Raw genomic sequence first — 61,043 nt, forward strand, 5'->3', positions numbered from 1 at the left:
CACACAAAGAAACACACACACACACACTCCTAACCCAGTTTCCTCTTACTGAGCAGCCTGAAATAGCAGCGGGTATCTGGAGGATTCAACAATTTTCTTACTGGGTTAAGACTGTTTGTGTGTGTGTGTGTGTGTGTGTGTGTGTGTGTGTGTGTGTAGGCTGACAGTGTTCATACGACCCAGCTGGACTGATTTATTCTGTGAATAAACTGACCTCCACATGTTTTCTCATGAATTATTTCAGCTATTAAATGTTAAAAAAGACAGTGGACCAAAAGGACACAGTCCCATCTGTAAAACTACTGTCAACTACTGTCTTTGACAAGAGATGGTTGGAATCCACAAGGAGACTTTTTCAAGTTACAGTTTTTGGTGTGTAATAGTGTGTAATAGAGTTTCAACATCTTTTAGGTGAAATTTGTAAAATGTACTTTTTTTTACATGTAACTTACCAGCAACTTCCACGATGTCTCCAGGGACGATGTCTCTGGCTCTGACCCTCTGAACGCTCTTCTTGTCTTGTCGGTACACTTTGCCCATCTCTGGCTCATACTCCTTTAGAGCCTCAATGGCATTCTCTGCATTACGCTCCTGGAGGACACAGTGACACAGAATGTTTCTGTGGCTTATTTCCATTTACTGATGTGGAAGTTATGATTGCTGATGACTGCATTCATGTCAACTCAAAGACAGGGCAGACAGGAAGCAACAGGTATTATGAACACAAGGTCAGTCATTTACATTACATTCATTACATTACACATTTAATAAACATGACTTATAATAAGTGCATTCAACAATGTGAACACAAAAATCATGTACAACAAAAAGTTCAACAAAAAAGCTGCACTGCTTCGGGTGCTACAGAAAAAATAATACTTTCTTTCATGTTGGTGGGGAGCTTGTTCCAGCAGGACACCGAACAGTCATGATTGTGTTGAGTGGTAGCTGAGCCTCCCTCATAAATGAGGGAGTGCCAAGCCAACTAGCAGTGGCAGAGCATAGTGGACGGGCTGGTATGTGTCTTGAATCAAATTTGTGCAGCCACTGGCAGCCGGTTCAGGGTACTTTGTTGTGTGTTATTCATGTTGTAGTGTGTAGAATGAAGACCAACTAGGCTGGATGAGATGACGTTGGATGGCCGCATGCATGCACCAACCAAGAGCGAATAGCAGTAGTCTAGGCGCAAGATGACAAGAACCTGGACTAGAACCTTCTCCTGGGTTAACAGCGAAGGACAGCTGCTCCAGCGTCATACCCGGGTTCCTTGCAGTCCATGACAGGGACACCACAGAGGGGACTATAGTAAAGATAATTGCTTGCTAACATAGCAGGATGGACTCCTGTGGCTGATCTGGCTGCTATATTGGCTGGTCTGCCATCACCAGCTTACTTAGTCAGCTGGCGTTGTGAGGCAGCCGGACAGATGTAGCATTGCAGCTGGCTGGTTAACCTGAACTCACTTGCGTGCTAACATCATCACACTATGAGTGGATATATTAGTTTACCAAATGACTTCACCCACTTAGGTAATCGATGATACTAATTTATGTTCTCAGACAAACAGTGTTGATTATAGCCAACAATAAGTCAATGGTTAAACTAAAATAAGACTCCATGGTTAGCTCAGTTAGCTCTGACTACCACGTCTGTATGGCTGTTCCTGCTACACTGACTGATCAAGATCACACACAGACAGTGGCCACTTCGTGCAGTCCTCTGCTGTGTATTTTAACGACAGTGGCAGTCACATGGTTCATTTCATCAGCTGGCCTGTATCTTTTGAAAGTGCATGACCTTTACAGACAGTTACCAATGATGGATTCACAGATGGTTCTGTGTAACAAAGCATCTGCCACAGTCAAGTTAGGAGCAGTTAGTGGTGCTCAAGGACATTTCGACTTTCTCTCTGGAGCCGAGGAGATCGAACCAGCACAAAAACAAAAATACTCAGCTCAACAACAATTTAAAGGGCAACTTGGTAACCTGGACCTTATTTCCACATGTTTGACATTATTAAATGGTTCAAGAAATCACCTTGATAATGTGAGTATCAGTCCACAAAACCAACACACACTCTGTTTACCTGCCACACGCCTACAATAGCATTGGCAATGAGGATGAGGAGAATGACGAAAGGTTCGACGAAGGCTGTGATCGTCCCTTCCCCTTCTTCAAACCAAGCGAGAGTCTGCGACACAGAAGACAGGAGAGAGACGGGTGAAGACTTGTGTTTGATGTGTGTTATTAACACACCTTTCATTTGTGCGCATACATAGCAAATGTTTCAGTTTACACCCGGGCCATTCTATTGGCAGCACTCAGGCTGCCAATCAACCAGAGTGGTTCCAGCCTACATAAACCTGATACATGACAAAATAAGCAAACTACATAATAGGAGTATAGAAGAAACAAGTGAGTCACTTCTCATCTCTGCTGAGAGATGCACATATGCAGTACTATGATACAGGATGTTTACAGATAACCTTATCTTTTGTATTGTGAATGTTGGCAGAGAAGAGAAGGCCATTTACAGACTCAGAGTCAATAAAAGAATGAATGGCCATTATAGATGTGGTAAATGGCCATACCCTGCAAACTACTAATAAATAGACCCATGTGACACTTCAACTATTCACAGGGTTGCAACTCTAGCTACAGATGCTTCTAAAAAATCTGACATCCACAGATTAAACTGACAGCACACAGCTGTACATATACTGTAGGTACTGAAAATGACTGACCCTTGAATGACTCATATTTTTACATTATCAGGTATTAAATAACCCAGGTTTAAACTAATACACAGGGCATATGCTTGTGATCACTTGCACATGTGAGTGTGTTTCCTTACAAAGGAGATGCATGCAGCCAGCAGCAAGATTCGAACCAACAAATCCTCAAACTGTTCCAGGACCAGCTCCCAAAGTGACTTCCCTGCAAGGGGACACCAAGAAACACAATGTGCAGCAGAAGAAGTAAAAACCAAAGAGAGACTGTGATTTATGATCGATAATGATGAAGGAAGAAAGAAAGGAAGAAAGGGAAAGGATGGCAGATCACCTTCTTCAGCTGGCAATTCTGCGAGTAAGACAGAGAAACAAACACAATTACATCATTATCATCAACAGTACTTTATTTTTTTTGGAAATGACAATGCAGAGTGGTCCATTTGTACCATTGGGTCCCCATCTCTCCCTGTTCTTCTTCAGCTGCTCACAGCTCAGACCTGTGGACTCGTTTACACCAAAGAAGCCTAAAACCTCCTCCACCGTCTTAGTATGAGCATTATCCATCACTGTGGAGGAGAGAGGAGAAAAGTCCACGTCAGTACCAACAATAAGGTGTTTCACTAATTTACAGGAGCAGTTAGAGAACATAAACTATCAGTAGGTAATGTGGCATTAACGCTGATGATGGTATTCAGGATTGAAACAGTGGTAAAAAGATTTTAAAAAAAGCTGCAAACAGCAAATGTTTTTCTTTCAACATTTCTTTTTTTTTCATAATATAAAGATGTTTCTGAAAAAAATTAGTCCTCAGAGTTATGTTCTTGTTCCTACAGAACAAAGATGGAGCATGCTGGTTTTCATTAAAAAGGCACTATGCCAGTATTAGCACTCAGCATGAAATGGCCGGGGAATCAAATGTACTGTATAGCCAAGCAACCACACAAACTGGAACCCACAGAGACGTGAGTGACTGTCCACAGGGGTGTGAGCTGGCTCTGAGAAAACATCTCTCTGTGTTGCATCAAATCCAACAATATTTATTTTGCTTTATTTATCACTCCATTAAGAAATCTGATCACAGATCAGAAGGAGCTGTTTGAACACACAGGTAGGGCAGCTGTTAATGCAGTGTGCATGTGATGAGTCTCACTCATTTAAACAGTCATTTGCCTGATATTGCCATTAACTCCTTCCACCCCGTGAGCCAGCATAATAAGTGCCCCATCGTGCATCATTTATGGCGAGTTCATCACAGTACTGTGAGCTCAGTGATGCATAAAGGCCCAGAATGAGTCGTCAGATGTCAAAAGTAACGCTAGGCCTGTTATGAACTGTGTCACTGATGCCAGTCTGCAGGATACAGCGCTGTGTTCAGCACACGAGTCAAAATCATAAATAGGTTGTCTAAGAAACAATATTAATGATGACACTTCCGGTCATTTGTTCAACGTTTGACGTAATAAAAAAAATCTGCACATAGCAATAAATGGCTAATTTCTGACTGCAGTCTCGGCTGAATCCATCCGAGGTTACACGGATGACACAACGGAAAATACTCAGACGGGTCGCTCACGACTCTGACGGCAATTTGCTGCGGCTGCGTAATGAACAGGTTATGATAAATATGTCAGACGACAGGTGAGCCAAACACACAAGCCAGCGGCTAGCAGAGAGATGACACTCTAAGTCTCTGTGGGTGAGCGGCTAGCTCGGCAGCTAGCGGTGTGATATAACGGTAATCCTCCGGAGATGAACAGGTTGCTTACCCGGGCTGTCGGTAACGCTGTGTCCGTAATGTCGTCTGTCTTCTGTCCCTTCAGTGTCGGGATATCACGGCACCATACGCTTAGGACTCAATTACCCACAGCGACAAAGAAAAAGCCGCGAAAAACACGTTAAAATAGTTTCTACGACAGAGCGTCGAGTTTATTAATCTATGACAGCCGCACATGAGGGAATATTTCCATTGAGACGGTGTTTCAGGACTCCAGAGGCGCACAAATGATTCCTGCTAATAAAAATAAGGCTTATTGGAGGCAAACGTCTCTGTGAATGTGCTCCAACACTCGTTTATCCCGACACTGCGCTGTTATTACTCCGTATCCTGGATTCAGGAGCGTCAGTGACATTCAGCCTCCAGGATTCAGCATCCAATCATCAAGCGGGATCACAACAGGCTACTTCCGCTCTCACCTTTCAAAGTAAAGGCTTCGCCTGAGAAAATGCTACAGACTACGATCAATTCTCTAAACGTATACTTCCTGACAGTGATTGTGTCATAGAATTATTAATATTACTTAACTGCTGGACAACCAACGGGTAACTTCTTCCAATACTAGCGCGGCTAATTCTACCCATAGACATATATACATAGACGCCGCATTGAGCGCTGAATCGTACGTCCACGTCGCCGCCATATTGGATGTGGCAGATCTGCCCGTAAACTAATACAAGGAAATGGACTGAACTTCATAAAGCGCCTTTCTACAAAGTTCTTTAAGTTAATGTCTCTTATACACCCATTCACACAAACACTAATATATCTTGGAAACAAATAGGCACCAAAAACAACGTATGTAACTTTTAAAGTGATGATTATAAATGTTTACTCCTTATGTAAGCACCAAACCAACGTATGTATTTTTCTAATGCTGAGTGTTTACAGCTACTAATGTGTGTAACACTGTTACTGTGATGATAAATATTGAAATATTTATATTTAACATTTAATCTGTGTCTATAATAACCAGATCCTGAAATGTAGATGTGACATGAGGGTTTCTGAATAAAGAGCACTAACGTTTACATTTAACTGATTTTGATTAATCGTTTTTATATTCACATTGATGAACATGTACCACACATATAGATATATATATAATATATATATATATATATATATAAGATATAGATATATATATATATACACAGCAACGGACCAACCCGCTCAATGCGGCGTCTATGTGTATATGTCTATGATTCTACCTACAGCATCGTGAGCATGATGAGCGGAAGTTAGCAGTGTATGCAGAAACCTGACGGAGCTAAGAATGAACCAAGCAGCGTGTAATCACGTCAATGAGAGATTGACGTGACACATTAACAAATCAGCGTGTAGAACCTTCTGAAATCCCGCCCATTGGAAGCTCCCGCCTCTGAGCCCAGTCAACGAGCTCTCGACCAATGAACGAATAGTGCGTCTGCTGTCGCTTAACAGATTGACATGTGAACCAATCACCGTTCAGCTCTGAACACTACAGACCAATCGAACGCCGTTACAGCCTGGATGCGCGCATGCAAAGATAACGGTCCGAGTGTCTATCGCCTGCCGAGCCGAGCCGAGCCGAGCCGAACTGCCGCGGCTGTGATGTGTAACAACACAGGAAGTTGGCACTTCCTGTAGCTCCTTAAATGGTCACTTAAGGCTAAGGACATGTTAAAAAAAAGTGAGTTTTTTATTAACTATTTACCTCCTATGTCCTTTCCTAAACACTGTTCCTTGAAGGAGAATTCTCTGAACTCATGTAGGATGTCTGAACAAAAATATGACTTCATTATCAACATCAAAATTAAAATAATAAAAAGAATCAGCCACAAATATGAAATGAAGTGTTTGTCACATTAAGAATTGTCGCTCATGCTCACCTTCCTGTCCGCTTATATATAAAGATATCGGCTGATTTGATGGATGGTTAATAATCAACAGTAACTTCCACAATGATCTGCTGGATACAGTCATTGTTAAAGGAGGAGGCGCTGACAGTCATAAATATTACAGCCCGTCTATTGTAGATGGTAATGACAGCAAACCTGAACACCAACATACTGTCTGTCAAGCAGCTCCATATTCAACACTAATGCAGGAGATGAAGAAGAGACAGTATCTGGACGACCCATGAACAGTTTAGAATGAAGCAGAGCAGTGAGGACACACACTCAGTCTGCTGCAGTCTGCATCCCATATTGTTTAAACAACTGATTAATGACTGGTTGTGAATAACATGGCTTTTTTTTTTATGCCGCAAGAAATTCTGGGATGGTATTATCTCCTTTCCTTTATTGTCCAGTATAAAGGAGGTAAGAAAGGAAGCACTGAAGTTCCTTTCCTTAACATTTAGAGAATCCAAACAGCTGCTACATACAGTAAATACTTCTGGGTCATTTCAGTCTTTCAAAGACCAGTTAAAAGCTGGTGGAGGCAGGACTGCCAAGACGACAGCCAGCACACGCTGCTGCAGTCAAAAAAATTGAAATTACATCTCATGTCCTTTCCTAAACACCTTTCCTTGACTTCAATGGAAAACGTCACAAGGTCAAGGAAAGATGTGACAGTGTTTTTTTAGAAACCTGTCGATGATGTCATGGAAATCAGTTTGCTGGTTTGTCGTCTGTTTTAAGGGATAACCACACACACCTTTTTGTTACTGGTCGAGGCTGCGACTCGAGAATCTGCACTGGAAGTGGTTTTATTTGGCCCTTCACTCACACGAGAATGAAACTGAATTTGCAAGTGTTGCCTTTGTATGTGTGACCATAGCCTGAAGAGACTGTGTTAACTTACGTCAGTTATAAAGTACTTGTAAAAAACAGAGGAAACTGTATGTCATTGGTCAGATACTACTTTATGTAACTGTGGAACCTTTTGTCTCTCCTTCACTTTTTCATTTCTACAGTGTCAAGAATACTCTTCCCCGCAACCCCCATTATAGATCATAAGACAGTGTTGTGATAGTTGTCGTTTTTTTAATTAAAATGATGGATAAAAACAAAGTGTGGAGAAGATAACAAACACACACAGCTGGATGTTCTGTCATGATGTTCTGTCACATTTGTGATTTGGCGTGGCATGATCTTGACTTTTGTTGGGGTCTGCACTCTTTTCTGTTTCTGTTTCTTCCTCACAAAGGATATCCACTCCACAGGCTGAAAGACAAGCAGCACAATCATTACCAACACATGAAGACATGCTCACTCATTTTGATTAAGTTAGGGCTGAATATCGTTCTCCATTTTTCAGCAGTACATCATAAAATTTACTGAAATGAAAAATGAAAAAGAGATGGCTGACATTACACGTGAATAAGTAAATAGCTTTATGTTGACACTTCAGCATGTTGAGTCATATCAAGCCCGATGATAATAACACTTTAGCTGTCTGACAGTTCTGGCCCCCTTGTCATCCATTAAGTCCTAAAAATGGACCCCTCGTCGGTTATATCCCAAACTTAAACTCACATCAGTATGACTCTCAAAGACATGTCCTTAAGTGGAATGGAATACAATTTTCATAAGTATGTTTTCATTAGCATGCAACAAGGGTGGAATCTTCAGTCAGACATTTGGTACAATAGAATATTTATATATTGAATACAAGCTTCTACTTGTATTCAAATGCCCACACAGTCTGTGTATGAGCATGTTGTGTTTCTGCTGCATGGTCTGCTGAAGCAGGTTAACAGTATGAGGACAAAAACAGACCAATCAGATCACTGTCCTACAGGATCCTGACAAAAGTCCTCCTGAGTTTATGTGACCAGTAATATGGACCAGTAGCTGTGTCAATGTTTTTTATGTGCAGCACATTCTCACAACAGTTTGTTCATCAAGTACTCACTTTAATATTAAAGACAGTCCCACTGAGAACACGCTCACTTAGGCTCAATGAGCAATAATATCAATTCATAATTCATAGCATCAACATTAAGAGTAATAAGGGAATAAAGGAAATAAATAGTGCTAAGCAGTGTCTGTTGGTCTGAGGGTAGAAACTCTTCCTCTTGCTCTTTGTGAATTAAAGTGATTTATGATACAGCAGCTAAAAATCCTGTTTCCACAATCATCTGTGTGAATTAACTTCAAACAAATTGAGCACAAAGTGGTATTTTAAAATACACCACTTGCTGCTCTGGGGCTGTGTCTGTTTGTGTGTGTTACCTTTGGTTGTACTCGGCGTCAGTGTGTGCTTGTGACAGCAGGTCTCTGATCTCCTCAGGTGGGTTCAGACCATGAAGTTTCGCTCTCTCCCATCTCTGTAGCCTGCTGATACCTGAGAGAGAGACCATGTGATGAAACGACAACCCTGCTCTGTGCATGAAGACGAGCCACTAGAGTCAGGCTGAGTGTAGCTGTGACAATCGTACAGTTTTGACCAGCAGAACAAGTTGTAACTGAAACTTTTAATTATATCTTTTAGTAACATTTGTTTATTTTGATGGTCACTGTAAGTCTAATTTCTTTGTTTGTCTGCTGTTTGGTATGGGGCAGGTAGCTAACAGCTGCCTGTTGAGGCTAGAAACAAGGTTAACGACAGAAGGGAGATTGAATATGGAAGTATTCCATATTTTTCTTTCTTTCTTTCTTTCTTTCTTTCTTTCTCACTGAACAATGAAATCTGATTGTAGACCAGCTTTTGTTTCATAGCTTGTGTACATGGAAACTATCAAATGATAATACTGTTAAACACACGGTAATAAAGTACTGCAGTACTGATTTTTGACATCCTTATGTGATGGAATGTTACCTGTGCAGGGCCCAAATCTCCAGTCCAGATCAAACTGTTTGTGCTTCTGCAGCTCCTCCTCTCGGACTGTTCCAGTTTCAGACTCTGTGCCAATAAAAAGATTCAGAGAGACTTCAAGTCACAAAGTGTCAGAGGGATCAACAAAAACTACTTTTAAAATAAATACTACAATAACTCTACATTGTTCATATACTGTGATGTCTTGAAGTTTACATGGCACATACAGTATGTAAGGAGGGGGGCCTGGGTTGGAAGAGCCAGGTGAGAGCACCTGGAAATAGTTGTGTAGTCACTGTCTCTTTTCTTTAGCTATTGAGCCCAGTCAGTGATCTTAGCCCTCTAAGACTGAACCAAAGCCCCTGACAGTGGCCTTACAGGCCAGAGACAGCATTCAGCAAAATTAGTTATAGCTATTCACCCACCGGAGAACCAGAGGGAGGAAATCTGGCGTGGCCTCTGCCCATGGTTGAGTGCCTGTTCCCAGCTGGAGGCCGGTTAGAAAATTTGGGTTAGACTCAAGGGGCTGAGAGCCGGTACCTGGACATGGAGGTTTGCATATTGTGAAAGTTGCCACAGAGGCAGATGTTTAGGATGTGCTAGCGAGTCATTTTGCCACACCTATGTGCAAAACTCATTAAGGTGCTGCATTTCATAAATTTTTGAATTTCATAAATTTGAGCACCTTTAACACAACAATTAAATACATTTTTAAGAATAACAATCCATCAAACTGTAAGTCGTCTTTTCTGAACATTAATGTGGCAAAAACTAAAGAAATGCTCATCGATTTCAGAAAGAATCCCTCCACCCTTTCTTCTACTATACCATCATTAATGGTCAAGCTATCGAAGTTGTGAAGCAATATAAATACCTTGGCATTATAATTGATGACAAACTCACCTTTGAGCCACAAGTCGATGCTGTCTGTAAAAAATCACATCAGCGCATGTTTTTTTATCGTAAACTACGCAATTTTAATGTCGACAAGACTTTTATGAGGATTTTTTACTGTTGCTTTATTGAAACTATTCTTTCCTTTGCTTTCGTGAGCTGGTTTAGGTCCCTCACTCTTAAAAAGAAACACAGACTGCAGTACATAGTTAAGGTATGTGGCAAAATTGCCCACAACCCTTTCACTGATTTCAATACTTGATATGAGACTAGTCAGTCCTGGCTGACCCAAGTCAACCGCTGAATGGCTGCTTCATGTTGCTGCCGTCTGGCCGCAGATTCTGTCTGCCTAAATGAAGAACAAGTAGACACAAAAACTCTTTTGTTCCTGCTGCTATAGGCTTTTTAAAAAAAAACAGAATGTGAGATGTGCAACCTTTATGTAGTATGTATTTATTTTGTCTATTTACTGGTTGTTGTTATCTTTGTTTGTATATGTGTTATTTACGCTGTGCTGCTCTTCACCTTTCTGTGGTGGAGGAGGAGAAGACCTCTTCTTTCGCCCCGCCCCTCTCCTCGCTTTCTTCACCACCTTGAACGAATCAGTTATCAGTCCGTGCTTGGTTGTCATGGTGACTGATCTAGAACACAGACAAAATACACTCTAACTATATGTTTTGCATTGATCATAAAGCCTTAATACACTAATACAAAGTATTTTATTGTGGCATGTGAACAACTTCTGTCTACAAGCCGAAGACACCTGACGATCCATGAACTTCTCATCTTTCTGTGTTGCTCATGAGATCACACCAAATTCAGTCTTTACGATTTCACCTTAAAGTCAATATTTAAACTAAATAAAACATTCAAATGTGATGTACTGCGTCGTGAACCTTTCCATCACCTACCGTCACTCCACTGCTTCCACATCATCACACTGTCGTTGGGTTGAATGGACATTAAGAGTGAAATGGTTTTACAATGATCTATCAATAACATTAGTTAATTTAAAATAATGAAATAAAAAAAAAGACTGCTTTACCTTGCCTACTCAAAATGTTTAATATCATAAACATAATATGATCATTAATATGATCATTCATGTAAGAGCCAACACAAACATAACATCTATGGTCAATCAACTGCAAGGAGGCTAAACTGCATACAAGAACTGTTTGACTGAGCCTATTGCTGCTAAACGAGGTGTGATACCATGTGTGTGTTCATATCTATGTATACTAATGTGTCTGTACTGTATACATAGATAAACTACAACCAATATTATAGTACATGTACAGGCTGCATGCTGTATGTTATGAATAATGTGGTGACTCAGTTTTTTTCACAATGATACAAGTTTGAATAATGTTTCCCTTCTTTCGACCTCAGTCAGGCTCCAAAAACGTATTTAGAACATTTATTAGATATTCACAGGAAGAGCAGACTGCTTGTCAGGGGCGCCATATAGGGAGGAAAAGTTAGGATAATTCCAAGGACCTACGACTGACAGGGGCCCCCAAAAATAGGTAAATACCAACATAAAATTATTAAACCATCATCATTGAGTATTTCAAAATATAATAATGAAATTAATTATCTCTTTGTTTGTTAAAAGTTAAATATCCCCATTGACCAAAAATACCCATCCACATTGACCAACCACCCCCCTGTATCTACATGAAATGGTTTGGTCCTACCTGAGCGCACTTATCAGTGACGTGCTTAGTAGCAGTTAGTATGCGCCAACTGCACTGCATACTGTATGCAGGCTTGCATGCATGTGCAAATCAACGGCAGTAAATATTATGCTAGTACTAGTATTGAACTACAAGACGCAAAACAGCTGCAAGTCTTTAATTAGAGTAATGTAAAGACTTGATGGGATAGTTAGGTCCTAGAGATGTGGTGACAACAGCTGCACAGAGGGGGCCCCATTTGATTTTTTGGTCATGGGGCCCAAAATTCCTGGTGGCGCCCCTGCTGCTTCTCTTCCTGTTTTTACACAACAAACGTTCAAAATGGTGCCGAGAACATTCACGTTCACTCAAACGACCAAACAACTTTGTATTTTAACGTTCTAACGTTCATTCAGAAACACTGAACAAAGGAGGACAGCTCCGTGTCGTTTCTACGACAACCACAGACGCATTCTGACGGCCGCCATGACAGCTCCAATCAAAACTTAAACTTACCTGCTTATTATTCAAACAATAACAGATCTGTCCTGATTATTGAAACAATAACAGCTCTGTCCTGATTATTGAAACAATAACAGCTCTGTCCACGTCCATTCAGTCTGCAGCAGAACCAGCCCATCAAAACAATGACGTCACGACGCAGACGCTGTCTTCTTCTGTCTCTACGTAGAGTACAGGGCTGCTCTACCATAGACATATATACATGTATATATGTCTATGTGCTCTACTGCCGCCTGGCGTCTGCTTTGCATCCACGACTTCCTTTTTGTTCCTTCAGCTCTTTTCCTCTGCCTCCGTTGCCACATTATCCCAATGTGAACTACTCATTATATGAATACAATAATAAGTCTGCTATGCATCAGTTGACATATACTAAAAATGTAAGACAAGTTGAAAATAATTTCCTTGTCATGATGAGCCAAAGTGAAACCAGAAAAGCTTCTGTTTTCAATAAAGAAAACCTAATTCCAATCACACAAAAAAAAGCCTTGGACATACTCTCAACAGCCTGCATTCACAGATCGTGTGAAATGGCACACTGTGTAAAATGAAAATAGAAACAAAATGTGATGATGTGGAAACACTGAAACTACACACTACATTTTTATTTGAAAATAGCACAAAAATAACTTTTAATGATGAAACTAAAGTAGAGATGTAAAGATGAGGAGGGGTTCATCACCCTGTGGCAAACAGTGCAACCGTTTAAGAATAATTATTCTCAACATAAAATTGCAAGAATCTGAATTTTATTGTGTACAGTACAGCCATATTATCATTAAAAGATTCAGAGAATTAGAAGAAATCTCTGTATGTAAGGTGCTATTGAATTTTCTTCCCTTGGGTTGCACAGGGTCACGCATGGGCCTTGAGGTCATAGACAGTGAAAGTGTTGACTTTCCCATGGAGGCGAAGTCGGTCTGTGGATGCTTGAAAAGAAAAGAGCCGCAACTTGTCTTGACTTGAATAATTAGGACTTTATTCAAAGAAACAAGTGAGTTTGGGATGCATCCCCTGATCGGATCCCTTCCGAATCTCCATGCTGAATTGTCCTGCCGAATTTTTTTTCAAATTGTTGTCCAAATTGTTGTAGCCCTCTTTTCCCAGGCTAGGTCTTATACTCACAAGAAACATTGTGAAATGTTCTTTTAAGGAACCAACTTCCGTCATTGTCTTCCCTAACTTACTTTACCACATCTATTTCATTACCAAGAGAAAGATGGCCAAAGGTCATCTCACAAACCCTATATCTCAGAGAGAGAAAGGTATGAAGTTACGCAGAACCGCACACTGTCCTTCTAAGAGAGATCGTAAATACTATAGAATGTTTATTCTTCATGCAGATAGAGAGAGAGGTAATAAATACTAACGAATATTTGGGCTTCACGAAGGGAGAGGCTATTGCAAGTTCTGCAGACATGACAACAGCACTTAATCATATCAGAGAAGACTCTTTCTCTTTGGTATGCAAGGCCGCTGTTTGGATTTCTGGAGGAGTGCAGGTGCCAGCCTATCTCAAAGTTGCCTGGTGACCATGGTCGAAGAAACTCAATGTTAGCCTCCAAGACATAATAGATAGCTAACTGTTGACACAGTAACCGCTAACCGTTGTACAGTATTTGTGACACCACCCTGTAAGGGTTTAAAGTCTGACCACCAGCATGAGTTGGTGTAGAATAGAGACTCATATGCATATCTGACTGTATGAGTGAATGTCTCTGATTCTCTTTCATCAAGCTTTAGTAAATATTACAGCATAAGACATCAGAGGCGTTCTTCCATCCTGACCTGGTGCCATTGATTTTCAGCAATTTCTCCACAACACATGGGACAAGGCTGAAAATCAGTATTGGATGGCTGTGATCTTCAGACCTTCAGACGACACTGCTTAAAAAACAGATAGGATTCCATTACAATGACTAGTTTTTATGTGCTTGTAAAGCTATTGTAGTACAGTAGAATGAATAAAGACCTGGAAAATGCTGCAGTTGTCATCATGAAACAATTTGTAATACATTTCATTTAATACATTAAACACTGGCAACAAAATAAAAGTCTGGTGATTATGATGGAAGTTAAACTAATGGTAAATGGACTGTACTTATATAGCGCCTTTCTAGTCTTCTGACCACTCCAAGCGCTCTATTCACCCCATTCATACACTGATGGCATTGGCTACCATGCAAGGTGCCAACTGCTCATCAGTTTGCGGATCTAACCATTCATACACATTCACACACCGATGGCACAGCCTTCGGGAGCAATTTGGGGTTCAGTGTCTTGCCCAAGGACACTTCGACATGCAGACCGCAGGAGCCGGGGATCGAACCGCCGTTCATCTGATTAGTGGACGACCCGCTCTGCCTGTGAGCCACAGCCGCCACAATGATGTGTAATGATGCTGCTGCTGCTGATGATGATGGTGATGAGTGACAGGAAAGAGAAGGACTCTCTCACGGTTCATAAATCAATACAAATCACTTTGACCTGTTCTTCAGTCTTCATCCTTGACATTTCCTTTTCTGTGTCTCACTCATCCCTGCTTCCAGATAGATCACTTACTGTATAATCTAATCTAAGGCGATTGAAGCGAGATGGTGGGAGGATACAAAAACCTGTGTCAAATCAAATCAGATTTTATTTGTATAGCCCAAAGTCACAAAGTACATTTGCCTCGGAGGGCTTTACAATCTGTACAGGGAGTGACACCCTCTGTCCTTAGACCCTCGGTTCGAGTAAGGAAAAACTTGCCCACAAAAAAACCTTTCAACCAATACCGTGCCTGACTAGGCATAACCCTGAAAAAGACAGAGAGAGACAGACACAGACACAGAGAGAGAGAGAGAGAGAGAGAGAGGGGAGGGGAGGGAGGGGGAGTCCCCCGGCAGTCTAATCCTATGGCAGCATAACTAAGGGATGACCTGAGCCAGCCCTAACTATAGGCTTTATCAAAGAGGAAAGTCTTAAGTCTACTCTTAAAAGTGTTGACCATGTCACACCCTGGACAAGTAGCCAGTTCATCACAGGACACATAGAGACAAACAAACATTCACTCTCACATTCGCACCGATGGACAATTTAGAGTCACCAATAAACCTATTAAGTACATGTCTTTGGACTGTAGGAGGAAGCCAGAGTATATTTTGTCTTGTCTTGTCTTGTCTTGTCTTGTCTTGTCTTGTCTTGTTTTGTCTTATCTTATCTTGTCACGCAAACCTGACTGTGATATTACCACAACATGGAATGAATAACCTAGTAGAGTCTGGGAGGTTGAGCCAGTTTTTTAAGTTAAGTAGATAGTGAGGTGATCAGGCAGGTAAGAGGGAAAACTGGAGGCCATTCCTAGCAATACACAACACAAGCAAAAACACCACTCTCAAGGTTCCTTTTTTAAGGTGATGCATGCCAACATATGGCATGTACCCTTCCCTTTCTTTCCTTTCGGTTGGTGTTTTGGCATCGTTTCTGTATAGACTTCAGTATAGAGAGACAGAAAAAATCCTCTTTACTATTTACTTTTTAAACTGCAGCATGGAAGTTATTGGGCATGGTTACATTATCCTCTCTGAGGGGTAATCTCAAGCAGTAATATCAGTTGGAGAGTTCGACTGGACTGTCCATGATTTTTTTCTTGAGATCATCTCTGCACAGCATATCATCCTTCACTCTTGCTTGGTATCACTTCCCATGGATCCATTGCTCTTCAGCATCAATGACAGGAACTTATATGTGGCCAAGCACTTAACTCTTCCTGTTGTAAGTGATGTTGCTTTGACACCAGGATAGTCCAGGGGACTTGGTTCAATTGGTTGGGGAATGCCGAAAAAAAATCTGGTCCATTTAAAGTGGACCAAACAGCGCAGATGTGAAAGTGCCCTTAGTTGTAGTTAGAGTTCAAGTAGGAGATGCTTGTCAACATCAACTGTTCAAAGGAAACAGTGTGAATTAGGCTTACTGTAAAGAAAACTACAGTACAGAGACCCAAAGAAGAAACACAAAGAATGGACATTTGAAGACTATTTGAAATCTGTACTTTGGTTTGATGAGTCAACTCTGAGATTTTTGGTTCCAACCATAGTGTCTTTATGTTTTGCAGAGAAGGTCAATGGATGGTATCTGCATGTGTGGTTCCCAAATTGTGAAAAGTATCTTGGATATAAATTGTCCAAGAAGAAGAAGGAGATAAGAGGCTCCTTTCTTCCATCCTTTACTTATCCACACTCTATTTCTCCAACTTTATTGCCAAGCGGCTCCTTGCTCCTACATTTTTAACTATCTCCTTAACATATCCTATTTGACACGAGTTGTCAGTCTTACTGGCGACCCTGGAACAACAAACATTTTCCTGTTCTACTCAGCTTTTATTTTATGTGCGTGTAAAGCTGCTCTCCATCCATCTCTTTGCTCTCTTCTTACCCATTAGCGACCCCCACCCCTTCCTTGTCCTCTTCCTTCATTTCTCCCACCTATTTCTGACCATCTTTTCCACATCCCCAATTCTCTTCTCCATCTTTATTCCCAAGTGGCTACCTTTAAGTGTCTTGAAGTGTCAGACTGACCGGCAACTATGGAACAACATAAAAAAGTTGCTTCCTGTTCTGCTCAGCTTTTATTGTACGTATGTAAACCTGCTCTCCATCCAACTATTTATCCTTGTTTTGTTATCCACCCTTGTTCTTCGCTTCCAGTCCTTCCTTTTTTATACATTCTCACAAATGTATTTCCAAGCCGCTTCTCCTTTACCTCCTCTTCCTTTATCCTCACGGCATCCTTTTTTGCCTTTTCTTCCTTGTTTTCCATCCTTTACCATTCTTCCTTCCCTCCTCTGTTCATCTTCTCAAAAGCAGAAAAGAGACAATAATGAGTTATTGAGTTATTGTTTTATTTTTATTTTTTTATGACCACTTCCTGGTTCTCATCCAATGGCAGTCCATTATTGACTTGCCATAAGTGACTACTGTTTAATGGAGGCATTCAGAGAGTCTAGATGGCACTGAAGGCAGCTTTGATTGAATTAGTGTGAAACCGTACCTCCTGGATATGGTTTGTGTTGTCTATTAGGATGTAGAGACTGAATCATGTGGCTGATAGTAGCCTTTTATACACAATAGGCTCCTCTCCACTCACTGTGGTCAACCTCTGACATGATGGATATGTAGGAAATGTAGTTTGAATAATCAAATATTTATTTAGAATTAATGAGCTCAGTACACTAATATATAGGTCCTGTTCTGACTGTCCCTATGAAACTGGACCTTCTCTTTTTAAACATTGCAAAATTTGCAATGATGATGTTTTTGCTCATACCTAAAGAGTATACCATTCCTTGTGATAAAAACGTGATTTTCAATAAACCTGATTCTGATTGTGACTGAGTTCAGGTAGGTTTCCCATGACATCCTGTCCATGGGCATCTTGTCTAAAATCTTTGAACTGTTCAAAATGCAGTAAAAGAACAAAACCAAATATTTGCAAAGATTGGCCTAAATGCAAATTATACAGTATAAGGTAAAAACAAGACCAATTTTATTCCCAGTGTTCAATGACAATCACATGGAATATAGAAAACAAAGAAATGTATAATTTAGTTTGAATACCTCTGAAAGCAGATTTTAGTCTGAAAGATTGCTCACACACCCATATCATTCAATATTCCTGTTAGAATACACTTTTTGTTGTTTGTTCTGGGACTATAAACCCAGAAATGTGCACGCACACATTGAGCAAAAGGAGGGAGAGGAACTTGGAGGAGTCCATTTGATAATGGAGGATGTAACTAGAGAGCCAGAGATAAGAGAGAGAGAGAGGGCAAAGAAGAAAGAGACAGAAAAACAAAACAAAGAGAGAGAGAGAGAGAGAGAGAGAGAGAGAGAGAGAGAGAGAAAGCTGTTGAGCTTTTAGTTGGACATCATGAACTGATGCTCCTGAGCGACAGGGATTCCTTTACTGTGACAGCATCAAGAGGAAGAGATACGGCTCCTGGATATCTGAATACAGCTCACAAAGTTGGACCTGAGATATTGATTTTTTTTAATTCAACAAAAAATGATCATGACAATGTCATACACATTTGGGGATCAAAATCTAACATTTCTGTAGTCGCACACGCTAACAGCTGCAGCTTCAGCCTTTATATCCATAAAGTACACATAGTGCTTTATATTTCATCACATACGGAAAATATACAAACACAATTGTTTTTGCATTTACTCACACACATACTGCTAGGATGTGGTCTTGTATAACAGACTTCTTCACCTATGAAACCACCAAGTCAGTCGTGGTGAAAAGCTGGACCATTGGCATCATCAATCGTGTCGTCCAAGTCCTCATCCTCACTTACTTCATAGGGTGAGTATTTCCATTATCTTTATACGTCACAGATACCTGTAATACAGAAATAAGATTAATGATTAACTAATTAGAAAGAAAATAATTTACTGGTGTTGATGACATGACAGGACAAGCCTAAAATGAAAGTATAATGTTTTTAAAATCTAAACACTTAGTCATATTCATTGTCATTTTTATTTGTGTATTATAAGTATTATAGATGGTGTGAACTATTTACAGATATATTTTAATATATTATAATATTATATACAATATATACATTCAAAACTGTAATAAATATTACACATTTTCACTAGTTACAAACAATAAGACTAAATTAGATACATTATAAATTTTTTATCATCTAGATGCAAATTGATACATGTGTGTGTGGACAGTGCAGTCTTTAAAACTGTGTAACTGATATTGCATTTTAAATAGATTTACTCATATTAACATGTATATTCTTAGTGTGATAGAGAGAAAATACAGCAACTAAAGATAGAAAATATATATATACTTTAAAAAGTATACATTTAAAAATATAAAGATCAAAGACAGGGACATGTCCCAACTGGATAATATCCAATAATTGTGTTTGATGATTGGCCCTCAAGGTTAAACACAATACAGCATTCAGTGGCTACTTCAACAACTAGGACCAGTTAATATAATCATTGTCATTAAAATGCTATTAAAACATGTTCAGACTAATTAAAGCCTAAGTTAAAAAAAAAAAAACTCACTCTATGTCTGGTTCTGTGGGAGGGAGGAGACAGAGAGAAATTCAAAATTAGTTTCAGTCAGTTATATATATCATAATAAGTGGGTACTGGGGAAAGTCTATTACCAATAATGGTCTGCAGCAAGCATTGTTCCATGCAGGACTAACACTAAGTGCCATGTAATTTGCTGAGTAATTTGTGGACATGTGAGTTCCCACATCTCAGTTCCCATTACTTCCCTCTGTGGAAACCAACCAAGGGCTGAATAGACAAGGAGAGGTCCTTGAATGCATCAATATCTCCTTCTCTTTACCGACTGGAAGTCAAGGATGAGGTTAATTTAATTTTGGATAAGGTGATGTGGTTGAGCATATCTGCAGTCTATGGCCCAGACAGAAATCTACCTAGAGTAATCATTTAAAGGGCAGTAAAGCAGATAACATGTCCTGACTGTCCATATGCAAACCTGTGCCCTTAGGTATAACTATGTACTTGCATATCAAAGAGCAGGGCCTCACATGTCAAGTTTACAATGGACCTCAAAACCTCTACCATGATAGCCCTGGTCATGGTCATTCAGCTGTCTGTTGCTCATTCTGACCTGACTGCTCACTGTTGTTGTTAAACGGCACCTTATTTATCTAGTTAGTTTGACATCTTTAATGCACTGGTGTGGAATTTTGTGACATCTGCCAGCTGTATTGTAGCTCATAAGTTACAGGGCTCATTTGAGTTAATGTCCAAACCTTGACACCAATAGCACATGAACTACATAAGGAGGTGATGGTTATGTATATAAACACACAAACCATTTGTGTGTGTTTCAGGTGGGTGTTTCTTGTTGAAAAGGCCTATCAAGTAAGGGACACAGCTATTGAATCCTCAGTGATGACCAAGGTCAAAGGATTTGGAGTCTACAATGACAAGGTCATGGATGTTGCAGACTACGTCACCCCGACACAGGTATGGATGGATGGATGGATGGATGGATGGACAAATACATGACAGATGGATACAGTAGCAATAGTAATATGTTGTATATTTGTTTTTTCACAGGGAGCTTCAGTCTTTTGCATTATCACCAAATTGATCACTACAGAGAACCAAGTCCAAGGATACTGTCCTGAGGTCAGTTGTCATTATACTATTACTACTATTATTAGTGTCACATTATTATGCCTATGCCTATGCCTATGCCACCTATGTCTCAGAATTAAAGCAACACTATGTAAGATGTCGTATTTTTTGCAATTTGGTGCTCCCAGTTTCAGAGTGCAATACTGCTCAATCATAAATATGCAACTGTGTATGATGAATGCGATGGAATTGAATGCCATTAAGCTAAGGTTAGGGTTAAGTCTCACAGGAGCCCTTGAAACTTCGCCTGATCTAGATAGATAGATAGATAGATAGATAGATAGATAGATAGATAGATAGATGGTACTTTATTGATTCCCAAAGGGAAATTCTTTTGTTGCAGCAGCATAACAAGTAAGACAGTAACACAGAAACTATACACAGGCATGCGATAAAAATGGTGACACAGTAAAAGTACACTACAAAATATACATAAGAAAAATATACCGAAGAAAAATATACCTATGAACTCGTGCAATAACTTGTGCAAATGTGCATCCCTTATTATGTCCATCAGCTCAACTGTTCAACTCTCTCTGCAGAGAGGGAATTATTGTACAATGAAAACTGCAAGAGTCTCTGACTGAAACTTCTGTTTAAGCAGGAGGTCATGTAGTGGATGGGACTTGTTGTCCATAATACTGAGCAGTTTGTGGAGCATCCTTTTTTCCACAGCCAGCTGCAGGGGCTCCAGGGCAGTCCCCAGCACAGAGCCAGCCTTCTTGAGCAGATTGTTCAGTTTTTTTGTGTCACTGGCTCTGATGCTGCTCTCCCAGTATGGCTGCAAAGAAGACTGCACTCACAACAACAGACTGGTGGAACATCTGCAATATCTTGCTGCACAAAGTAAAAGACCAGAGCTTCATCAGGAAGTAGAGTCTGCTCTGTCCCTTCCTTTAGACAGCCTCAGTGTTGCATCTCTAGTCCAGTCTGTTATCCAGGTGCATGCCCAAGTACTTGTCCTCCTCACCCAGGATGGAAACTGTGCTCAGGTCAGACCTAGTCTTCCTGAAGTCCACAATCATCTCCCTTATTTTGGCCACATTCAAGACAATGCGGTTGCTCCTACTCCACGCCACAAAGCGATAAACCAGTAGGTGAAAAGTACCAATTGTGATCAGATCTGCCAAGGGGGGGAAGGACAGTTGAGTTGTATGCTTCCTTAACATTAGCATACACTAAGTGCAAGGTTGTATTGTCTCTGGTGGGGCAGGTCACATACTGCTGAAAGGTTGGCAGTGTAGCAGAGAGTGGTGTGGTTAAAATCTCCAAAGATGGCCATGAATGCATTATGATGGTCCATTTGCAGTCTGGCTGTGATTGGGATGATGACGTCACACATCAGCTGATGGTGGGATGTAAACTCCCTTGGCAGATAATATGAGAGAGATATACTTCATACCTTTTGTCAAACTCAGTTTGACCCCATTTTGACAGTTTTATGACTTTGACCTTTGACCTAATGAGCCCCCCCCCCCCCTCCTTCCTCACTTCCTCAATTAGTGCAAGATGAGATAAGAAAAAAGTTATGTGAAAGTGTCTTCTCTTTTAACCCTTTGTGAGTTTTACACACACATACACACACACACACACACACAGATAAGAACCCAAATGTTTTAGAAAATAATAATAATAATAATAAAATTTGAGAAACAACCAATGAGAGAAAGGAGGTGTGGAAAACACTTTGTACGATTCCTTTAAAACGAGTGTGTGTCTGAGAATGACTCAAAACCATCTTGGCGAAAAAAAAAAGAAACTCATCATGCTGCTGAAAAGATCTATTTCCGACAGAGACAATGATGTTTCTGACTCGAGCAACGAAGAAATGCAGAATTTACAGCACAAGAGAGTCATCACATCTCTGATATGTGAGACGCCTGTTACAATCTTTCAAGAATCAAGCTTGAACGCTGATGCTCCAAAGAAGAGCGTAGTCTATCTGTGCCGACTGCAAGCGTCCCTGTGCAATTCTCTGCATGGGGAATGGTCTCTGGAGCCGTACGGAGTGCAAGGCTATTGGGGCTATGTGTTCAAGTATGAAACAAGTGAGCTTTGGCTGTATCAGAGGAATGAGGGTGAAACAGTGGGGCCTCTGTCCGCTGTAGGGATGCTGAGTTCCAATGACTGGGCAGTGCTGAGACTGGTGATTCCAAATCACTCTGCCCTAATCAGCCACACCGAGCATCCCGAGGATCGGAAGGCCCTGTAGCCGCTTAACAGCCCAGATTGGAGGCCGAGACCAAAGCTACTTTCAACGCGGTCTGGCAATCGAGAACCTGTCCCTCCGGTCGCTGGTTCTTAAAGGGCCACTCTCCAGACATCCGGAGAGAGAGGAGCTACGGAGCACTTTCTCTTGGAGAGTTTTAATTCAGACTGCGGCGTATTCCAGACGCTGATAGATCTGCCGGGAGCTGTGTGGAAGGAGAAGATGGAAGATGGAAAACTCTGTCGTTCTGAAACTACACCCCCTTACCTGTGCAACACTTAAAAGGAGACCCCCTTCACCGGCTACATCCACTCCTATAAAGAGTGAAAACATGGCTGACGAGATGGACGGAGTGGTGTCGTCAGCTTTCTTCAACGGTGTAAAGGCAGCCGTCATCCATCTGCTCAACATCACCCTTCACAAGTTTCGACACGGGCAGTGCTACGGGTGTCAGATCAACCAACCTAGCCAAAGACAGCACCCGTGTGTGGAAGATGTGGAAGATGAACTACCAGATCAACTTTCACTGGATAATGAAGATGCTTTTCACCCCTCACTTCATTCCTTCCATCCAACGTCTCCTGACCGTGCGCAACATCCGAGAGGACGACGCCAGGGTCAAAACCGTGGTGCAGACTCTATTACATGAGCTCAGATCCGTGAGGAACATCCAGGATTCCATCAGCAGCATGTACAACAAGCTGATTGGCCAGGACATACTCAAAATAGGAGAACTGAAACTGGTGACACCGGTGAATAAGTTTGTTCTCTTGTTTCTATTTTGTTTATTAATCATGGGTAATTATTGGAGAAAACTTATGTAGAAGAGCGGATGATCATTATCCATCTGATTGAGATTTTGATACAGGATCTTTGCAACAGAGTTTCAACAGATAGAGACGCTGTCACAACACTGGTTGAAATCAGACGACTAAGCAACATTATCAAATCAAATCAATTTTATTTGTATAGCCCAAAGTCACAAAGTACATTTGCCTCAGAGGGCTTTACAATCTGTACAGGGAGTGACACCCTCTGTCCTTAGACCCTCGGTTCGAGTGAGGAAAAACTTGCCCACAGAAACCCTTTTAACAGGGAAAAACGTGGAAGAAACCTCAGGAAGAGCCACAGAGGAGGGATCCCTCTCCCAGGACGGACAGACGTGCAATGGATGTCACGTGTACAGGACAAATCAACACAAACATATTGTACAATGACTGATAAAACGACAGTCTAATCCTATGGCAGCATAACTAAGGGATGACCTGAGCCAGCCCTAACTATAGGCTTTATCAAAAAGGAAAGTCTTAAGTCTATTCTTAAAGGTGTTGACCGTGTCTGCCTCCTGAACCCAGAAAGGTAGTTTGTTCCACAGAAGAGGAGCCTGATAGCTGAAAGCTCTGGCTCCCAATCTACTTTTGGAAACTATAGGAACCACAAGGAACCCAGCGTCCTGAGAGCGCAGTGTTCTAGAGGGGTAATAAGGTATTATGAGCTCTTTTAGATAAGATGGTGCCTGACCATGAAGAGCTTTGTAAGTAAGGAGAATAATTTTAAATTCTATTTTAGATTTAATAGGTAGCCAATGCAAGGAAGCCAAAATGGGAGAGATGTGATCTCTGATCTTGGTTCCTGTCAGAACACGTGCAGCAGCATTCTGAATTAACTGCAAAGTCCTAAGAGACTTATTAGAGCAGCCTGATAACAAAGAGTTACAATAGTCCAGCCTTGAAGTAACAAATGCGTGGACTAGTTTTTCTGCATCCGCCTGAGAGACAATGCGTCTGATTTTAGCGATGTTACGTAAGTGGAAGAATGCAGTCCTCGAAATTTGTTTTATGTGGACGTTAAAGGACAAATCCTGATCAAAAACAACTCCAAGATTCTTTACAGTGGAGCTGGAGGCCAGGGTGATCCCATCTAAAGTAACTAAGTCTCTAGAAAGAGAGTTTCTGAGGTGTTTGGGTCCAATTACAAGAACTTCAGTTTTGTCTGAATTTAACATCAAAAAATTGTAGGTCATCCAACTTTTTATATCCTTAAGGCATGCTTGGAGTTTAGTTAACTGATTGGTTGCATCAGGCTTGATCGATAAATATAATTGGGTGTCGTCAGCATAACAATGAAAATTGATAGAGTGATTCCTAATAATGTTCCCTAAAGGAAGCATATATAAACTGAATAGAAGTGGTCCAAGTACAGAACCTTGTGGGACTCCATGACAAACTTTGGTCTGCATGGAGGATTCATCATTGACGTGAACAAACTGAGATCGATCTAAAAAGTACGATTTAAACCAGCTTAGGGCGGTTCCTTTGATGCCAATTCGATGTTCCAGTCTCTGTAAAAGAATTTGATGGTCAATGGTGTCAAATGCAGCACTAAGATCTAACAGGACAAGTACAGAGATGAGTCCTTTGTCTGATGCCATTAGGAGGTCATTTGTAACTTTGACTAATGCGGTCTCTGTGCTATGATGCACTCTAAATCCTGACTGAAAATCCTCAAATAGACTATTGTTATGGAGAAAGTCACACAGCTGATTAGCTACAGCTTTCTCAAGTATCTTAGACAGAAAGGGAAGGTTTGATATCGGTCTGTAGTTGGCTAAGACCTCTGGGTCTAGAGTGGGCTTTTTAAGAAGAGGTTTAATTACAGCTACCTTAAAGGACTGTGGTACATATCCTGATAATAAAGACAGATTAATCATATCCAATAACGAATTACTAACTACAGGTAAAACATCCTTGAGCAACCTGGTTGGGATGGAGTCTAAGAGACAGGATGACGGCTTAGCTGCAGAAATGATTAAAGTTATTTGATGAAGGTCGATGGGGGAAAAACAGTCTAAATACATATCAGGTTTTACAGCTGTTTCAAAACTTGCTGTATCAGAATGCAGATCAATGTCTGTTGAGGGCAAGAGGTGATGGATTTTGTCTCTAATAGTTATAATCTTATCATTAAAGAAGCTCATGAAGTCATTGCTACTTAGACCTAAAGGAATAGATGGTTCAGTAGAGCTGTGATTCTCTGTTAGCCTGGCTACAGTGCTGAAGAGAAACCTGGGGTTGTTCTTATTCTCCTCAATTAAAGAAGAGTAATAGGCTGCTCTGGCATTACGGAGAGCCTTCCTGTATGTTTTGAGATTATCTTGCCAGACTAGATGAGATTCTTCCAGTTTAGTGGCACGCCATTTGCGTTCAGATTTACGTGCCTCTTGCTTTAATTTACGAGTCTGCTGGCTATACCATGGTGCTAGCCTTCTTTGTTTAATTATCTTCTTTTTCAGAGGTGCAATAGAGTCTAGAGTTGTCCGTAATGAGCCTGTAATACTATCAACAAGATGGTCTATTTGTGGGTGGCTAAAGGAAGTAGACAAGTCCTCTGTTACAGTTAGACATGGCATTTGATTCAATGCTGAAGGAATCACTTCCTTAAATTTGGCTACAGCACTATCAGATAAACATCTGCTGTAGAAGCTTCTACACAAAGGCTTATAGTCCGGTAGTATGAACTCAAAGGTTATTAAAAAATGGTCAGACAGAAGAGGATTCTGTGGGAAGACTATTATATTATCAATTTCAATGCCATATGAAAGAACAAGATCAAGAGTGTGGTTCAGACAATGAGTCGGTTTATTTACACTTTGACAAAAGCCAATTGAGTCTAATAGAGAGATAAACGCAGTACTAAGACTATCATTGTGGTTGTCCACATGAATGTTAAAATCACCTACAATAATTACTTTATCTGTTTTAAGGATCAAGCCTGATGCAAATTCTGCAAATTCAGATAAAAATTCAGAATAAGGACCTGGAGCTCGATATACTGTAACAAATAAAATTGGCTGTAAAGTTTTCCAGGTTGGGTGAGTGAGGCTAAGGACAAGACTTTCAAATGAATTATAATTTAGTTTAGGTTTGGGATTTATTAATAGACTTGAGTCAAATATGGCTCCAACTCCACCACCTCGACCAGTACTTCGAGGAACATGAGTATTATAATGACTCGGAGGAGTGGATTCATTTAAGCTAACATATTCATCCTCCTGCAGCCAGGTTTCAGTGAGGCAAAACAAATCAATATCATAGTCAGATATTAATTCATTGACTAAGACAGCTTTAGATGACAAAGACCTGATATTCAATAGTCCACATTTAATTCTCTTATTTTGGACTGTTGGAGATGTTGATTTAATTTGTATTAAGTTTTTATGATGAACTCCTCTTCTGTTTGTTTTATCTTTAAATAATGTAGGTGGACGGGGGACAGACACAGTCTCTATACTAAAGGACTGGGTGGGCAACTGCTCTAATGGAGGCGCAGAGAAGCGTGTAAGACTGCAGCTCTGCTTCCTGGTCTCAACTCTGGGTTGTCGACATGATTTTGGTCAGCTAATAAACTTGGCCATATTTCTAGATATGAGAGCTGCTCCATCCAAAGTGGGATGGATGCCGTCTCTCCCAATCAGACCAGGTTTTCCCCAGAAAGGTGTCCAATTGTCTATGAAGCCCACATCGTTTGCTGGACACCACCTCGACAGCCAGCGGTGAAATGACGACATGCGGCTAAACATGTCATCACTGGTCACATTGGGGAGGGGACCAGAGAAAACTACGGAGTCCGACATCGTTTTGGCGTATTCACACACCGATGAAACATTAATTTTAGTGACCTCCGATTGGCGTAACCGGGTGTCATTACCGCCGACGTGAATAACAATCTTACTGTATTTACGCTTATCCTTAGCCAGCAGTTTCAAAAAAGACTCGATGTCGCCCGCTCTGGCCCCCGGGATGCATTTAACTATGGCCCCCGGTGTCGCTAACTTCACGTTTCGGACTATGGAGCTGCCAATGACCAGAGTTGGCCTCTCAGCGGGTGTGTCGCTGAGCGGGGAAAATCTGTTTGAAACGTGGAGCGGTTGGTGGTGTACCGTGGGCTTCAGTTTGGGGCTATGCCTCCTTCGAACAGTCACCCAGCCTCCCGGCTGCTCGGGAACTACCGGGGGACGGCTAGCTGAAGCTACCTGTGGCTGTACCGCACCGGCTACAGGGGACTGGCTAACTATCTGAGCTACTGACTGTTCGGTGGTGCGGTACCGTGCCTCTAACTCACTGACCCTCGCCTCCAAAGCTACAAATAAACTACATTTATTACAAGTACCGTTATCACTAAAGGAGGACGAGGAGTAACTGAACATGTGGCACACAGGACAGGAGAGAGCAGGAGAGGAGAGAGGAGAGGAGAGGGACGCCATTGCTATAGCTAGGCTAGTTAGTGTGGCTAACAGAAACTGGAGAAACTATCAGATTGTAGTTACTAGAGTTAAGAGACCTGTTCGTGCACAGACAGAACAAGTCAGAGAGTAGTGCAGAGATAAGTAGATAGTCTCTGATGTGAGAAATATACGGAAATCTGTTCAGGTGAGCAGAGCAGAGAGCACCGTGGCAACTACACCGATACCGGAAGTGACACAATACGTTACCGTAAAGCACGAAGAGGAGGAGTCAGCGAGTATTATGGACAGAGTTTGTTCTCACGCTGGACATACAGCTTGGGAAGTCATGGAACGGTGTGCGATTGCATCTGATTTGTGAGAGACCTTTGAAAAAATTGTGAAAGATTGGATTAAGGACTCTTTTGTTATAACACCCTGTCATTTGCTCACTCTGTACACTTTGTTTGCGGATGTGTTGATTTTTCATTTGCAGAATAACACGTCTGTGAATATCCCGAGCGAATTGAAAAGATCGCACAACATTCTTCAGACTAGTTTAGATCACTGTGTTTTTGTTCAGATTTGAACATGATTAAAGACTAGTCATCTCCTTTTGGCAACCAATGTTCAGTATTACACCTTATCTTATCATCATACCTTATCTTTTATGTATCTTTATCCTGTATGTATCTTAACCTTTGATGTATCCTATTACAATACAGTCATTAAAAGAAATAAAAAGCAATCCCAGAGTGGTGTGTTTTTCAGTAAACCCTGAGAGTTTGTTGCAGGCAGGCAGGCAGGATGGCAGTGAGACGGGTCATGAAAAGAGTGTATTACAACCCGGCCCATCCGGCTAGTTTTGGAGGTGTAGATGGACTCCATAGGGGTGTGCAGGATGAAATGGGAAAGAATGTCAGTGTGGAAAATGTTAAAGATTTTTTACAAGAGCAAGATACCTACACTCTGTATATACAAGCCAGAATACATTTCACCAGAAACAGATTTTTTGTCCCTAGGCCTTTAAACCAATTTCAAGTAGATCTGCCGGTAAAGAGTTTTTCAACAAGAGTTTTGATGCTTTGATGAAGAAGCACAACATTGTACACTTTGCCACAGCAAGCAATCTGAAGGCCTCTGTTATTGAAAGGTTTAACCGTGTTTTAGTGTGTTTTAGTCTACGGAGCCTTGGCATCTCCCTCTCTCCCCCTCCCCTTGGAGAGAGCCCGGTGGTCTTCTCTGCGCCCAGCCTTCGAAACGTGTACCACACGTTTAATGTCTTTACCTTGGTTGCAAAATGCCCCAATTAAAATTAGTAGGAGAGTAAACAGTTATGTTTCGTGTTATTTTGTTCAATTTAACGATACAGAACAACTCGGAAAAGAAACTGCTTATGAGCTAACGACTCAGAAGTATGTGAGTGCCCATGTGCGTCTACATCCGAAACAGAGCAGTTGCTATGGGGATTGGTGCACGATCGGGACCATGCAGCACCAGAAGTCGCATTAATGTTAAGAAGTATTTTATTTACTATTGGTTAGCTAATGTTATTAAAAAGAATGAATTCAGAGACTTATTAAACTCTAAAATTGTTGGTCTTACTTAAAAATGCACGCATTTATTTGTATTCATTATTATATGGCTCTCACGGAAATACATTTTAAAACATGTGGCTTTCATGGCTCTCTCAGCCAAAAAGGTTCCCGACCCCTGCTGTCGTGTAATGAAACTATGCACAGTATAACAACAAAAAAAATGAACTAACGAGGTAACATTTCTTTTACAGGTGGGTGTAGCTAACATGCACATCTTCCGTTTTTAGTATTTCAAAATAAAAGCACACATGTCAAAATAAATTTACAGAACGGCTGCAATTACAATCCCACCATCACACAATGTGTTATTTATAGTGCTGTCAAAATTAACGCGTTAATTTTGTCGATTAATTTTAAAGAATTAACGCGTTAAAAAAAATTAACGCAATTAACGCGGTTTTGTTTACTTCCGGTGGCGGCCGCCATTTTGGATGTGGCAAAGTAGAGCTTTGTTTCCCAGATATATTAGTGTGTGTGTGAATGGGTGTATAAGAGGCATTAACTTAAAGCCCTCACGGAGACTGCGCCCTGGGCGGTCGCCCACATTGCCCATAGCTAAAACCGGCCCTGCTTGTTTTAGTTTACGGGCAGATCTGCCACATCCAATATGGCGGACACGTTAACGTATCGCAGCAACGGACCAACCTGCTCAGTGAGGCGTCTGTGTATATATGTCTATGATCTATCCTAACTAAAGGAGAGTCTGTGCATATATGTCTATGATCTATCCTAACTAAAGGAGAGTCTGTGCATATATGTCTATGATCTATCCTAACTAAAGGAGAGTCTGTGGTGTAAAGATAGATAAGGACGTACTTTTACGGGGAACATTTCATTTTAAAAAGTTGCCCGACGGCTCGTTGGACAAAAACAAGGCAATTTGCACAGTTTGCAAAGCCGAATTTAAATTCCACAGAAGTAACACGACTTTAACATATCACCTCAAAGCAAAACACCCAGTCTACACTACAGGAGTGTGGCACTCCTCAGTATATTTCCTCATTCTGGCTTTTTTCTGTTTGCACTGTGCATATGTGCACCTTAAGCCAATAACATGAATGAATTTCATATACTTTATCTGAGTTTATTCTACATTAATTTGATCATTTTACATAAATAAATATTCATTATAAGCTTCAGTCTCAGAAAAATGCATTTAATTTATTGATACATTTATTGATAGATTAATCGCGATTAATTACAGAAATTTTTGCGATTAATTAGTTAATTTTTTTTAATCGATTGACAGCCCTAGTTATTTATAATGCAAACTGACATTGTTAACAGGACCATAGAAGATATTGATGTAAATAAACTAATACACCAAAAAACATGATTCAAGAGCTTAATAATCTATTCAGCCTCAAGCAATAGTACTGTTTTGTGTATGGGCCTTTTTTAAGTAAACGGGCTTAGTTGTGTGAGTGCCTTTACTTTCTTGTGTCGTGTCCCTAAGTAACAGTTTAAGTTTTCTGACCCTTCCATCAGCTCCTTGGAAGACCCTTCGCCAGCTTTGGTGTCCTTTTGGGAGGATAGCTGGATGTTTGACATGGGGATGGAGTGCTGCTTGTGTCAATCTCCCTCCCACCCTCAGGATATCATGACTATCCAAGAATGGATTTAACTTGTACAGCTCACTTGACTTGTTCTTTTGTATCCCTTTCTTTTGTATTAGAGACTTGATTTCTTCACTGAACACTTCTTCTTGAGCTACACGGATTATGAATTGTTCAGCATCCTTTCTTTCCTCAAGTGTTGTAGCTTCATTGGATCTTGGTTTAAGACCTTTCACAACGCTTGATGATGATCATGAGGATGAAATTGGTGTGAGCCACCATATCATCATAAAGAAAGTTCTACCAGCCACTAAGCCCTCTTCTGAGCAAAAGGACCTCCCTAAGGAAGAAGAGATTAAGGTGGGAGAGCTCAATGAGGATGACCCAGAAATCAAAAGAGCACAGGTTCATGCTACAAAGGCAAAGGAGGAAAGGTGACTAATGGACCGCCTCCAAAAGTTTTCAGATTGGAAGAGAGCCGTAAGGGCCATAGCAAGACTTAAGCATTGCGCAAAGGCTGCCTTAAGAGTGGTCATAACTCCAAAGCTTGTACATCTAGAAGTGTGTGTGACTCATGTGCAAAATGCCATCCGACATGCCTACATCAAGATCGTGGGAAGAAAGACCAAGAACAAGAGGTGAGACACAAACAAGAAAGTTCAAATGACAACAAACATAGACTGGAACGATAGATGAGGTGTACGTGCTACTCTTCTCTTGAACAACTCGGTTGGAAGTAGCTTGTGGTGTTTCTATTGTTTCAGACTCTTGGTCCTTGTGCCTTTTGTTGTCATTTGACCTTTCTTGTTTGCGTCTCACCTCTTGTTCTTGGTCTTTCTTCCCACAATCTTGATCTTGACAGTAATCCTTTGGTTTTCCACACAGTTGAGTTTGCAGACCTTGAACATATGGCCTGGTTGATTCCACACTGCTTAGAAAATCCACAAACTCATAAAGGTTTTCACTGTCTTTGGGGCCAATTTTATGCCATGCATGAGGTTTTCACTGTCTTTGGGGCCAATTTTATGCCATGCATGTATCTTGTCACGGTATGATTTAACAACTATAAATGGATTACCAAATCTGTCTTCAAGTAGGTCCCATGCAGCACAATAAGCTGTTTCTGTTCCTGCAAGAAAATGTCCTTCAATAGCTCTCTTTGCTGTGCCACCAACATACTTGCATTAAAAGAAGAGCTTTTCTTGAGTTGGGAGGTTCTTGTGATCAATCAGAGTACAGAAGGAAAGCTTCCAATCATTACACTTGAGAAGATCTCCCTTGAAGACCTCAGGTTCTGGGATTGGTACTCCATTAGCTGTGATTGCATCAGCAAGTGTTCTCACGAGGTCATTGGAAGCTTCATGAGAAGTCGAAAAAGGGACTGCTTAAGTGGCAGGAACTTGGGTGGTTAGGGTTTGTTGAATGAGTGGAAGTGATGTTGGAGTGATGGCTTGACTTACAGGAACTTGAGTAAATGTGGCTGGTTGTGGGGCAGAATATATGATGTACATAGAGGGATATGAGAGAGACTTTTTGCTGTCTGTAACCTCATGTGGGTGATGAACTTGAGTGGGCTTGGCTTGTTGTGCAGGAAGAGCTTGGGAAACCGGTGCTTGAAGGGAGGGGAAAAATGGGTCACTTAAAGGGTTAAGTGCAAGTGGCGGATGGAGAGATTCTGAATAAACTTGCAGTCTCGCTTGTGCTGCAACATGTCCTTTAAGTTCCTCCAACCGTTCCACTTCTCTCCTTTTCTCTTCCAGCTTCATATTTCTATCAGCACTTTCTGCTATAAACTGAGCTCTTTTTTTAGCGCTCTCTGCTTCAATTTCCCTTTCTTTAGCTTCTCTTTCAGCCTTTAAGATTGATCTTCCACCTCCAGTCTTTGAATTTCTTCCTTTTGTTGATGTGCATTCATTATCTTTATCACCTCTTGTGTAGCTGCAACTTCAGCTGCTGCTTGTTTTGCGTTTATGGACAGGATGGAAGAGTGTCTGGACACTTTGGAAGAGGTTTTTGACTTACTGGTTTGAGCTGAGGAGACACTAGATACCGTGCTGTCAAACACTGACTTAGCATCAGGCCAAAATATGTCTTCAGAATCATTACCACTGCAGAAGTGTTGAGCCTTAGATTTGCAAACCTAGTTAATACCTGACATGTGTCATTCATTCTATGAATGTCAGGTTCAGGACTTGAGATGGCTATTATTTCGAGGTAAGTATTGTCAATGTCAACTTGGGTGGTGTTGATTGCATTTGCAATTTCACCTATCAGGTCAGCAGCATCATTGTTCTTAATGGACCGTTTCAAGCCATTGATGTGATACTTCCATCTTCTGTACATCTTTACAAAACTTGCATTTAGATGGGTCAATTTGTCATCTAACAGAGCTTTTCCTTTTTCAGTGAGTGTGTGTTATCAGCACCCCCGAGATTGTGTATCTGGAACTGCATCTTCAACTTGCTCACCTGCATCAGCTTTCTGTGATAGGGTAGTTTGCTCTGTGTCACCACATTTTTGAAGGTCTCGGTGGGTGGCCTCTTAGGTTGGTAGAACAGTATTTTCCTTTGTGTATGACATATTAAATGCACAAAGTGTTAAATGGGTTGAGATGTGAATGAAATGTGTTTTGTTCTCTTATATGTGCAAATATGAACTGAACTATTGTGTTCAAGATTAAATTAAATGTAAATATGTATACACTTTTGATTACTTTAGCTCAACCTTTTCATAAATCCACATCAAACACTACCATATCATAATAACACACCTAAATCAATGAGTAATAAAATGGAAAGTAACAAATTGTAAGAAAATCAATTTGTAATCTTGGTGCAGTCTAAACATGAAAACTCACTTGTATGAAATTATGTACATCACTTTGATGTCAAACTTAAAATATCTTTGACTTTAATTAACTTAATGGTGAATTTACTTAATCTCTTTGATTCTTGCTGGACTGGATAATCAATTGCAGAAAAAGTCCACTGTTACTTTAAGGATTAGCACAGATGAAACGTCTGTGATAGAAACTTAATGGCAGTCAACAGGTACTTATGCTACTCTTAAGACGTCCTTCTCAACATGCTTGCTTGTCTAGCCTTGTCCACTTGCACCTTGGATTCACACCAACAATTCAAAATGTGGCACTTCCTTCTACCGCATGTGGCCTGCAGCTAGTCTGTCTTCATGTTGGAGCCTTCACTGATGCAGAAGTGTTCTACTATGCCGCCCATTGATTGGATGCGAGACTCCCGTTCTTGATTCTGACGTTTATTCACACAGTTCACACCGTTCACACTGTAGAACTTAAAGTGCAGAAAGACAAAAAAAAAAAAGAGATACATACATCAGGAAAATAACATGCTTAGCAAAACATGTTTTTGTCTCGTCTGGTAGGCGTAACTTTTGGGACCAGCGGCTGCAAATTCTTGAATGGTGTCACCGTCCAGCTCATCAGTCAAATCCCCCAGATAATTCCCCAATTTCAGAGGTGTCCCCCCTTCTTTCACCACATATATCAGGAATGCCTTAACTGTCTACGTATTTACTTATTATTTTTCACCCACTTGTATTACTCAGTTTTTCTGGGCCCCAGTGTCTTTTATCCTTTTTTTTTTTTGTTGCTGTTGTTGCTGTTGTTTGTTTTGTTCCCTGTCTTAAGCACTATCATACATAATTTGTGATGTTGTCAAGGAATGTTTGTGTTGTGTTCTTCATTAATATAATTTTTTTTTTTTAAAGTTAAAAAAATAAAAAACTGTGCAAGATCCGATATGTTTCTGGCAGTTAAACCGGTCGCGGGACACGGTCACCATGTTGGAGGCGGTAGAAGAGGTAGAAGAGGTGGAGGAGGTGGGCGGCCTAGGGGAGTGAATCAGCCTGACCTCTCATGTTTCCTCCACAATGCTGGACATGGACTTCCTCTAAATTTGGAGTTTGAAATGAAGCTGATTGAAATGAAGGAGCGGCTGGGGTAGGAGGAGGAGAAGGAGGGGGAACTTGTTTTTTTATTCGGCTGTGAGCAGGAGGAGGGGGAGGGGGAAGGGGATGAGGAGGAGGAGGATGGGGTCTGGTTAGTCAGATGGAGTGCCAGTTCTAAAGGATGGAAATAATTTTAATCGGAGGAAGATAGGTTTTGATTTAGACACAGCAGAGCGTCTTCTAATGGTTGGAAATAGTTATCAGTAGTCAATGATGACGGTTCACCTACATTAGCTATTATTACATTTTAATTTATTTTAAATGTCACACCACACTTTTAGGGCTTTTTCCCAATGAGACCAACCGCAGAGGAGATATTTTGAACAGCTCAAACTTTTGCAGTCTCTCACGATTGTCCACAGTCAGTGGGTGTGAGTCGACTCCTTCCCTCGCTGTGTATCTGCTGTCAGGCTGCACTTCTGGCTCCAAAGTTTGGGTCCCATAGCTCTGTGCTTTTCGCGTTGTGTGTCTGCTGTCAGGCTGCACTTCCGGCTCCACGGTTTGGGTCGCAGAGCTCCTTTGTTCCACAACTGGGGACCAAAAAAAAAAATGTAATTCACAAGACAATTAAGAGACAAGACAAAAAGATCATTTTATATTTAGAAAGCATTGCCTACCTTGATGACGGACGTAGGTTTTTTTTTGGCCTAGGTACCTCTGTCACAGGACTCTGTCAAAGGAGGAGAAACTGAAGGCCCAGGCTCTGTATAAAACATCATTGAAATCCAGATGTCACCCTTTCCATCCTCGGAAATAGTTTTTTTTAAAACTTTTTTTTTAGAAAGTTTTTGCAACTTACCCGATACTCCACATGTAGCGCTGGCAGATCTGACTGCGTGAGCTGGATGCCCTCAAACTTGTCAGAAGTCACTTCAAGAAATAAAAAAAAAGACATTCAGTGTAGAAAACAAAACAAAATCCCAAAAGCACCAAAAATGTCTTATAACACAGAAAAAACATTGTTTTAAAATCACATATAAACATGTTAATATTACTGGCTAGTTTCTAAAATGTGTGTCCCTGTAAACTCTTAGCGGTAGTAAAATATCGGCTTGAAGAATGCTATTTTGTAGAAAGATATTAATAGCAATAATATACTAGTGCAGCAATGAACTTGTATCTTTCAGAAGTTACTCAAACTCGTCAGAAGTCACTTCAAGAAATAAAAAAAGATATTTCAAATCAAATCAATTTTATTTATATAGCCCAAAGTCACAAAGTACATTTGCCTCAGAGGGCTTTACAATCGGTACAGGGAGTGACACCCTCTGTCCTTAGACCCTCGGTTCGAGTGAGGAAAAACTTGCCCACAAAAACCCTTTTAACAGGGAGAAAATGTGGAAGAAACCTCAGGAAGAGCCACAGAGGAGGGATCCCTCTCCCAGGACGGACAGACGTGCAACGGATGTCACGTGTACAGGACAAATCAACACAAACATATTGTACAATGACTGATAAAATGACAATGAATTACAATGAATGATCAAAATGATTACAGTAACAGATATGGTAGTAATAATGACAGTAATAATATATGTAGTGGGCGTCAGCAGTGGATCACAGCAGCAGCCACGATCCACGAGAACCTGCTGGACGACAGAGCACAGAAACTCTGGGGAAGTTTGGTTAGTAACATGCATTAATGAGACATGTCCACAGATGGAGAGATGGAGAGAGAAAGAGATAGAGATTTGTTGCAAAACCAAATAAAAAATGTTAAATTACTTACCGGGAAATAGGAATTGTTGGACAGAAGAAAATAAAAGAAGTAGTTAAAGTTTTCCCATACCACGGTCCATCTCGTCAACCTTGTGCATTCACTGACTCAGGTGTCTGATTCAACCAGCTCTAAGGTATGGTTTTATACCCAGAAAAGAGGCAACAGAGACAACATTTAGCCTTTGAAGGTAAAATTTTGGGTGATAGTCAGCCATTTCCAGAACATTTTCCCACACAGTTTTCCCTTATTTTGGAATATGTAATATAGTAATATGTCTGTGTATGTGTGTGCGCATTCAAAGACACCCATTATGACCCTCTTTCATCTGAGCCCCCAATTTGATACACCTCAATAAAAGGTCAGAGGCTAGTTAAGGTCAAGTGGAATTCTGCATTTCTTTGTTGCTCGAGTCAGTCATTCTCGGACGCACACTTGTTTTAAAGGAATCATACAAAGTGTTTTCCACACCTCCTTTCTCTCATTGGTTGTTTCTCAGATTTTATAATTATTTTTTTCTACAACATTTGGGTTCTTATCTGTGTGTGTGTGTGTGTGTGTGTGTGTGTGTGTGTGTGCACAACTTTTCTCTTATCTCATCTTGCATTAATTGAGGAAGTGAGAAAGGGGGGCACCCCTCATTAGGTCAAAGTTCAAAGTTGTAAAACTGTCAAAACTGAGTTTGACGAAAGGTGTAAAGTATATCTCTCTAATAAGGACACATGCTCAGGACTAACAGTTCAATGTCACAGGGTAATATGTCCGGGATTACACCACCTGTTGTTCACAAGCACTGCACGACCGATATACGTTCGTGCAGCAATGTCTCAGTGAAACACATCACACTGCACTCACGATATTCCCGCTGAGTCCTCGTCAGCGCTCCCAGCTTGTCCATCTTATTAGCCAGGGACTTCACATTTACCATCACAACTGTACGAAGAAACGGCTTAAATTTCCTCCTCCTAGCTCTTCTTAAGACACTGGCCCTGCACCCCTGGCGACTCCTCTTAACCCCGTCGGGGATCTGTAGTCTCTTTCTGGGCAGCAGTGCAGGTTTGGAGAGCACTAGCACCTGGTCACGAAAGTAACAATGTGACCGCTGCCGTCAGCATGGTTACCCAGCACAACAAAAGTTGTAAGTGCCAGGAAAAACAAGAAAATGCGTCGGAGCCACACAGCATCCACTTGGTCCAAAGCCATTCCACAAGAGTTGTATAAAAAGTCTTTAGGTAGAAAAAATGTGACAAAACAGAAGATAAGCGACAAAAAAACACAAAACGCTTACGGGAGCTGCTGCAACAAGCTGCCACTAGAGCAGTGCCATGGCAAGTGACAGTCTAGTGACTGGTGGTTTCTTAGGACAATTCCCTGTCTGTCTAAAGTGGATTCTGTTTCTCCTTACTCCTGTCAGTATCTATCAATATGACCGTGGCATGTAGGTAGTTCTTAGAACATTTCCTGGAGCTTCCTCTGTCCTGACGTAAACTCTGGTGAAGTTCTGGAATCGTGGTGAAGGTTATGTAGTATGTAACTTGCTTCCTTCCTCATTCTTCCTGTTCCTTTTAGGATTCAGTTTACCTGAAGGCTGAGTGGGAACCCCACTCATTTTTCTCTCTCTCATTTTTCTTTCTCTTCTTTTAGTTTCGTGTTGATGGTTGCCAACTGTGGCACAAACTTGGCCAGATAGTTTGCCATGCTCATAAAGTGTCACACATCTTCCAGACATTGGTTCTGGCATTTAATTGCTTGAACTTTGTTTGGATCTTGCTTGATGCTTTTGCAGAAACCTTGTGACCAATGAAGATTATGTTCCCTGTAGTGAACATGCACTTCTTGCTCAGAGTGAGGCCATTGTTCTGCGTCTTTTGGAGCACATTGTAGTCTTGCAATACCAAAAGGTAGACAGCTGAAGACATATCTCCTGGAAGGAGATTCAAGATTCAAGATCTTTTGCCAATATGCCAATCTCCAGATTGAGTGTCCAGTTTTGTGACTTGTGAACTTCTGTGTCTAACATTATTGCAAGTAGAATAGAAAAAGAGTACTTTTATAGTACTGTGTTTAGTTTTGTAGGATCCACACAGAACCTGAATTTATTTCAGGTTTGTCCTGTACTTTTTTCAGCAGGGCATAGGATGTAGCTCCCTGTTCCAGTTATATACAGTATGGCTCTATCAGTTTACCAAGCCAGCTGGATATGTTGTCTTGAAATCCATCTTAGTCTGTGCCATTGTCAGCACATCAACCCTGTGCATCAGCCCCATGACTGATGCTAGTATTCCACTCTAAGCATGTGGGACACTGGGTACTCTTGGTTTCATGTTTAAGTTAATCGGATCATTTTCAGGTATAAAATGAAAGAAAGTTTTTCTTCAGAAATGGATGAATATTTTATCAAGATCCATCTCTCTCATTTTATGACAATATAGTATTTTACTTCAGTAATATTGTAATGAAGACCACATCTATGGTGTGTTATAGGTGCATATGTTGTGAATTATAATGCATTTATAATGCTAATGGCTGTATCAGTGGATTGTTGATGGACATGAACATGATAACTCATTGCTTTCATCCAACAGTTAAAATATATATATTTTTTTGTCTTTTTTTTTATACTTAATATATCATGTAGGTTTTACATATTAAGATTTAATTCATAAAACAGACAGATTTGACTTGTAATTATCTACATTTTTGCTTCTTACATAATAATCAATTATGATGACAGATTCTTTTAAATGTATGAGAATTCATCACATTTTACTTAACACACAGATATCTTATGACACTGAATTGATTGGTATTGCATACTTTCACATTTCACTTCGCATATGTTCTGTTATTAGAATAAAATGAATTATTAATGCAACTTTAATGTGTGTGTGTGTGTGTGTGTGTGTGTGTGTGTGTGTGTGTGTGTGTGTGTGTATATGTGTGTGTGTGTGTTATCCAGAGTGAGAAGAAGTATGCTTGTACCCAGGACAGTAACTGTACAAGGTACCTCAACAAACCAGGAAGTTATGGTGAGATCTCATCTGCTCATTTCTACTACACGGTATTAGATAAAAACAATTATTCCTATCATTGCAGCAGAGCATATGTGCACAGAGCTGATATTCCAAATGTATTCTTGCATTTCCAATTTTTAAAAAAGCTTTTCCCCCCTCAGGAATTCTTACAGGGAAATGTGTTCCTTTCAACTCCACTATCAAGATGTGTGAGATAAAGGGATGGTGTCCTGCTGAGATCGACACCATCAAGACGTAAGACCATATTGTTGCATGCCATATAGTGCTCTAATTGTGTAACTTTTGAGATATCTGAGATTTCTGTTTTTAGTCCAATACAATATGGAGCTGCACCGGTGCATTGGAAACACCACACTTTCTATAGCATTATAAAGGTGAAAGATGTAAGCTGGCTTAAGATAAATACCAAATTTAAATTGTTTGTATGTTTGTCTTTCTCCTTCTCTGCTCATTTCCCTCTCTCAGTACGCCAATGATGGAAGTGGAGAATTTCACTATTTTCATTAAGAATAGCATCCGATTCCCAACCTTCAACTACACCAAGTATGACAATGTTTGTATAGTTTATGGATGATGACGATGACTGAACTAATGTGGTCTAATATGTTGATTAATGATACTTGTGTGTGTGCAGGGGCAACTTCCTTTCAACCATCACTGACGATTACATCAAAAAATGTAACTTTGACATGATCAACAACACTTACTGCCCCATCTTCAAAGTGGGGGATGTCGTCCGCTATGCGCAACAGAACTTCACTAAACTGGCAGACAAGGTAGAGTCAGGACATATTTTCAGGTTTTGAGGTCAAGTCAGTCATGCAGGAAAACTGCAAGTCAAGACAGGTGATTTTTCTGCTCTCTCAGAGCTTTTGAATGGCTGTGTCAGTGTTTTTCTTTTTCTTAACTGAAATCTTATCATTCCTGTGCATAGGCCTAATAATGATGCACAGTATGTATCATTTATGCAATGCTTCTAACTTGTCTCATTTTTGCTTTTAAGTCTAGAGAGATTTTTTTCAGTCATGTCTTGAGTAATTCAACTCTCAGATTAGTGAAGTTTCATCCTTATTTTTGTGACGCCAACATTTCTGTGATTTAAGGGGGACTCAAGTTGTAAGTCAATCTCTAATTTATAACGTAACTGTCATAAGCCTCATAGTGTCACAGCAAGACTCAAGGACAATACAAGCTGTCTGAGGGATGAGCTTCTACCCTTAGACCACTAGAACACTGCCTAGGAGACATGGGAGACAGAGAATATTAGGAGATATTAATCACAAACACACTCATTCATGAACCTCTTTAATTTGAATGTTTCTGTCAGGGAGGAGTGATTGGAATAAAGATCGGCTGGATATGTGATCTGGACAAGTCAGATGACCAATGTAACCCCTCATACTCATTCACCCGACTGGATGCCATGTCACAGAAGAATGCTGTCTCACCAGGCTACAATTTCAGGTATTTAGCTATATGGTTGAACTGATATCATTCATCTAGAAAACTTGACAAAGAATAAATAACTACTAGTCAGACTGCCATGAAATTCATTCCAGCTATTGAGTCATTGACAACATGACAGAGTACTACTAGTAGGGCTCAACTGCACCCTAGTACAACTTGTAAAGGCATATCAATCTTAAAACTAGTTATACTAATGGGGTTTAAAATGTCTATTAATACTACTAATACTGATACAAATGAGGAGGTGGGAAAAGTGTGCATTGAGGCTTCCTATTGCTCTCCAGTTCTATGAGTAAAGTCAAAAAGATCTTGCTGGTAGTACTTACTGGCTCAAAATGTGTACTATAACTTTAGAGGGAGCGTCAGTGTCCACTAGTAGTACTAGTAAGGTCACATACCTATTATGGGTGTAACTAGTAGTGTCAGTAGACATTTTTACCATCACTTGTACTACTAGTAAGTTTTTCTGAGCGTTCTAATGTTACTGGTGGATGTTTTGGGCCTTACTTCCAGCGCTTTAGAACTTGATTCCAGTCTTGGACACGATGTTGTTCTATTGTCTCAAACTTGTCTTGGACTTTGATTTGTTGGTATTTGCACTCGCACTTGTCTCGGATTTGGCCATTGGGCTCTGTTCTAGTTGGTTTTGACCAAGTCTATAAATATACGTTTTATTCTGAAGTAATGAATACAAATGCACACATAAAAAAAAGAGAAATTGTTTACTTGCATACAGAAAGTCATTGATACACTACAATAAAAAGACTCATCTATCATCTTGAGTGTATAAAAATATAATCTAATTTGATCCTACAGTGTTGTTACCCTGCACATGCTTTTACAAACAAGAGTGAAGAGTGAAGAATGATCATCCTGAAATAGAAAATATACTGAATCTAAAACAGAAAGTAAATGGTCTTGAAGAGGAGCATTTTTTCTCTCTCAGTCTTGACTATGTCTAATTTGGACTCCTGGTCTTGGAATTGTTTTGGCACATAGTGGGCATTTTTGGCCATACTAAAAGTATACGTTGGGCTTTTTGCCTGAGGTCCAAATGCCTGCAAGTAATATTAATTGTATGCATTCATATATAGAGTGCTTATACACATTTATTAGACCACTTGTCAGAAACCATCCAGCATCATGAAGTTCTTTAATGTGGACTCTTTCATTTTCAGTGAGCTCTCAATGTTTTACCATCTTGAACAGGAATGAGGAATTTTAAACTGAATTCACCTTTTTTTATCCAGATTGATCTGACTCAACAGGCTTCTCTGAGAAGTCACAAATTAATCAAGCATAACATTCAACCACTAAAACAAATTCTTCTGTTCAGGAATGCAAGTAAATAAAAAAAATAATTATGTGCTTTACTATGTGTGATTTGAATGTGCAGGTTTGCCAAATACTTTAAAATGGAGAATGGGACAGACTACCGCATTCTGGTCAAAGCCTATGCTATTAGGTTTGATGTTCTAGTCAATGGAAATGTGAGTATATATCTTAGTGTGTCAGGATCAGCTAACATAACAAGTTTATATTGAGTGAATTGTCTAAAGAGCATAATGTTGAGTATGTGTATATGCAAAGCACTAGGAGCAATGACCAAGATATGGACAGGTCAGTTACTAAATACTAAAATATATTTCATGGCACTGGTTGAGAGTTTTACGCACAATATTTTATCTTTTTGAACATTATTGATCGATAAATTAGCAACGATTAGTAAAATTTGATCAGCTATCATCAATATGTTTGGATACAGACTAGTGTCTTTCTGTGTGGAGTTTGCATGTTCTCCCCATTTATTCAAGGATCAAAGTTCAAAGTTAATTTATTATAGTACAACACAGAGCTGTACTAAGTGAATGCAGGCTTAAGTGCATGAAAACTAGCCTTTGTCCATCTCTGAGGCTGTGTTTAGTGTTGCTGCTTATTTACATATTAATTTTTTATTATTATTAATATAATATATTTTGTATTCATAGGCAGGGAAGTTTAACATGATCCCGACACTCATCAACATGGTGGCAGCGTTCACATCAGTGGGAGTGGTGAGTTTTACTCTGGAAATCAGAGCTGGGGGTCCTCCCCCAGAAAATTTTGTATTTCTTAGATGCAGTTTCCTGCATTCTAGACAATTTTAGGGTGACTTGCTAGACATGGCAAATCCTAAATCCCATCTGATTCATAGCTTGCATTCTCAGTTGCATGGCCTGCACAAGACAATACTATTTATCGGAAAGAAACAATAACCACTTAACTATGGACATCATGTCATTCACATCTTTTTTAAACATATTTGTAAAAACATTTTAAATATCTTTATTTGTGAATGTGCTCAAATATTTTTTAAACACAACTTTGTGTATGTTTTTAACATCGTTGTGTGTTTTTAAACATATTTAAACACATTTAAACACATTTTTGTTAAAACACATCTTCACTTAAAAAAACACAATTTAAGGAGGAGGAAAGAAGACTTCGAGTTTTAAGACGACGCGATGTTTGAAACAAGCGGTATTAAAGAATATGAAGCAGCAGGTAGCAGCTAAAACAACACAGAGTGTGGATGATTGACACCTGTCACCTGTCGACCAATCAGAGTTAGGAGAATCTATTAGTACCGCCCACATCCACCTTTGACCCACCAATGACGATCCAGAATGAAGTAAACCCAAAGGTAGTATATTGCAGCAAGAGGTCACACTTCACTGTCAAAGCCTCTTTGTCTTTATGTAACAACCAGGAGCTTCATGACTGATTCAAACTAAAGCAGAGACATTAGCAGGAGACATTAGCAGGAGACATTAGCAGAGACATAGCAGGAGACATTAGCAACACATTAGCAGGGGAGGACATAGCAGAGACATACGCCGGAGAATAGCAGGAGACATTACAGGAGCACTATAGGAAGGAGGAAATTAGGCAGAGACATTAGCATAGAGACATTAGCAGGAGACCATTAGCAGAGACATTAGCAGAGACAATAGCAGGAGACATTAGGCAGGACACTAGGCAGGAGACCTTAGCAGAGACATCTCAGGAGACATTAGCAGCAGGACATTAACGCAGGAGACATTAGCAGAGCACTTGCCAGAGACATTAACAGGAGACATAGCAGGAGGCCATATGCGCAGGAGCATTAGAAGGAGACCATTAGCAGGAGACATAGCAGGAGACACTTAGCAGCAGTTTCTTCGCGCTGAAATAGACTTTTGACACAAACAGCAAAGATCAGACATACTGGTCGTTTTGTGGATTTGTTGCTACTCTTTGGGGGCTAGCTCTCGATTTTCATCGTACAGTGATGACACACATATCTTTGTAAGATATTTTATTTTTTCCCCCGCCGCGCCTCCCCCTGAACGTCCTCTGCGCCCCCAAGGGAGGCGCGCCTCCACATTTGAAACCGCTGACATGGTAATAGACTGATTTCATAAAGCCCCCCCTAAATGTCGAATGTATTCTATTCCGTGTTAATATAAGTAATTTTCACACGCATTGATAAATGCCATCAAGGATGGAAGAAGGGATGACCATTTGTAGAAGGAGGGATACTTTGCCATCCACCCCCCCCCATCCCCCCCTCAATCTCGATGTCTGTATATATAATCTATATTATATATATATATCTGCATATTATATTAATCTCTATATAGGGTATCTATAGTAGGTATATCATCAACCTATAGTATCTAATCTATCTATTAGACATTGCTGCCGTTCACGAAGCAAATGTAACCCTTTGGACGGTATATTGATGAAGTCTGAAGTTAGTTGAAGACTGCATATCTCTTAACTTGCCTATATTGACTGGAAGCTGTACTTGCATGAAACTTTGTTTTGTGAACCTTGATCTATGATGAGACGTTGAATTATTGAAGACCTTGAATATATGGAATGAAACTTTGAATTATTGGAATGAACTTGAATATCTTGATGAAGTCGCATACTATTGTAACGAAACCTTGCATATGATGAAACTTGACTGAGTCAGACTCCCGGCATCTTGTTACGTGTGGATGCTATAGCTAAGTGAGTGACAAACAGTCAGTCCGCTCACTCTCGTTGCAGCATATTATAACTATGAGCGATCATTAACCCTGCGTGTACGGGCCAAAATCCCGCCGATACCCCTGATCAATACCGTGTTTCCTGCACAGGAAGTTCGCTCCTTTTAATCGTGGCAGACATAAAACAGGCCAGACAGTGTTTATCCGGCAACCTCGATGCCTTCAACCTCACAGGAGTGCCCCCCAACACCCCAGTGCCGGCTCGGACTGGCAGTCTGTGATACCCGGCAATCCAGATGGGCCGGTCCATCTCGGCACCATTTGGGCCGGTGGCCTCCGATGTTTTTTTGTATGTATGTATTTTATTTGTGCCTTTGCAACATTGCCCAGCATCCCAAAAATGGACTTGCGGCCCATTTGCATCATTTGGAATAGGCTTTGTGGTTGCCTGGCTAATATCGGTTAATATTTGCCTCTTACATGACAGGTCACAAGTTACGATTTACAACCCCCCTCCCCTGGCCAATCAAATGGTGCGTCCATGCAGCCGCTAGGTTTATGTGAAACCGAAGCAGGATAGACTCATATACAGTCTATGATAAAACTTCATACTGTATGTTGCACGAATATTAATTTCAATAAATTATGGACGACAGAGTTCTAAAAAGAGGAAAGGAGGAGCAGAGAAATCCGAGTTAGATGCGGTAAAGGGCCGCATAGATCGGGAGTCGAACCTGCGCCCCCGCAGCGAGCCTTCACATATGGAGCGGTTTGCTTAACTACCGAACTAAACACCAAACGGCTCCAATGATGGGCCGGTCGAGAAAAATGCCAGGGCCGGACTTTGTTCCTAGTCCGACCCTGACTCAGTGCACAATCTCCACCCATACACAAGAAAGGGTCCAAGACACTGTATGGTTCGCTTTATATAGTTTTCAGGTGATTTAATGAAGGTAAAACAGTGAATGGGCCTGTGCGTAATGGCACTGCGCTCTGACGCGGGCATTCTCCGGGGACTGGAGGATGAGCTGCTGCGGCTACAGGGATTTCATGAACTGAAAGAGAAGCTCTTCATAAATTGTTTAGATACATAAAGCATCGCCCACATTCATAGATCATGCAGGGTGAATATTTAGTTTAGTATTGAACGTATTTATGATCCCGACACATTGTCAGCTTTGGGCCAAGCTACTCACACAGCGGACTGCGGGACAGACAGACAAATGCATAATGAGATTATGGCGAAACTTTATGCCTGTTGTAGGCCTACCACGGTTAGAAATTGAGCTTTTTCGGGAGGATTTCGGCACGCATTCGCAGTGTATTTATCATGTCCTCATTGTTTAATATCGCTGCAACTAGACTTGCGCGGCCTGACTCATTGTCTTTCGCTTTTACAGACTGTTATCACAAGATGGCTGCAGGCACTGCCGCGAAGTTGACGTCAGTGAGAAGTTTCTCTTATATATATTCAAGGTTTCACTCTAATATTCAGAAGTTTCATACCAAATATTCAGGGTTCACTCCATATATTCAAAGTTTCATTCCATATATTCAGACTCATTCATATATTCAAGTTTCGTCAATATATTCCAGACTTCATTCAATGTATTCAAAGTTCATTCCATATATTCAAGGTTTCGTTCAATATATTCAGATATTCCATATATTGCAGTTTATTTCAATCATATTCAAGTTTTCATTCCAATTCAGACTGCTTTCAATAGATTCAAGGTTCACTCCATATATTCAAAGTTTCATTCAATTATTCAAGGTTTCGTTCAATATATTTCAGACTTCATTCAATATATTCAAGGTTTCATTCAATATATTCAGACTTCATTCAAATATGTCAAAGGTAATCGTGACGGCACAGCCCATAAATATATATATATAGATATATATATATAGTATATATATTTATATGATTATATATATATATATATATTATATATATATATATATTTTAAATCACTACCCTTCTTCACTTGATATCCTTAAGATTACAGATACAGATACACTACTGCACTTATTTGGGAAAATAAGGACTTGTCATAATTTCTGGGATTTTTTAATTGGGAATATTAATCAATAACTTGAATATGATACAGCAGCATGATACACACTTAAATGGTCTGCTACAGATTACAATACAACACTTCTAGTGTAATCTGTCTTCCTTTTTAATTGTCTTAATTGTAAGATAAAGTGTAGTGGTCCCAAATTCTCCTCAAACACCAGGATCCCTGGTGGTCAGTCAAAACCTAGTATTATTGAATATAATTCCTAATAAAAATTCCCTCAAACTATGAAAAACTTCAACACTTCAAACCAAGTGTTGTAGTGTAATCTCTAGTAGATCAATGACGTGTGTAGTGATTTTGGTGACACTACACTGTATCACATTGAAGATATTGATTAATGTTAAGATCAATAATCAGTCCTTATTTTCCCAAATAAGTGCTGTAGTGTAATCTGTAGGAGATCAATGAAGTATGTAGTGAGTTTGGTGACACTACCCTGTATTATAGTGAAGTTATTGAATATTTTTGCATTATCTGTTTTCGGTGTTGCACTTTGTAGTAGGTCCTTGCGCACTGCTCTCACAGCTGGCTGTACGTAAACACTAATGTTCTTGGTGTAGCTCTGAGGATGGCTCGTTTTGATGAAAATTAGGTTGTAGCTCGTTGTCTATCTTACTACGGTTGAAAATATGCGTGTTTTGTGTTTTAACAACGTTTTACTAGTTATTGATCCCGGAAGTTCTAATCTGCCAATATCTTTCCAACTTTACCAAAGTGCCAAAGTGGCACCTTTCTTCATCTCATAATTACGAGATCCAGATCCTGATCTTGTAATTATGAGATCTTTTCTCGTAATTCTTTTCTTGTAATTACAAGATCTTTTATCATTAGAGAGATTAGGTGTCTAATTTTAATTTTTTTTTAATCCAGTGAATGCAATGTGCTTCCATACAAAATGACCCATTACTTCATTATTGTTATTTGTAGGGCACGGTGCTGTGTGACATCATACTGCTGAACTTCCTGAAAGGAGCAGAGCAGTACAAGGCCAAGAAATTTGAAGAGGTAAAATACCCAGTTCCTGAGATAAGTGATGACAATGTGATGACAATATGATGCACACTTCATTAGATAAGACCTAGTCAGTCACAATTACAAATATATAATTTCTCAACCCAAGCTATATTAATTTATTTTTAATGTTTTGTTGGACCTAACATGAGTTAAAAACACCACCCTGACTAATTATCACCTTTTAAAGTTGTAAAGACTAACAGGTGTTTAATAATTTTGAATGTAAGTCCATATTTGGCAAGCACTCCTTTGTTTTGGTAACCACCCACTATGATAATAAATATAACAAATATGTCTCTTTTAGTTGCTGAATGCTTAACTATGTTCACCAGCTAGTCTCTAACTTTGACTGCTGTCTGGTGCCAAAGTCTGGCCTGGGGGGCCAATCACGGCCCATGCTCAGATTTCATGCGGACCGCAGCTTAGTTTTTATAATTATTATATTATTATTAAATATTATTTATGGCCTGCTAGGATTGTCATATACTGTGTGGCTGCCAGATTAGGCTTTCTTGGTTGACATAACAAAGCATTTGAATGCACTAAACATTAACCTCTAAGGACATAACTGCTGGTGTTATATATCTGTAGATGTGACACAAAATATTACTTTCTAAATGTGATCCGAATCATTAGTGTGTGCAATTTATATCCTATGTTATAAATTTCACTATAAATTGAATTTCTTAAGTTATGATGTTGTGATCCAAAACAATGTTGCCAATGCATAGTTGTTGTTTTTTTATACATTTGGAATAAAGACAGTACACTTGTCGCATTTTGGATGTATTTTCTGATTATTGACAGGCAAATGGGCGCTGTCCAGTGCTGAATCTGTCACCTTTGCACGTGAACCTTCTTATAAAGTAACTGAAGTCATGAAAATCAATTATTTTCTTAGCACCCCCACTTATCGGTCAAGCCCCACCTTAGCACCGGGAGAGAAAAGATCCTGGCGCCTGGCTAAAAGTCTCTGATGATCTGAGGGTGGTTAGATTTGTGTGATAAAACTCTGTAGCAATTAGTGTAGCTCTAACCACGAAATGTTAACTGAAGTAAACAGCATAGGTGGGGCTCCTGAATTAGGTAAGTTGTATACTTGAATTCAATGTTTGTACTATTGTATGTATACACTTAACACTGAAAATCACCAAAATGGAATGAAAAGACATGTTGTCAGGCAGATGACAATATGTGTGATAGCTCTCTCTCTCTCTCTCTGTCATATATTGTAGGTGTCGGACAGCCCACTGGATTCCCAAAGCAACGGGTTTTACCGTTCACAGTTGTCACTCCGACATAACGAGACCATCATGAGGTCCAGTGACTCTGGGGCATTTTCTATTGAACATTACAACTACAGCCAATAGTCTGACAGTGTTCAGGTTTCTCTGAAAATAGTAATGTAATTTAAGTTTTAGCAATTTTATGCATTCAGGGCCACTTTTATATAATACATTACCTCAACATTACTTATATGTTCATGTCAGTGTCAATAGTTGTGATGTTACCCAGGGCAAGTACAATATTAAATACGAAAGTGTGAGTGTCTTTGCATGATATCTTTGGCATGTGATATTAACTTAGGAATTTCCAAGCTTTATTGAATATTTAAATTAAACCTGAAAAGTATTTAAACTCACTGCTTTTTTTTTGCATCTTCCATCAAAATACAATACACCACAGCTACCCTTATAAAGAAACCAGGAATAAACAACACATGATGGTTTCACTTTTACCTCAGATGTAAATTCTGTTGTTCTGTTGTTTTATTGAACACACAGATGAGAGCAGGAATACAATAGAATTTTTTCCCCCTCAGTGTCCTCCTGCCTTTTAATGGCTCCTAGCAGCTCCAGTGCACTAGTGCACTATGAATGATACAGCCACTAACACTCTTTAAGTACACCTGTTTTTCAGAACTTATTCAATCACAGATCTTTTTTTTCAAATGACCCAAAATCTGTGGCAACTGAACAACGTGAATAAAGTTATGATGGTATTTTATTAATGGCCACAAGGTGAAGCCATATTTTTTCCAATGTTTTCCAACCTCTGTTCTGCTCTCAACATGCATTGCCTCTGTACTGTCTGCAGAGGGTTTGGAACCTGTTAATACCTACTTGCGGGTCTAGTTAGAGGTTAGTGTGTTAGGGTGCAAGGCAGCATGAAAAAAATAAATAATGCAAAGTATATTATGTCTGAATAACACAAAACGTCCACCAGTAATTTCTCATGCGCACTGACTGTAAAAGCTTTGGTGCCAATCGGCCACTAGGTTATTTATGAAATAAGCAAAATATACTAATATTTATAAAATGTCGATACAGAATCTATGGACATTTAGGGACAATGGTTAAAAGAGGATTTTGATGAACTAGATAATGTGCATAACAACTTTCTATAGGTTGCAATCAAATCAGCAAGTGTTGTTATATCTCTGCCTGGCCCAGTTAAAATGAAACTTGGCCTAGTACTTTGCTATAGTGAGGCTCTGTGTTATTGCAGTTAGAATCCAAACAATGCTTTATTTCAGTGGCAAAATAATGGGCTACACTTAACAGTGATTTGATTAGTTTCCAGTTATATTTAGACCTTAATCCTCACTGATAGTGTGAAGATGGATGTATGAACAAGTTAATTCTCCTCTGAGAGTTTACAATGGAACTGTGCTGCTTTTCATTCATGTTAAGCTGTTGGCTCACTGCAATATCCCTGTCCACATAACCTGTAGCCTGAGCTAGTGTCAATACACCCATGACACTATTAATTATGCTAATGTGGGTAGCAAAATGAATGAATGAAGAACACATGCTAATGTCGCTGTTAGCAAAGAAATCACAATGATGCACCAAACATTGTTTATTATTTATTTTCTGTGTTTCACTTTCTAATACAATTCTTATTTCTGTAAAACATGTATTCCAAAGTAAAAAAAAGAAATCATCACTGTGGCCTCTTTACAAATATGATTTTGTATCAACAAGCAAGAAGCATTTAGTTTCATATGTACAGCATGAAGTCATCAACAAGTCTGTAGCTTTCATGAGAGAAGAGTCCCATTCTTTTACCTAAAATTTAAAAAAAAAGATTTGAATGCTAACACTTATCCAAAATGTCCTCCATCACATTCACATGATTATGATTAAGATCAGTACACACAGCTGTATCCTGGTGTCAGGTTTAGCAGCTATCAGCTCTCCTCATGCAGATGGATGGCCATGTAGTACTGCAGCCATGATTGGACCAGCCCGCTGCAAGAGACAAAGTGCATTCATTCACATTCCACAGCCTAATATTGACTGTAATCATGAGCATTCTTGAGTTTATGAATCCTTTACAAATCTAATCATTAAAGCCTGAATGAAGTCAGACTATAAAGACAGTTATCTTCATTCTAGAAGTATTATGAGCTCGATGAATGTTACTAAAGTTGAAGTTGAGTTGAAGTGACAGATCAATGTTCTGTCTTACCTCTGGCATTAAGGTAGATGCACGGATAGCTGCTGGCAGAGGACTGTGAGCTCCAGTAGCTGTAGCTGAAGGAGCTCTGATCCACCCACCTCCAGCCCTGGACACAAGACACATGAAGTGTAACAAGCTGCAGACTTCTACTCTCACATTTTCATGTCCATGCAGCTGAACCAGGATGGTGATTCATGTGTTATGTGGTTTGATTGACACATATGTGTTGACATGGATTTATCTTTTTATTAAAGATGTAAGAAGTCTGATAACCTGAAAGTAGAATCCTCCCATCCAGGCGTAGGAGCTTCCTGCTCTCTTGGTAAGATCCTGGAGGAAAGTGTAATCAAACACATCATGGACAGAAGCCAAGGAGGCTCCCAGACTGGCACAGTAGGCCTGGAAGGAGGCAGACACACATTAGTGACTGTCAGTTTGTCAGATAAAGAGCAGAGAAATACACTTCGGACTACAAGTGTGTCTTTAAGTAAAGAATTTAAAGTACCGCAGCACTGCTCCAGGATCTGCCGGAGCTCACGTACAGATAGCAGCCGCTCTTGTATCTCACCCAACCAGAGGGACATGTGAAGAAACGACCTGCAGAGGAGAGAGAGGAGCACATCATGACTTGAACACATCACTTGATTTCACTGTGTCCATGGACAGACTCAGTGTTCAATGTTTCATTCAAGACAACAAACCTTGAGCTGATGAAGCCACCTCTCCAGCAGATAACATGTCAGGCTCTTCCTCTAAAAGACAAAGTCACATTCTGATCACAGTCTATCACTAATATGACCCACGATGGAATGAATCTCTTTCAGCTTTTTACCTTCATGAACAAAAACTCCAACTTCATTTTGTCCCACTGAGACAGAAACAGAAAACACAAGCTCTGTTACAGTGTGCTGAGCTACAATGTGTTCATCACATCACACAACACACATTACAGTCGTTTTCTGTTTGAGAGCAACTTACACTGGTTGTCCTCGTGCAGCTCCTGTGGTGCAGCTTCAACAGCTTCCACTGAGAGGAAAACACAAAACATCTATCTCTGATATCATTGATTGATTTATTACAATATTCAAACTAGAAAGTACAGAGCCTCATGTGCTATAAAAAGAATTACTGACATGAAATCCATTCAAGTGAGTGTTAAACCAACAAACCCAAATGAACTGTCATGTGTTTGAAGGAGCACTCAGTCATGTTGTGTTCATATAAACAAGAAGACTTTTAAATATGGACCTTGTGATCTTCACAATAAAAGGGTTGGGGGGGTGACATAGAGTTGTTTATATCCACTGAATGATTCATATTTAGATGAACAATCATTGTTAGAGAAACAGATTTCTGTCACTTATATCCTCTCCTGTATGCTACACATGAAAGAGTGACCATCAGAAAATCAGAGCGGAGTATGCTGTTTGTTCATCAGCATCATTTATGTGATAAAGTGTTGAAGTTCATCTTGAGCTGCATTCAAACACAGTCATACAGAGTCGAGCTGTTTGTCTTGATTTGATCTAGCAGCCATGATTACTGGAGAATATGTGAACCCTCTACAGGAATGTTTGGACAAGTCAGACTCAGCAGAGCAGACAGAAACAGACCTACTCATATGGATTCAATCAGAATTTGACCTTCACACTTCATGCTTCATGAGTTCTGAGTGTTCTATTAACGACCACATGGTGGCAGCACTGGGTCTGGATCCACACAATAACAACACAACCCAACAAGATCTAAATATAATAAAATGATCTGACCTGCTGCAGCTGTGATAGCAAGAACGCTGCTGAGCAAAACAGAGAGGAGCAGGAGAGCCTTCATGATGAAGATGATGAGGAGGATGAAGGAAGATCAAGTCTGAATGTCTGCTGGGAGTCAGAGACGTCAAAACAGTTCAAGAATTTACTAACATGGAATGAGAGAGAGAGAGAGAGAGAGAGAGAGAGAGAGAGAGAGAGAGAGAGAGAGAGAGAGGGTGTCTTACCTGTCAGGTAAATGTGAGCTGATGTTCAGGTATCAGGTGAGTGATGCAGTGATGATGAGGAGGCTGTCCTGCTCTTTATATACACACACCTGAACCACAGGTAACATGGAGCAGCACGTGAACGAACCAACTTTGATCTTTGAACACAGTCTGTACGTGAGTATGTTTGTCTTCCTGTTTTCTCCCTCAAATACAACTTTAGGTTGTCCACATGAGGCCAATAAGGAAACACTGATAGAAATAATAGTGATATGACTGATACACAGCTTACTGATATGATAATATGATACAATAAAGTGGATGATGTTTTCCTCTACAGAAACACATCTTACAACTTTCTCTCAAATGTGATGTGAAACACAGTTGAAGGTGAACCATGTTATTAGTAAAATGATCCATGTTATTTATTCCAAGTGGAAATGCTGTGGTCAGCTGCCTCAGTAGAGAAACAAATCAATAGTGCTGTGTGAAGTTCACTGTATTTACAGTAACATGAACTACAAAACAAACATTTCTGCCACATATTATCACATCTATATTCTGCTGCTCTTAGCATCGCTCTACTTGATACTGGATGTTTTTTCTATTTGTTAATCATATTGGTGTATGGTACAGTATTTGTATGTGTTGCTCCTCACCTTCTCTAAGGCAGAGCAGTCACCCTACAGACGAAACTCATTTTGACCACTTGTATCTGCAGTGTCATTGTTTCTGTCTCTACAAAAGCTCATGGAAATGAAGTGAGAGGAGGAACATAAATGGACAAGTAAATCTAAAGCTTTGTCTTATAGCTCAGCTCCCTCTTCACCACAACAGTCCGGTACAACACCCACATTACTGCTGATGCTGCATCAATCTGCCTGTCCATTTCACAACCTAAATAAGATCCTGAGATACTTCAAGTCCTTTGTTTTGGGCAAATTCACTCTCAACCCAGGGGGAACAATTCACTGTTTTCCTGCAGACAATCAAGGCCTTAGACTTGGAGGATCTGAATCTCATCCCAACCCAATCACCCCCTCTAAGTTTCTCAGTCTCCCAGTAGAACTATGGAGTCCTGAGACAGAATCTTTTCCAGGACTTCACCCAGAGACTCCAAGAAGACTCTGAGCTAGTCTAAATGTATTCATTGACTGTCAGTGGCATGAAAATGACACAAAGTTATATGTCTCAGAACTTTTCTGTATGACAACATGAAAAAAAGAGATGTTGACCATTTGCAGCTCTGTGTTATCTGAGCGATACTACAAACCTCATTTGTTTGGAGTCTGAAGGTCATTTTAAAGGACACCTCCCTCGTGTCCTTGAAAGTCATTAGATGTTTGTCTGCGTATTAAATCCATTAATCATTCCAAAGAACATTTATTATGACTCATCTGATGTTTTCTTTATGACACACAGGAAACATTTCTTCTGTAGAATAACAACAAGGACAGACTCATATAAAACATGTGAACCTGTGGAAACCACATTTAACCATCAACAACAGCAACAACAACAACAACTACTACTACTACTACTACTACTACTACTACTACTACTACAACAACAACAGGAACAACAACAACCACTACTAATACTAATACAATTACAACAACTGAACAACAAAAACTACTACTACTACTACTACTACTACTACTACTACTACTACTACAACAGGAACAACAACTACTACTAGTACTACTACTACAACAGGAACAACAACAACTACTACTACTACTACTACTACTACTACTACTACTACAGAAACAACAACAACTACTATTACTACTACTACTACAACAGGAACAACAACAACTACTACTACTACTAATACTACTACTACTACTACTACTACAGGAACAACAACAACAACTACTACTACTACTACTACTACTACTACTGCTACAACAGGAACAACAACAACACAACTACTACTACTACTACTACTACTACTACTACTACTACTACTACTACAGGAACAACAACAACAACAACTACTACTACTACTACTACTACTACTATTACAACAACTGAACAACAACAACTACTACTACTACTACTACTACTACTACTACAACAACTACAACAACAACTACTACAACAACAAAAACTACTACAACAACAACTACAACAACTACAGCAACAACAACTACAAAAACAGCAACAACAAAAACAACAACAGTAACTACTACTACTACTACTACTACAACAACAACAACAACTACTACTACAACAACTACTACAACTACTACTACAACAACAACAACTACTGCAACAACAACAACTACTACTACTACTACTACTACTACTGCTACAACAGGAACAACAACAACTACTACTACTACTACTACTACTACAATAACTACAACAACTACTACAACAACAAAAACTACTACAACAACAAATACAACAACTACAAAAACAACAACAGCAACTACTACTACTACTACTACTACTACTACAACAACAACAACAACAACTACTACTACTACTACTACTACTACTACTACAACTACTACTACAACAACAACAACTACTACAACAACAACAACTACTACTACTACAACAACAACAACAACTACTACTACTACTACCACCACTACTACTACTACTACCACTACTACTACTACTACTACTACTACTACTACTACTATAACAACAACTACAACAACAACAGCAACTACAACAACAACAACAACAACAGCAACTACAACAACATTAACAACATCAATGATTGAAATAATAATCCTCTCTCCTCCTTCACTTTCCTTCCTTCCACAAAAATGTTCAGGACCTCAGAGACTTCAATGTTTCACATGGATCCTAAGAATTCCTTCAAATGAAGTGTCCTTGATTTTTAAGGTGGTATAAGCAGGGTTACTGGAATGACTGGAGTATTTTAGTGCTGATTTGAACACAGAATAAAAATGTGTTTGTCAAGTGACTGATGAGGGACATTGTTCATAATGAGGCAGATGAATCTCAGTAGGATTCTTCTGAACCAGGTCCTCTGTGTGTTTGACACTTTTGGCTCCTTTAACTTCTCAGTGTCATCTTTGAACCCCTTGAAACATCCATTGCACTAAACAATCAATATTTATTGCTGTCAGTGTTTCAATTGTGTCTTTGTCCTGTTAACTCACTTGACTCAAATGAACCAATAGGAACAGTTTGAAGGTGACAGAGAAAGAGCATCATGGCAGACATACTAAACAGGAAGTGGAGTATATTCCACCTTAAATTCAAACCTTCATTTATAAACATGCAGACCTCACTTAGCTGAAGTTGCTGTAATATTAACATGCTCAAATAAACATAGAAAGAGTTGATTTGAGTTTGTTCCAGCTGACATGTTGGACCTGATGGCTGACATAAACATATCTGCTCTGGGTTTCAACAAACTCTGCTTGGAAGACATCAAAACCAAAACTGACCTCAAATCAGCTCAGCCTCAGCTGTAAAATGAAACATAAAGAAAGAGTTCTCCAGTAGTTTGACTTTTAAATGTAGAAAACTGATTTAAAACAACATACTGGAGGCCTTCCTATGTGTACTGTATACGGTACATTGTAGCAGATATGAACCAAATATAATAAAGACGTGAGTTTACATTCAAATTGATTCAGCTTGACTTATTGCTTCAGAGGAAAATGTGAAAAAATCAGGTGTGAAGGGTTAAAATGTCTGTGATCAGACTGGAAGTGCAGATCTCAGTTGTTCCTGATCACATGTTGTTTCCTTCACTGTTCAACATATCGTCTTTTCTTCATTTGATTCTGCTGTAAGCTGCTCTGTGATCACATCCAAACAAAGTGTTCATGTTTCACTCACTGTTTATAGCCAATACTGTCAGAGAACGTTTCCTTATTGTCTCAACAACTCCCCCAATTCAATCCAGATAAGCATTTTACACAGCAGAAAAGACAGTGAGCACACTCCACGGAAACACCGCTGTGGTTGTAATGTAGTTTATTATCAAACAGGGCCAATGTTCATAAATCAACGCTCCTGTTATTGTGGCCAAAATATCATTAAGAGCCTCATAAAGTTACAAGTATACAAACAGCACCAACACAAGCTCACGTGTCTGGTCTCTACAGTCAGCAACACACAGAAGCTGTTGATCTGTGTATTATGATTATCATGTATTTATAACTTTGTCATCATGATAGTCCAGACTGTGATTTTGTGTTGGTCTGTTCTGCACACAACATCTGTCACATGTCTGTCTACCCTGGGAGACAGATTCTGATCTGTTGTTGAGGTTTTTACCTTATCTAAATCAAGTGCTGAAGAACAGGACAACACATGAGCGTGGCCTTCCCCTGCTGCAGCTCCTCACTGGAGGGGGGCAGCACAGCCAGAATGGGGACGACTCGACCCACCGCAGAGAGAAATATTAATAAAGTTTATATGAGATAAACTGAACAGAGGAGGCTTCTACTTCTGCTGATCTTCCTCAGATTGAATGAAATGTTTCACTTCGCTTTCTGAGCTCAGTAACCATGGCAACAGATAGGTTTCAGTACCAAAGATAAAAAGTTAAAACTGGCGCATTTTAGTCCAATGCATATTTTTTAAATGAGAAAGTAAAACGTTTAAGTTCCATAGTTCAAATTATTCCACATTAGATGAAGATGTGAGACTTTTACTGTTTTAAATATCTTAAATATTTCTTGTCTGAAGTTAAAACCTCATAAATGATGATAAGTGTTTGTTCTCTACATGTAAGCACGAATCATCAGTGAACAGCCAGGCTTCATCATTGAAACATTCAAATAAAAGTGTGACGTCACGTGGTGGTCATTAACATAGCCCCGCCCCCTAACCCAACAGTATAGAAGTTAGTCAGTGGTGCTAATTAGCAAAATGCTAGGGGGATGCATAAATAAGTCATAAAGTGTTGGAGTGTGGAGAGTAGCTGCTGATTTACTGATAGCATAACTTCAGTTGGCTAGGTAATGCTAATCAGTAATACAGGTTGCTAACTAGTGAAGTATTATTATGAACACACAAGTCACACAATGATGAGGAGGCTCAGAGATAAAGTTTACATTGGTTTCCTTCAGGTACCGACAGAGACACATTACAACCGCACAGTGTATTATTACACTGGTCCTGGAGACTAGTATATCACTCCGCCTAATGTAATATAGTCCCGTAAGATACCACAACAACTAGGATAGATGGGAGGAAGAAAAACTTGCCATTCTGTTTTAAATTGGGAAACAAATTTGATCCAGGGGTTGGTCAGTGCCCTCTGACTCCGAGTCAGATTGTGGTTCTGGTGGCTCAAACATATAGGGCTGAACAATACCAATAATACTGCTAGCTGTAGCATCCATATTGTGCTTATTACAGTACTAAAACGAGATTGCGTGATGTCACGCGGTGATCATTAACATAACATTTGCATATTGTGCTCCGCTCCGAATACTGCTCATTTTTACCTGATTTTGATTGATCCTCCTCATCAGAAACATGACTTTGATCTCCGTCCTCATCTGGACTCTCCTCTGCTTCTGCTTCACAGGTAAAGTCCAGAGAATCAAACTCCTCTCCTCTATGAACATCCGTCCCTCTGAAATGAAGCCCACAAAACCATGGCGCTGCTTTATGTTTTTGTGTCTGTATCCTCAGAGTCCAGAGGCCAGGTCACAGTGACTCAGCCTGGAGCAGTGAGCTCTGCTGTGGGAGGCTCCGTCACCATCAACTGTAGGACCAGTCAAAATGTTTTTGTTTATAACAATTACCATGAATTATCCTGGTACCAACAGAGAAATAGAGAAACTCCAAAACAGATTATTTACGATGCTACCAATCACAATCAGGGATTCCAGATCATTTTACAGGCAGTGGATCAAACTCTGACTTCACTCTGACCATCAGTGGAGTTCAGACTGAAGATGCAGCAGTTTACATCAACAGTCTGCATGTGTTCACACAGTGAAAAAGCGTCGTACAAAAACCTCCCTCAGTCAGACTGAACAGAAACTGAACTGACTGCTGCAGCTGGAAGCTACTGCAGAGACTGATACACTTCACTGAGGACACACACACACACACACACACATATGCACACACACACACACCTAGAACAGATTTATATGTTGTTTTTTAAGCTTTTTTAACTGTCTGCAGTCTCTCTGGCTTCACATTGGTGTTGAAACACTGAAATGTCTAAATTTTGATCTTTTCAAACTCCTCATGGATCTGGTACAGTGCAGTACAGCCATTCTCTGTAACACAGTGGCAACACTCCACTGGACCTGTACAAATGTCACATAGGAACTGTTAAAAATTCAATGGCCTCTAGTTTCGTGTCAGTACAGCACAGTTTGTTGTCCCATACTGATCCCATACTGTGCTATATTCTGATAGGATGATCCTGACAGACTGATCCTTATGTAGCAGTATAGAGGTGCTAGGTTATTGGGTGACCCTGCTTGTACCTAACACCAGGAGGCTGTAATGAGGTGGGCCAGTATAAAGGTGGCACTCCTTCATCAGCTGTTCCTTTTGCGACTCTGTCCTCCTTGATGCGTCATTTCCGGGCCAACGGTCACTTGGTCCGCCAGGTATGGCTGCTCACTGCTTTTGCACATTGGTCACTCAAACTTTTCTGCGTGCTCATGGTATTTGTGTCACCGTAGGGCGACTATATGCGTGCTGCTCCGTGCTCCCTCATGTACAGAGGTGTGTTTATTTGGTAAGTGTCCCTCTCCAACTTGGTGTTGTTGATACTGTCTGATGGCTAACACGGGACTCACACCGAACGCGGAACGGAAGCGGAACGGAAGCGGAACGGTACTTTGCCCGGCGTCAACTCACACCGGACACGGATCAGCCGCGGAACGGCAGCGGAGCGAGCCGGCCGTATTCACGCGAGATCACGAGATCACGCGAGAATCCTGGACATACCCGAGACCCCGCGTATAAACAGTGTATAAAAAAACAACAACAACAAACAGCTGACTTTGCTTCTCCGACGTGGAGCAGATTATAAAAAGCATCTGTTGTGTCATAAATGATTGTGTGTTGTTCCACTTCAACAATTAGTCTCTCGTTGAGACCCTTTGATCGATCTTTGATCACCTGGTGCCACCGGTCATGACGTCACGTTGATGTGAAGTTGTAAAAAGCTACATGAACTGAGTATT

General features: G+C 40.1%; 4 protein-coding genes across 9 annotated transcripts in view; 1 reads left to right on the forward strand and 3 right to left on the reverse strand.

The window, feature by feature from the left end:
- The window catches only part of LOC104937879 (sarcoplasmic/endoplasmic reticulum calcium ATPase 2), an 18,451-nt gene extending 13,540 nt beyond the window's left edge, over nt 1–4,911 (reverse strand). The window contains exons 1-6 of the mRNA XM_010754192.3: nt 4,499–4,911; nt 3,179–3,298; nt 3,064–3,081; nt 2,855–2,937; nt 2,087–2,191; nt 453–591 (exon numbers count right to left, since the gene is read on the reverse strand). Of these exons, the coding sequence (XP_010752494.1) occupies nt 453–591; nt 2,087–2,191; nt 2,855–2,937; nt 3,064–3,081; nt 3,179–3,296 (463 nt within the window). The 5' untranslated portion in view covers nt 3,297–3,298; nt 4,499–4,911. The remainder of the gene's footprint in view (nt 1–452; nt 592–2,086; nt 2,192–2,854; nt 2,938–3,063; nt 3,082–3,178; nt 3,299–4,498) is intronic.
- A 2,544-nt stretch (nt 4,912–7,455) lies between these two features.
- On the reverse strand, nt 7,456–12,498 carry pold4 (DNA polymerase delta 4, accessory subunit). 4 transcript variants are annotated; one of them, XM_019269702.2, is made up of 8 exons: nt 12,339–12,498; nt 10,669–10,784; nt 10,153–10,176; nt 9,770–9,789; nt 9,675–9,732; nt 9,253–9,336; nt 8,667–8,778; nt 7,456–7,655 (listed from the first exon to the last, which is right to left on the reverse strand). In XM_019269702.2, exons 2-8 carry the CDS (start codon nt 10,772–10,774, stop codon nt 7,631–7,633), a joined length of 429 nt encoding a protein of 142 aa, XP_019125247.1. In that variant the 5' UTR covers nt 10,775–10,784; nt 12,339–12,498; the 3' UTR covers nt 7,456–7,630. The 4 variants fall into 4 exon arrangements, with proteins under 4 accessions (XP_019125247.1, XP_019125248.1, XP_019125249.1 ...); XM_019269703.2 differs by lacking the exon at nt 10,153–10,176; XM_019269704.2 differs by lacking the exons at nt 9,675–9,732; nt 9,770–9,789 and having other exon boundaries at nt 12,339–12,496.
- A 6,075-nt stretch (nt 12,499–18,573) lies between these two features.
- p2rx3b (purinergic receptor P2X, ligand-gated ion channel, 3b) lies at nt 18,574–50,002 on the forward strand. The gene is made up of 12 exons (XM_027282603.1): nt 18,574–18,695; nt 20,230–20,365; nt 20,459–20,530; nt 39,784–39,853; nt 40,000–40,093; nt 40,325–40,402; nt 40,494–40,626; nt 41,187–41,323; nt 42,723–42,816; nt 43,315–43,380; nt 48,354–48,431; nt 49,676–50,002. The coding sequence occupies exons 1-12, from the start codon at nt 18,574–18,576 to the stop codon at nt 49,808–49,810; spliced, it is 1,215 nt and encodes a 404-aa protein (XP_027138404.1). The 3' UTR covers nt 49,811–50,002.
- A 1,305-nt stretch (nt 50,003–51,307) lies between these two features.
- On the reverse strand, nt 51,308–53,999 carry LOC109140970 (ladderlectin-like). Of its 3 annotated transcripts, XM_027283475.1 has the most exons (10): nt 53,902–53,999; nt 53,675–53,782; nt 52,884–52,931; nt 52,738–52,773; nt 52,607–52,657; nt 52,411–52,502; nt 52,179–52,304; nt 51,915–52,011; nt 51,603–51,694; nt 51,308–51,511 (listed from the first exon to the last, which is right to left on the reverse strand). In XM_027283475.1, the coding sequence occupies exons 2-9, from the start codon at nt 53,736–53,738 to the stop codon at nt 51,624–51,626; spliced, it is 585 nt and encodes a 194-aa protein (XP_027139276.1). In that variant the 5' UTR covers nt 53,739–53,782; nt 53,902–53,999; the 3' UTR covers nt 51,308–51,511; nt 51,603–51,623. The 3 variants fall into 3 exon arrangements, with proteins under 3 accessions (XP_027139276.1, XP_027139274.1, XP_027139275.1); XM_027283473.1 differs by having other exon boundaries at nt 51,308–51,694; XM_027283474.1 differs by having other exon boundaries at nt 51,308–51,694; nt 53,675–53,785; nt 53,902–53,985.
- Between the last annotated feature and the right edge of the window lie 7,044 nt (nt 54,000–61,043).

The sequence above is a fragment of the Larimichthys crocea genome, chromosome X (assembly GCF_000972845.2).
Source record: "Larimichthys crocea isolate SSNF chromosome X, L_crocea_2.0, whole genome shotgun sequence".
Classification (NCBI taxonomy): Eukaryota; Metazoa; Chordata; class Actinopteri; family Sciaenidae; genus Larimichthys; species Larimichthys crocea.

What these genes read in the sequence shown, in the direction of transcription:
- pold4 (XM_019269702.2), bottom strand. Translation starts at nt 10,774, where the DNA reads ATGACAACCAAGCACGGACTGATAACTGATTCGTTCAAGGTGGTGAAG. An exon ending in TTCCTCCCTCTGGTTCTCCG is followed by an intron (nt 9,337 to 9,674) that starts GTGGGTGAATAG and finishes TTATTGGCACAG; the next exon opens with AGTCTGAAACTGGAACAGTC. An exon ending in GAGATTTGGGCCCTGCACAG is followed by an intron (nt 8,779 to 9,252) that starts GTAACATTCCAT and finishes TCTCTCTCTCAG; the next exon opens with GTATCAGCAGGCTACAGAGA.
- p2rx3b (XM_027282603.1), top strand. Translation starts at nt 18,574, where the DNA reads ATGTGGTCTTGTATAACAGACTTCTTCACCTATGAAACCACCAAGTCA. An exon ending in AACAGAACTTCACTAAACTG is followed by an intron (nt 40,627 to 41,186) that starts GCAGACAAGGTA and finishes TGTTTCTGTCAG; the next exon opens with GGAGGAGTGATTGGAATAAA. An exon ending in ATGTTCTAGTCAATGGAAAT is followed by an intron (nt 42,817 to 43,314) that starts GTGAGTATATAT and finishes TTGTATTCATAG; the next exon opens with GCAGGGAAGTTTAACATGAT.
- LOC109140970 (XM_027283475.1), bottom strand. Translation starts at nt 53,738, where the DNA reads ATGAAGGCTCTCCTGCTCCTCTCTGTTTTGCTCAGCAGCGTTCTTGCT. An exon ending in GGTGGCTTCATCAGCTCAAG is followed by an intron (nt 52,503 to 52,606) that starts GTTTGTTGTCTT and finishes TCTCCTCTGCAG; the next exon opens with GTCGTTTCTTCACATGTCCC. An exon ending in CATCTACCTTAATGCCAGAG is followed by an intron (nt 51,695 to 51,914) that starts GTAAGACAGAAC and finishes TGTCTCTTGCAG; the next exon opens with CGGGCTGGTCCAATCATGGC.